The sequence below is a fragment of the Cnephaeus nilssonii genome (assembly GCF_951640355.1).
Source record: "Cnephaeus nilssonii genome assembly, chromosome: 20".
In the NCBI taxonomy this organism is placed as follows: Eukaryota; Metazoa; Chordata; class Mammalia; order Chiroptera; family Vespertilionidae; genus Cnephaeus; species Cnephaeus nilssonii.
The window spans coordinates 5,828,172-5,888,758 of NC_137091.1; the positions used below are offsets into that span (position 1 = coordinate 5,828,172).

Here is a 60,587-nt window from a genome sequence, read left to right on the forward strand (position 1 = left end):
GGAAGGAAGGAGGGAAGGGAGGAAGGAAGGAGGGAAGGGAGGAAGGAAGGAGGGAAGGGAGGAAGGAAGGAGGGAAGGGAGGGAGGAAGGAAGGAGGGAAGGAAGGAAGGAAGGAAGGAAGGAAGGAAGGAAGGAAGGAAGGAAGGCTGTATCTTCTCGTGCAAATATATTTTATCTTTTAAAAGTTAAAAGTTTTAACATCCACTTTTTATAAGCAACGCAGACACAAATTCTAATGTATTTGTTTCCAAGGAATAAAAAATGGTTATATAGGAAATCAATAGAGAAAAAGCAATGAAACCAAAAGCTGGTTCTTTGAAAAGATCAGTAAAACCAACAAGCCTCTAGCCAGGCTAAGAAAAATGACTAATTACTAATATCATAAATGAAAAAGGAGATATCACTACAGATCCTGTGAACATTACAAAATAGTAAAGGAACATTATGAGCAAGTCTATGCCCACAAATTCGATAACCTAGATGAAATGGACCAATTCCTTGAGAGATACAACTAGCCAAGTTCACACAAGAAAAAATAGACCATCTGAATATATCTGTTAAAGAAATTGAACCAACAATTGATAAACTTTCAAAACAGAAAGCACCAGGCCAGATGGGTTCAGTGGCAAAATCTACCAAATATTTAAAGAAGTTATACCAAATATAATATTGTACATCAACTGTAATTGAAAAATAAAACTATTCTTTTAAAAAGAAGTTAAACCAATTTTCTACAACCTCTTTCAGAGAATGGAAACAGAGAAAATACTTTCTAATTCATTCTATGGAGCCAACATTACCCCAATACAAAAGCTACATAACAACATTACACAAGAAAACTACAGAACAATATTTCTCATGAACATGGATATAAAACCCTCAACAAGACATAGCAAATAGAATCTAGTGATGTATAAAAGACTTAAACACCATGAGCAAGTGGGATCTATCCCCGACATGCAAAGCTGGTTCAACATTCCAAATCAATTCATGTAATCCATCACATCAATGTCCTAAAAAAGAAAAACCACAGGATCATGTCAATAGATGTAAAACAACAACAACAACAACAAACAAGCATGTGACACCTATTTGTAATTTTAAAATATCTCTCAATAAACTAGAAATAGAGAAGAATGTCCTCATCTTGATTAAGAATATCTCAAAAAAACCTACCGCTAACATCATACTGAACGGTAGGAAACTCAAAGCTTTTCCTCTAAGATCAAGTACCAGGCAACAACGCCCCTTCTCACCACTGCTTTTGAACACAACACTTGAAGTGCTAGACAATGCAATAAGACAAGGAACGGAAATACATATTGAGAAGGAAGAAACTGTCTTTGTTCACAGGTTGCATGATCATCTATCTCTGTTAAAGAAATTAAACCAACAATTGGTAAAAAAAAAAAAAAAATTGACCCAAAAAAAACCTGGAACTAATAAACGTTTACAGCAAGGTTGCAGGATACAAGGTTACTACACAAAAGCCAAACCTTTTCCATGTACTAGACATGGATAAGTGGGCCAGATCCCCATCAACCCAAAAGGTTCTGCTTCCAGGGCACCGACCTAAGACTCCTCCTCCAGGCCAATGTGGGGGGAGGGGGGCGGGCCTTGCCTGACCCCAGGCTGGCTCAGAGTCCTGTCCCATCAGCGCCCTGTTGTTTTCCTCCGTAACAATGAGCACAACTGTAATTAAAATAATTAGCTGTGTCGTTACCTGTGTCATGTGTGTCTCCCTCGCCAGCCTATGAACTCCATGAGGAGGCGACCATGTCTATTTTGCTCCCACTGAGTTCCAGCACCTAGCACAGTGCCTGGCACAAGAGTAGGCACTCAACAAAACTGAGGGAGGGAGGGAGGGAGGGAGGGGGGAGGGGGAGGGAAACAGGGAAGGAGGTCCTTGTGTTTCTCTTTCCCATTGTTTTTTTTACGTTTTATTTTTTTAAAAAATAAATCTTTATTGTTCGGATTATTACAGCATCGAGGACTGCAGGTTTACCTTGGTCACGGCAGGATGAGGTTGTTAGCAGTGGGCACTGTGGCTGGACTCGCTGCCCTCCAGCAAGCAGCTCCGAGGCCACGAGGGCAGAGGCCGCCCAGACCCCCACGTGGCCAGCTGCCATCTGCTGCCTTTTGCTCACGCAGAGGCAGGCGGCTGGGGCAGCGCCCCTGTGACCGTGAGCAACCCTGGAAGCTGCCTTGTCAACGGCCTGTCACAGCAAATCGCCTCGGGCCGCTGCATCCCCACAGAGCTGCCCAGGGAGCCAGCCTCGGCCCCCGAGCACGCACAGGCTGGCGCCAGGTTGGCCGGTCCATGCTGCCAAACTGGGGCACCTGTTATAGCCACCGGGGCCGGGGCTCTGGAAATGCCACCTCTCTCCCTCCCCCGCCCCCGCCCAGGGACAGAGGGCAGGCACCCCAAAGTACCCAGGCACGTGGGCCCTCCCCCACCCCCTCCTGCTCCTTCTCACTGGGGCAAGAAGCCTCTCCGCTCCTCCCTCCCCGGGCCCTCGGGCCAACCACAAGGCCGCGCAGGGCTGGTTCTGCCCACTCCCCAGAGGGGAAACCGAGGTTCAGACGAAGACAAGGGAAGAAGTAAGCAGCCCAAGAACGACTGGCCTAGGCGGGGCCTCGCCCAGTGGGGCTGTGAGGAGCCCAGAAGGGCAGAGGTGAGCGTCTCGGAGCCCCTGATGTTCAGGCCTTCGTCTGCTGGGTCACGGGGTCAGCCACCAGGAAGCCTCTTCCCTGTCAGCCATGGGGGGATAGCTGTGAGGGGCCCCCACCGGCTCTCCCAGAACTGCCCCCCTAAGGGAGGCCACACTACCCGCCGGCCAGGTGCCCCGCACATCAGCGGTGCTGGGAGCCTGGCTCAGGGTCAGGAGTCTGGCCGGCCCCTGCCTCGGCACCTGGGCCTCCCCTGAGAGCGGGCCGAGGCCATTTCCTGGGAACACCACACACCGGGGTGGGGGTGGGGGAAGACAGCCTTCCCCCGCGGCTCTCTCTTCCTCCTCCTCTCTGTCTCTTCAGGAGGCCACCTGTAACATCCTGTCTCCGTCCCCAACCAAAATGACCCTCAGGAGAGAAGGAATCCTTAACAGGACAGTAGCAATTATCTGTTCTTTCACCCGGCACGTATTTCCAAGCGACTGTGCTGAGCCCAGCGCGGTGGGAGGCTGCCCTGTTCCTGGTGGGGGGCGGGCAGAGGGGCTGGCTCTCCATGGCAACCCACACCATCACAGCCGCAAGCCAAGAGGGCGACAGAGTTGGCTAGCAGTACAGAAGTCGCACTCTCAGGTAACCGAACCCCAAAAGTGACAGCTCATCGCCTTTGCCACATTCTGTTGGTGAGGCTGGTCTAGGACGTGAATCCCAGGAGGAGGAACCTGGAGGGGTCCTGCTAGAGTCTGGAGTGTGACGGACACCACGAGGTCCAGTTCAGTCAGCATTGGTGCCTCTGATGTGCGGGCGCCGCCCTGCAGCTGGAATAGAAAGTGAGACGAGCGAGGGTTTCTGTGTCCCAGGAACTTCTCCTGCGAAGTGTTTTCCACTTCCTGCTCTTACTCACCTTTCCCTGCCGTGAGCCCTGGGGGAGCTACACAGGACCTGTGTGTGTGTGTGTGGGGGGGGGGGGGGGGAGAATTACTCACTCTGCAGTGTGAGTGTGTTAACCAGACCCTCTTCCTCCACCCCAGGGTCATCGGAGGGAAGAAAGAGGCACACAGAGAGAGGAAGCTAGTGCCAAGGGGCACAGCAGGGGTCACTCTGCGGGTGCTGTGGATGCCAAGGGAACAAGACCAGACTCTGCCTGGGGGGAGCAGACAAGTACACTCATGGGTTCAGCCTGAAGGAAGGCATGCCACCGCGGAGGCCAGACCCACAGGGCAGTGGGTGTCGCGGTTCTCCTTAGAGCAAAAAGGGTTACAGCCAATGGCTGAACCCAAGCTTCACCCTATGCTTGGAGGCCTTGACATATCAGCACCTGCGATTTTTAAAAAATATATTTTATTGATTTTTTACAGAGAGGAAAGGAGAGAGATAGAGAGTTAGAAACATCGATGAGAGAGAAACATCGATCAGCTGCCTCCTGCACACCTCCTACTGGGGATGTGCCCACAACCAAGGTACATGCCCTTGACCGGAATCGCACCTGGGACCCTTGAGTCCGCAGGCCGACGCTCTATCCACTGAGCCACACCAATTAGGGAACCTGCGATTTTTACGATTGGAATCCCTCAGTTACCAGTGTGCTGGGTTTGCTGGATCTGGCATCCAGTACAGGGCTCCATAAATATTGTTCAGTGAGGACAGAGGGAAGGGAAAGTGAAATAGGAGGAAGGAGGAGGGGTGATGAAAAGAAAAGGAAAAGAGGGGAGGGAGGGAGGAAAGAGAAAGGGGAGAAAAGGGAAAGGGAGAGGAAGGAAGAAAGAGAAAGGAGGCAAGAGAGAGAAAGGAAGGAAAATATGCAGCGAAGGAAAGAAAAAGACAGAGAAAGAAATGTGGAGGGGAGAGAGAAAAAGACAGGAGGGAGACAGAGAACTGAGAGGGCTGGAGAGAGACAGTGAGGGAAGGAAGAGGGAGGAGCCAAACAGAGAGGCGGGAGAGTGACAAGAAAGGGAGAATTCAGAGCAGGGGCTCCGCCCCGGCCCCGCCTCCAGATCGGACTCCGCCCCCCCGGCCTGCAGGCTGCAGTGCCCCCTCCAGCCGCCAGGGGCCGCCACGCGCAGCCGGCTGCTCCCCGCGTGCGCCGCGGGCCCTCTCTCCCGCCTCCGCGCTGGCCGCTCGCCGACCCGCCGCCGCTCTCGCGCTGCGGCCGCGTCTCGTTCGCCGCGTCTCCGTGAGGGGCCTCGCGCCGCCGGCGCCCGCCGTCCCCCTGCCTCGCGGCGCTGGGTCTCGCGGGCCCCGCTCCCGCCCTCCGCTCGCCTGGCCCGGACCGGAAGCGGCGGCGCACGGCCTGGGCCTGGCGCGGGGGGCGGGCTCCGGGGCCCGGTCGGACATGGGCAAGAAGCACAAGAAGCACAAGTCGGACAAACACCTCTACGAGGGTGAGCGGGGGCCGCGGGGGGCCGGGGGCGGGGCCCGGCGAGCCGTGGCCGCTCCGGCGGCTTTTCGAGCTTTCGACACCACCCTCCCCCCCACCTCGAGCGCCCGAGGCGGCCGGGCCGCGCCTCCCCCGGGCAGGCCCGGACCCGCGACGGGGGCGCGGCGCAGACCCCGACGGGCGGGGGCGGGGGCGGCCACGGGACCCCTGGCCCCGGCGGGGCGCGGAGGGCGGCGTGAGACGGTCCCGAGAGGCCGGGCGGCGTTCGGGGCACCCACTCGGCGAGTGCCCGTCATTCAACAGGTGCTTCGGGGGCGCCCCCTGCGTGCCCAGCGCCGCCGGCCCCCGCCCCCCGCCCTGCACGTGGACCAGCCCGCCGGGCCCTCCGTGAACCGGCCCCTCTCCTTCCTCCCCCAGAGTATGTGGAGAAGCCCCTGAAGCTGGTCCTCAAGGTGGGCGGCAGCGAGGTCACCGAGCTCTCCACCGGCAGCTCGGGGCACGACTCCAGCCTCTTCGAAGACAAGAGCGAGCATGACAAGCACCGCGACCGAAAGCGGAAGAAGCGGAAGAAGGGCGAGAAGCAGGTTCCCGGGGAGGAGAAGGGCAGGAAACGCCGGCGCGTGAAGGTAAGTGCGGCCGCGCCCGCGCCGCTGGTGCCTCCTCCGGCTCCCGCCCCCAATGGAACCGGCTTCTCCGGGCCCTGCGAGCCCTGCGCCGGGCCCCGGCCGCCTTTTTAAAGGCCGCCCTGTGGCGAGGAGGAGCAGGGCTGAGTGGGAACACCGGCCACCGGGAGCCTCGGCCGCGCCGTTTGATTCCTCTCCAGGTGCACTCACACCCCAGGGGAGGGAGGGGGCGGGGACGCCTTCCTGAAGCGAATGGGATCCGCCCAGGTGCACACATTTTGTTCCGAAATAAAGGTGCTCCCTATGCCACTTACTGAACCGGCAGCTTCCACCCTTTAAAACTGCGTTTGTGCCCTGATCGGTTTGGCTCAGTGGATAGAGCGTCGGCCTGCGGACTGAAGGGTCCCAGGTTCGATTCCAGTCAAGGGCATGTACCTTGGTTGCGGGCACATCCCCAGTGGGGGGTGTGCAGGAGGCAGCTGATCGATGTTTCTCTCTCATCGATGTTTCTAAATCTCTCTCTTCCTCTCCCTTCCTCTCTGTAAAAAAATCAATAAAATATATTTTTGAAAAATAAAAATAAAACTGCATATGTGTCTGTCGAAGAGAAAATTGGATCGAGATCTTCAAGGGATAGGACACCAAGAATGAAAATAAGCATTTTCTTAACCACTGGTAGTTAATAGATGAAAAATAAGTCACGGCCACCTTGGTCTGCAAGCTGAGCAAAATCATAGTAACTTCCCTCCCGCGGACGCTCCCCTCCGAGTCACTGCAGCGTGTTCGTTTCACCTGCTCTGACATACGTACTCGTAAATAAGCCACACGCAGCGGTCCATCTCCCTGGAGCAGACATTGGCTGTTTCTAATTTTTTTTACTGTTTCAGCTAGGGCTGCAGTAAACACTCTTGTAGACAGTTGGCCCTTGAACAACACGGGGGTTAGGGGCGCTGACCCTCTTCCCCCAACCCCCTTGCAGTCGAAAATCTGCATGCAACTTGACTCCCCAGAAACTTAAGTTGCCCCCTGGTATCCAGGAGTGATTGGTTCCAGGACCCCCCAGGATACCAACTTCCAAAGATGCTCAGATCCCCTGTATAAAATGTCATAGATCAATGCATACATTCAGCCCGCCCCATCTGGGACTCCCGACAGGAGGTCGAAACAGTAAGGCATTTACTGAAGAAAATCCACATAGAAGTGCACCCACTTGTGTGTTGCCAGGGTCGAGTGTACATTGTGAACAGAAGAGTCCCTAGGGTGTGTGCCCAGGAGTAGGAGGGCTGCAGAGTCGGGTGGAGGCCTCTCCAGCCTTCCTAGATACTGTTCCTTGTTCTGATGGCTGTGCCCATGTACTCGCCCATCTGCAAGGCATGCGAGCCCCATTTCTCTTCATTTTCATCAGAACTTGGCATTTACAGACATCTTAGTTTTTGCTAATCAGAGATGTGAAATGCCTTCTAGTTTTTACATTATAATTCCTGGAGGTCTAGGAAGCTTGAGCTAATTTCCTGACATTTCAGGTTTCTTCTGGGAATTACCTGTGATACTCTTCACCCATTTTCTGTTGGATTATTTGCCTTTTGTAGATGTTCCTTATGTAATCTTTGCTAGTACTTCAAGTTGTTTGTGTTGCAAGTGTCTCTGTCGATAGCTAGCCTTTTAGCTTTGTTTATGGGGGGAAAATTTTTTTTCTACCCTTGAGTCATAAAGATTCTTTTATCTGAAGTTTTAAAGATGTGCTTTGTACATTTCAGTCTCGTATACCTGGGATTGACTTTTGTGTATGGTATGAGGTAGAGACCTATATTCATTTTTCTTTTTCCATGCCGATAACTAATTGTCCCAGCACTAACTCCCCTGTTGTCTTTTTATTTTTTAATATATTTTATTGATTTTTACAGAGAGGAAGAGAGAGGGATAGAGAGTTAGAAACATCGATGAGAGAGAATCATCGATCAGCTGCCTCCTGCACACCCCCTACTGGGGATGTGCCCGCAACCAAGGTACATGCCCTTGACCGGAATCGAACCTGGGACCTTTCAGTCCGCAGGCCGACGCTCCATCCCCTGAGCCACACCGGTTTGGGCTCCCCTGTTGTCTTTATTCACAGTGATGCCACCTCTGTGGTACGCCCAGACTTGCTGTATGTGTGGGTCTGTTTCTGGGCTCCGCAGTCTGTTCTCTTGGTCTGTTTGTCTATCCCTGTGTCAGACCGACATTGTCCTAATTACTGTCACTTTGTACAGATGCCGTGTGCCTGGTAAGACTCTCTCATTGTCACCTTTTTCAAAACTGTCCTGACCTTGATTTTGACCTGCAAGATAAGCTTGTCAGATTCCATGAAAAAATCCCATCTTTACAATTTTGATTGGCATTACATTTTATTTATAGATAACTCTAGAGATAATTGGCTGTCTTTCAGTTCATGAGCCTGGTATATTTCCTTTATTCGGGTTTTCCACAGTGTGCTTTCAGTAATATTTCATAATTTTTCCCAAAATGTATTATGTATTTTTATTAGATTTTTTAAAAAATATATTTTATTGATTTTTTACAGAGAGGAAGGGAGAGAGATAGAGAGCCAGAAACATCGATGAGAGAGAAACATCGATCAGCTGCCTCCTGCACACCCCACACTGGGGATGTGCCTGCAACCAAGGTACATGCCCTTGACCGGAATCGAACCCGGGACCTTCCAGTCCGCAGGCTGACGCTCTATCCACTGAGCCAAACCGGTTTTGGCTTTATTAGATTTAATCCTAGGTATGCTATCTTGCTTTTAGGAATAGTGTTATTTTCTAAGTGGTAATTTCTGGCCTATACTGTCAAATCACTTTTCTTCCCTTTGTGAACGTGTTATTTTCTCCTTTTCCAGTAGATGGCAGTAAAATACATGAAGATTTTTAAAAAGACTTTTCAGTGGCGCCTTATTTTTTTTCCACTGAAATTAAGATGATTTGGTTTAAAGGTATTCTGAAATATTTCTCAATTACCTCCCTTTGTTCCATTTAGGAGGATAGAAAGAAGCGCGATCGGGACCGTGTGGAGAATGAGGCAGAAAAGGACCTCCAGTGCCAGGCGCCTGTACGATTGGACCTGCCTCCTGAGAAGCCTCTCTCGAGCTCTGTAGCCAAACAGGAAGGTCAGCATAACGGGGAACTGTCCTGCGTGGGGAGGCTGACACAGCCAGGGGAAGGCACTGGGTTTCCAGCTTTCAAGTTAAGTTCAAGTTTAAACGCTTTTTAATGGAATTTTTAAGTTTTCTTATTTCTCTGATGCAAAAGAGCTTTAAACTAGCTTCAGTTTTGAAGTCATACTTATTTATAAGGTGAATGGAATTTCTGTGTGAGGTGTTTAATGATGGGTATGAATAAGTCATAGAGAAAGGAAAGAAGCTAAACAGTACTCTGTAGAATCTTCCTTTTTAAAGTGCTCTTTTCCTTTCTTCTTTGCTTTAGAAGTAGAACAGACGCCCCTTCAAGAAGCTTTGAATCAACTGATGAGACAATTGCAGAGGTAAATGGGTTTTCCAGTCCTTTTGTAACATGGAAATTGAAAGGAGAAAGATAGTATCCAAAACACTTTTCTATTTTGATTATTTAAAGCCACATTTTGTGGCTTACATCCAAAAGTACTTGATTTTAAAGTGGATGATAAATATTTTGCCTGGCAATAGAAGCCCTCCAAGAGGCTGGCTTTTAGATGTTCTCATTTAGTTTGTTTTAACTGGCAACTTGAAGAATGTTACGTAATATTCTTAATGGCAGATTTCTTTTCAATCTGAAGTAACTTCTGATGTTCAAGCTTTAAACCAGGAATAAACAATACAGATATTTCCACTTTGTTAATAGATAAAAATACCTTCTGTGTATTTGTGCAGTGCTTATCATACTGTGAAAGTTCAGCAATTACTAAGTCTGGGGCAGGAGGCAGAATACTATAAATAGGATTTATGACACTTTTAAATGCAGGAATTTGTTCTAAATATTTGAATATCTAGATTAAACCAATGTTAAGTTTGTAAAAGGGAAAAGAAAGAGTCAGTCTTTATTAAAATATCTGATACCTGTCTTTACTCAGAAGTTCAGCTTTTAGCTGAAAGACATGTCGCTGGCAGTGGATTCCCAGGTGCAGGGCATGGGTCCTAAGAATGCAGTTGATCAGTTTAGGAATGCCACTTGGGTCGGACCAAGGGGGCTCTCCATTAAATGACTGATCTTCGGAGGCATAGATGCTTTTCTCTGAAGAGGGCCTCACAGATGGCTGTGTCGTTGTAAGTGCTGTGGGCAGCCCCCATCTGCACGTGTAAGGCCCAGGCAGCATGCTTTTGCTTATTCTCGTGTTTTAGTCTCTGCTTGGGCATCGTGCTGGGAAGAACAAAGGCAGATTCACATAGACCTGGTTCGGATTTTAACTCCCTTGTCAGACTTACAACCTAGAACAAATGATCTGAGCCCTGAGTCTCAGTGTGCTCATCTCTAAGTGAGGGTACCACTTCCTGGATGGCTTTGTGAGGATTCGCTATAAAATACATCAAGTACTGGGCCTGGTACGTGGTAAAAACATTTTAAAAGTCACTGCCATTGTTGGTTTTTAAGCCATTTTTTATTGTTATGATGATTTAGAATCAGAAAATTTTAGTATGCCAAATTTCCAGAGGAAAAAAATCACTGATGACCTAATTATATAAAACAATGGTTCTCAACCCTGTCAGTCCTGGAAATAGCAGTGCCAAATGCTTCAGTGCCAGTACCAGTACTCAACCCTAGAAATACCAATGCCTGGACCCACCCTCCTTCCTCAAGCGATTCTGATGCCGTGGGTCTGAGGTCAGCCTTCCCTGGCCCACTGGTGTTTTTATAAAGTTCCTCTAGTAAGAGTTGAGAGCCCATGATAGAAGACACTGTCTCAGTTTAGGGTATTATGAGGGCTTTTTGATGTCATTTTTTTTTTAACACACCTCTACCTACACACATACACACGATAGAAGTCAAAATACATATGCTCACAGGGATATAATAATTGTGTGGCCCACCAAGCGTCCAAGCCAATAGAAGAAACCATATGGAAGACTGCACAGGTATGCATTCACAGTTACTATTTCGGCCTTTTCCCCGGTGGTTGATAAAAATACATAGTACTAATCTTACAAAGGCCAAGACACTGCTCAGTTAAGCTGGGTCTTTTATTTTGTTTCATTTTTCCCTGTGTAGGAGGTACTACTAATTAATTTAACCTGCATATTTTAAAAGACTCTCTGTACAAGAGTTCAGTTATTATGTAAAACATCTTCACCTTGTTATTAAATAGTTATTAGTCTTCACAATTATCCCTGTAGTTTTCAGTGGGAAACATGTTAGCATACTACAGATTCCTTCTACATCTGAATGGTTTCTTTTGACTTCTGCTCTTAGACCAGTAGATATGTTTGTAGTAGAAGTAAAATTGCCTTTTTTATATCTTCACAGAAAAGATCCAAGTGCTTTCTTTTCATTTCCTGTGACTGATTTTATTGCTCCTGGCTACTCCATGATCATTAAGCACCCAATGGATTTTAGTACAATGAAAGAAAAGATCAAGAACAATGACTACCAGTCCATAGAAGAACTGAAGGTGACTAGAGCTGTTTGTGTTGTGATTGGACAAATAACAGCGATGATACAAAGTAACTTATTTTTATTTGCTTGGGAGTCAAGCTCTTGGATCCTATATATATAAAATCTTGGTAGAAACCTTCATGTCTGGTATTTAGAATCTTTCTAATTGAGCTTTTGTTTTGCAAAGAATTAAGTTTATTTTAAAATCCAAAAATCTTTGTATATTTTTGTCTTTGAAAACATTTTTGAGCTTGGAGGTTCAAAACCAGATGAAATAAGCCATCTACTATCTTTTATTATTTGGGAGATTTTCATAAAATTTTGAATTTCATATATTCTGCAGTGTATTTTCTCAACTGTTAACATGACTTCTGATTTTCAATTTCAGATCAATGCAGGCAACATTGATATTTTAAGGAAATTGAATTAGAGTCGTGTTTTTTCTGGACATCGAAGGTGTGCCCGTCTTCTCACAGAGAGAGTGAAATGGGCTGGTCCAGAAACGCTAGTTTAATGAAGTCACTTGCTCTCTGAGACACTTTGGCACTATTTGTTGAGCATATTTCCTTCAACTTTAAAAGGAAGGAAATTAAAAACTTGAAGTAAAGAACCTACAAGCCACCAACATGACGTACATGCCTGATGTCACAGTTGAAGTCTTCCCTGTCTTTACAGTCTTGGTATATGTTGACTTGAGAGGTGATACTTTTTTTTTTCATCTTCCTCAGAAAAGGAACCACGTGTGTTTTAAATTCGCTTTGTGCCAAACCACCACAGACTAAACTGGTTTGGATGTCTATTTTGCCTTTATTTTTTCTGCATAAGCATTGTAGTGTGCATCTGACGTAATCAGCTGTAAAAGGGAAATCCGACAGTAAACTATATCTTTATTTGCTCTTTTTTTTTTTATCCACATGTCAGCTGAGAGTTATGAATAACACCAGCATTGCATTCTATCTTACTACCCATTTTGAATGTATAGATAATACCCTACTACTCTGAAAAACTGGGATTACATTCTTGTGTCTTTAGAGAAATGGAAACTTTTCATCTGGTGAAAATTAGGCTGGAACTGTTTATTTCAGCATATTTCCAACTTGATTGTTGCTTAATGGAAAAAATCTTAACAGTTTTGTTTTTTCTTTTAGTGAACAGTTTTCCTCTCATCTTTGTCTTGTGATGACAGGAGAGAGAAGTGTGCCCCTAAGTGTTTTTGAGCAAAAGCCTTAGGCTTATCATAATTAAAATGCACAAGTATTTTTAACTCTTTAGAGTTTTCTATATCACTACGTGTTTGTTTGTTTTTTCAGCAACCCAAAGTAATATTTATTAGCTTATCCAGCTCATTAGGCGGTTCGGGATTTTTTTAATTACATGAAAAGTATGCAGAAGGGCAATTCAGCTTTTCAGACGACCAAGTGCCATTGCACGGAAGTCCGGGAAAGCCCACCCAGCACATGAGTTCTGAAGGCCCTGGCATCCACAGGTGCCTGTGCTCAGGGGAATCCAGTTACCAGGCCCCGTGCTCATTTAGCATGAATAATGGCCATTGCGCGTCTCCCCTCCCGGCCTCTCCTTCCCCAGTAAATATTTAATAATTCTTAATGGAATGGAAGCTTTCCAGAATATCTGTACCAAGGGTGCTTCACTTAGGGTCCTTCAGGTAGCCTTGGGGGGACCGGGAACCTGCTAAAATTACATGGAAAGGTCTGCTCCAGTGTGTGCGTGCACACGCACAGGCGGGAGGAACGAGTGGGCCGTGGCTTCCATCACATGCTTGGAGGCGCAGGGTCCAGCAAAAGCCTGGCTGGTTAGAGACTGGGCCAGGGGCCGAGGTCCACAGGAACTTCGTCCACTTGGAATTTAATACCAATTTATTAGGACCCTTGACTCAGTCTGCTCATAACTGTTAAACAGTGCTCAGTACCTCTTTTTGTTCCATTTGACTGTTCTCAGCTGTCATCACTTTATTAAATAGTGGGGTTCGAATGTTTTGATTTGGAGGAGTTTGTTAGGGACAGCAGATCCTTTTTTGTTTGATTTTTATCAGTTTAGTAAGGGCTTGACATAATCGCTCACATTTATGTGATGTAAAAATTACCCATGAAAATGTGCTGTGGAATTGCTTCTCCGGCATATCTGTGTACTTTGAAATTTAAACCAGAAATGTAATTTGGGGTCATTTGGCTCCTCCATTTACATGGTTCAGCTTTTTGAGGTTGTATGGTTTATTTCACATTGTCAGGATTTTGCAACATTCTGCAAATTATGTTTAGCTTATAATAGTATCCAAATAGGTAAACGAAAATGTGTAAGCATTGTAACATTTTTGCTCAGTTGATTTGGATTTAGTAGGAAATAATGTGGTAATTTAGCCCTGTTCCCTGTTTTCAGTCAAGATCTGAAATAAAATATTTAACTCATAAATATATAGAAACTTAAGATTTTTTTAAACTAAGAATAATATTTCTAATTAGATTAAACACTCAATTAAAATTATTCTATTAAATATATGATAGAAGTATTTTCTTCTATTTCTTTTTTGTTCATTAAGATTAAAATTTTCATCTTGATACATAAAATTTATATAGTTATGAAATGTTTCAAGAATTTGGAAAAGAATGTACGATATTTAAATTAATTTAGTAGTATTTGTGAGTTTTAAAACTTAATAAATTGCTATTAATGTTCTTCAGTAAACATGAAAGAAAAGGGCAGGATGTTTTTTATTTTAATTTTTCGAAGGCCTGTATGATTTCAAATCAAGGAAAAAGGTACTTCGTTTTGTTTTAATGCATTTTTCCCCCTTAATATTCTCTCTGCAGGATAACTTCAAGCTTATGTGTACTAATGCTATGATTTACAACAAACCAGAGACCATTTATTATAAAGCTGCAAAGAAACTATTACACTCAGGAATGAAAATACTTAGCCAGGTAAGGAAAATTCTTTGTCATAACTAATAATTATTATGAAAGTGGTATTCCTTTGTTTTTTGTCATAGTAATACAGGTCCAGTTCAGTACTGGTTTTATTGTTTAGGCAGATCATGTTTAAGTTGAAATATTCAATGAAAAATTCTGAATAATAGAGAAGAAAATGAAAGCAGGAAGATTCTCTTTGGAATTTGTACGAATAAATATTGGTGCTCACTTGTAATTACTTATACGAGGCTCTTGAATGGATACTCACCAGGGAGACTGTACTTGCTGTTTGAGAAACACTGGCCTGAAGTCCAGGGTGAGGCTGGGTATGAGTGAGGGGCCGGGAGGAGGAAGTGCTCCTCCCTGTGGAGGGCTGGGATCTGAGGTTGTGGGGCAGCACAGGAACTCCTGGGAGAAGAAAGACAAAGGAGCACTAACTGGGAACTGTCTCAAAGCCGCCTCTGATGGGAGCTGCCCCTCCCTCGAGGGACAGGCATTCGAGGTGGCAGAAATGTGGGCAGGGGCCTAGGCACGCCCTCCAGCTGTGTGAGGGAGACAGCGTAACCACACAGACTCCTGAGAGGTGCTGCCGACAGTGGCAGGAAACGAGGTGGGGTCATCTGGGAGGAGGGCTGATGACAGAGCCTGAAGGGTAAACTGAGGTGATCACTGTGGGATGATTGGGAGCTCCCAGGATAAGTCCCATCTCGGAGGCTTGACTCCCAGCTCTGAGTGGGATGGGAAATTGGCACCTCCCCACAGCAGGAGTGGGAGACGGGGCTAGTGTGAGCTCTTGCCCACTAACTCCTGGGCCTCAGGCAGGTCATGAGCCCCTGGGCGTCCGTGTCCTCATCTCCAGAGCAGGGTTTGACCTGTGCCCTCCAAGATCATCGCCCGCAGCGAGTGCTGCCGCGAGGAGAGACCTGGCATGGGGAGGAGACTGACCAAGAAGAGCAGGAGAGGAGAGGGGTTTTTTGCAAAGAAGAAATGTGTGGGTATAAGATAGCAAGAAGGAGAAAAGCGGAGCTCAGAGCTGGAGCTCAGACCCAGAGGAGTTTTGGACAGTAGGAGGGAGGCATGGCCGCACGTGGTTTCTCAGCTTTGATGGCGCATCTGTGTCGGTTCCACGTTGCAGGCCGCCGTGGTGTGCACATGTCTGAGTGTCTGTGCTGGGCTCTGAAAGGTTCTTGGATCCACTTCACAGGGAAAGAGAAACATTTGGATTGACAATTAATTCTTGCACTCCTAATATTTAGACAGCAGTTCCCGTCCTCTCCTAAAGACTTAGGAAACTGTGATGTAAGCCAGTTACCCATCTTTGGCAAAATTTGCAGAGGAAAGAGAATGTGAAGTGTTTATCCCAGTCTTGGCAGAAGGACTCAGAGGACAGAACCGAGCCATGTCCCAGGTTTAAAAACCCACGATGCTTGTTGTTACCCCATTTGAAGGAAAAGTGCTTCTGTCAGTTGCAGCCTTTACCCAAACTGTGCACATGAATTTCTAGGAGAAAGTGTACTTCACAGGCTAGCATATCCAAGGCAAGTTTATCAATGTTGATTCACCCCTGTCGCCATCACTTACTCTCTGTAAACGTAGTTAATATAACATGCGAAAGATTCCAGTATCCCCTGGAGCTTACTGGGGGTGAGGTGGATGGAAGCACAGAAAATAAAGTTTCTTCTCCCTTTCCCTTTTCTCTCTGTTATCTTCCTTTTTCTCAGACCTCTTCCTGTTGAGGAGCCCTACCCATCCTGTGTTATAGCTTCCTGTTGACGTCTCTCCACCCCAGATGGGAGGGATCCTTACAACAGTGATTTACGTGATTAAATTTAGACCCGAGCGAACTCCTCACATGGCAGTGCTCCCAGGAGAGCCCAGCACACCTTCCATGAAGGGGGTCTTGTAAAAGATAATGGCTTCAAATGTTCGATGTAAAAAGATTGTAGAGCAGCCTTTCATTGTTTTTTCAGTTACAAATACTGAGGATTAGAAGACGTTATTTTTATAAAGAATGGGCATACGTAGAATAACTCTTGATCACCTAAATGAATACAGGAGGCTGCCTACAGTACAAACAGTACTATTTGCAGCACAATAGAGCGGACTAATCAGGGCCCGTCCTGGCTCTGTCTCCGCGCGGCTGTGTGACCTGTTCCTCTAGATAATACACTGACGAGGCTTTTATTTTCTCCTCTGTTCACATCTGTGTCTGCACTACAATACATTGGGTGAGTAGTTTTAAGATGACTTTAAAATAAAGTTCCGTAAATACAACAGGGCCGCTTCCCTGAGGCTTTCCCAGGCTGCACCTCTGGTACAGTCATGGGCAACAGGAGGCCCGGTCTCGTCACTGGTTCTGTGACCTTAGATGAGTCACTTAGTGTTTCTGGACTTCATTGTTCTTATTTGCATGACCTCTGGTCCTTTCTAGTTCCTATTATTCTGTAAAGCCTTCCCTGCCATTGCTGTGCGTCCCCAAGGACACCGCCCTCCACATTTCATCCAGTGACAAGGCTCAGAGTTCAAAGGCAGAGGCATCACTAGGAACAGATCTTCCGGAAACCTCAGGCCCCTAACCACAGCAAAAACTTACAGCTTAGCAGTGCGGTGGAAGGTTAAGCATGTTGAACGCAGCAGAAGCAAGATTTCTTTGTTGGGAGGAACGTTCTGCGCTCCGTGAAGGCAGCTGCGCTGGCCCCTCATTCCCAGGCAGGCTGTTTTTCCAGGGTTGCTAAGGACCATGCTGAGTGCCACAGTCCTCGGAGACTGCCTGTGTTCACGGGCTGTAGGTCCTATCTGCTCATTCTTAAACTTCAAGTGATAAGCCATTCTGTTCAATATAAAATTTTAACATGCTGTGAAACCCAATTCCGCTTTTTAAAATTCAGTACTGCAGAGAAAAGTCTTTATCCATATGTCCTCTCTGTGAACTCTTTGATGATGCAGCGAAGTTACCAAGCATTCTCTTAGGTTGGAAGTGAAGTCGTCTGAATGGAAGGATAGACTGTTGTCCTGGTTCCTGAGTCTAATACTCTGGGTGCAGTTACATTGAATGCTCTTCTCCCTGGTTAATCACAAGATAAATGCAAGCTCTTGTGAGAAACAGACTGCGTTACCTTAAAAGTTAATGACAAACATGCACTAAGGGTGCTCTCGAATGTCTGCAGGAGCGAATCCAGAGCCTGAAGCAGAGCATAGACTTCATGGCCGACTTGCAGAAGAGTCGGAAGCAGAAGGACAGGGCAGACCCCTCTCAGGGCGGGGAGGACAGCAGCTGCTGGCCGGCGGAGAGGGAGGACGCGGGCGAGACCGAAGCACAAGCCTTCAAGAGTCCCCACAAGGAAAACAAGAAGTAAGGAGCCTTTGCAGTGTCACAGTTAAGCGGACTGTCCAAGCTGGTGAGGGGCATGCTGCTGCGGGCCTGCCCGGGGGAGCCAGGCCCCCGTCCGCCTGTGGGAGGCTGGTTTGGGCATGAAAGTCCATCTGGAGGTGGGATACCTTCGTCTCCTACCAGGCGCCATGTGCAATCGCCCCGCACCGTTCAGAAAACAGCTCTGGGTGCGTCTTCTACGAGAGTGGTTTTAAGGCCTGTAAGGTCTCCTTAGGGACTCGCTGTCCGTGCGTTTATTTAAGTAGGGCTATTTGTGGAGGGAAAATGTATTCATTGCTGTGTTCCATAAAGGAGTTGAGACAGTGCTTAGTTAAGTCTCAGCACAGCTTAGCCGAAGCTGCTTCCGGAAGAGGCGGCTGTCTGTGGACGTGAACGTGTTCACCAGACTTCACCCGAGGAGCAGTGACTCCCCAGGGCCCCGCCGGCAGCAGCGGCAGGCCTGCCCCACCCAGCCCCTCACTGGCCACCCCGAAAGGGTTTTCATTAGTAGCTTGGGATTTCTGCTGTCACAATGCAAAGAAAGTAAACTTTATGATAAGTTTTCGTTCTGTTTCTATGATTTACAATTTTAAATGTTATGAAAAGTCAAACTTTAAAAAAAATTTTTTCTCTCCCTCCAAAATATATTCTTGGTAGATTCTGTTTTGTGAGTGTGCTGAGAGAAACGTTTAAGGCAAATAACACCGGCCCAAAGGGAGGGAGCGAGCCCAGGTCTGGGGTTGCCTTTCCTGCACACACACAGGCCTCCCGGCACCAATTAGGGAACAGCACGTCTCCACCTGCCTTCATATTTGAAATCCCCTTTAATGCTTACACCTACCTTTCTTCCTTACATCCTGTGTTTTCAGGAAAGACAAAGATACGCTGGACGATAGAGTGAAGAGCCACATTTTAGAGAGAGAGCAGGAGCAGATTGACCGCATCGTGCGGGAGTCCGGGGGGAAGCTGACCCGGCGGCTGGTGAACAGTCAGGTGACGAGCTGACCCCTCCTCGGAGCCGCTGGCCCGGTGGTCTGAGCGTGTGTTTAAGTCCCGTGTGCTTTCAGTCCACATCTGCCTCAGGCCCCCAGCACCACACTCAGATCCGAGAGGTCCGGGGCTGTTTGTCAGTTACATGATTAACCTTACCCTTTTCTGCTGGGTTCTAACGTGTCCTAAAATCGGGGACTGAGCCACTGCTCTCATGTTGACGAAAACATACCGTGGTTTTTTGAAATCGTATTGGGTGGCGCATTGGTTTCAAACCACATGGATTCATACGTGACTTTGGGAGGTCACCCCCTCCTCCTGGTCTTCAGTTCCTCCCGTTTAAGCAGAGGAGGCAGAACCAGGTGGCCTTAAGGACCCTTTCACAGAGCCTTGCACAGCCTGCGATTTCTCGAACCATCCTTCGTTTAGCCGTCAGCACCTGTGCACAGGAGGCGGGTGCAAGTCGGGATCCGCATGTCCTGTGATAGCTACCTGTAATGGTGCTACAGTAAGGCTTCCTGTAATGTGTGATGCGTATGTGACACACACAAAACCGCTTATGCCGTGTGAATCCTTTGGTCATTACAGTGTGAATTTGAAAGAAGAAAGCCAGACGGAACGACGACGCTGGGACTGCTGCACCCGGTGGACCCCGTCGTCGGAGGTGGGTTCACAGGGTCAGACCCAGAGGTGCTGTGGGCGGAGAGCAGGACCTGGGGCCATTCTACAACAGGCCTGAAGGGTGACCAGTCGAGCGTGTCATTGTCGGCAGTGAACTGGCTAGACATCGTGTGTTTCCTGTTAACAGCTGGCCGGCCCCCTTTCTCCTCATCCTAAAATATTATATAGGTCAAGCTTTCTTAACCCAGCAAGTCGGAGGATATCAGACCCACCTTTAACACAGGCACAGCGTGAGGCAGTCACTTCTAGCCCTGCTTTGTAGCGTGGACTGGAGCTCAGTGATTTCTCCAGGCCTCTCAGATGAGAACCCTCCGATTCGGACATCATACATAACTCCGTATTTCCGCGAAGAGGGAGTCCGGGCCCTGCTGCTGCCGCCCTGGTGACGCACTAGCGCAGACCGTCGGCGGCTTTCCCTGGGCCCGTGGGCAGTTTATAAAGGTCGAGAACCCCTGTTTTATAACTTCAGTCTTATTTTATTTTCTCAGATGATATTTTATTGGAAATCATATAGGAAATATAGGAATCGTATAGGAAATTTGATGTAAAAATATTAATTTTGTCATTCATCTGAGGGGAAAGATGTGCTGTAATATGCAATTGTGAGAATGCCAGTTTATTTTATAAATATCCTTTCATACTGCCACTATGAGAGAGATCATTGGGGATCCCAAAATGAATATAACAGAACTACTATATTTCAGGAAATGTCACTGCTGCTTATTTCCACTGTGGGCAGCACTGTCTTAGGAGCTGGGGTGGCCGTGGAGAGTGGGGAACAGAAGGCGAGACCAGGCTCTTCGCTCTGCTCTGTGGGGTGCGGAGAGGCGGGCGGCCAACAATTTACACGTGGAGGTGGCAGCTTGTCCCCACGCTGTGCCGGCTCGGAGCAGGGGCTGCCTCCTAGGGCCTCGGGGTCAGGGAGGGCTTCCTTCGCCAGGGGATGTTTAGGTTGGTCCCAGGAAGGTGGGGAGGGGAAGCACAGTGAGACCCCTGAAGCAGGGAGGAGCGGAGGCACTTGAAGTCAGATGGGGCGCACCCGTTTCGATTGCGTGCTTTCTGCTGTGGAGGCCTCCAGGAGCCCGTCCCTCAGAGGAGAGGCCTGGTGCTGCGTTTTCGAAGCAGAACTCCTCTCCTCCCAGGTGAACGTTCTGTAGGAGTTTACATGGTCTTGGTCCAAAGCAGCTGCTCCTGGGTCGAGAACACTGTGGTGAAACTGGCACTGGGAGATGCAATTAACGATGTAGGAGACAGTGAGGTCTGCCCCTTCCTTTCCCTGTAGCCAGGGGTCTGGTCTCCCCGTCAGGCCCCCCGGGTTTCCAGCCCCTGTGGACATCCGCAAAGTGGCCAGAGCTGGCGGCTCCTTGTGCCCACTCCCTGCTGTAGATAGAAGACGCCCGTTTGCTTCTCCCTTCATCTTCCTGTGGGGGTGCCGGTACCCAGGAGGGCACCAACGCAGGGCTGCCTCCTGAGGAAGAGAGGCGATGTGCTGTGGACTGAAGTTTCTCACGGCACCTTAATTATCACTGGTCGGCTGCGCAGGACCCGCTGCTGCAGGGCCGTCTCGGTACAAAATCCAGGCCGGGCTCTAGTCCAGGAGAGAGCACGGGTCCATGGGCGTGGCCTTCCCAGCACCACCCTGCTCAGCCCTCTGCTCAGGTCAGGTCCAGTGTCCCGGGCCTTGCTCCTGGCTCACAGAGGCCGCGTCTGTGCAGGCTAGTCCCCACTGTCTGTATTCCTTCTGGGCTGCTTGCTTCCATCATAACCTTAAAAGGCCCAACTTCTCCGTCTTTCTTTAAAGCAACACGCAACACGACTGTATAGAATTCCAGGAAGCTGTCGGGCGTGCTGAGGACCAGGTTTGGGTCCTGGCCACATGCCTGCCTTTCTAAGCTCAGGTTTATGTTAAAATCGGAGATAGTGAGGGCTCCCCCATCTCTCACGGTCCCGTAGATGGCGTGAAGCTGTGTGCCAGTGCTGCGCAGCGTGCCACTCGGCCCGCCGCCTCCACAGCACCCGCCTCACTGTGCCCGTCTTGTGTTTCAGAGCCCGGCTACTGCCCTGTGCGGCTGGGCATGACCACGGGGCGGCTTCAGTCTGGAGTGAACACTCTGCAGGGCTTCAAAGAGGATAAAAGGAACAAAGTAGCTCCGGGTAAGCGCCCACGCGGGACAGTCACCATTTATGGCTTTGTTCACGCACCTTTGCTGGTATTTTTGCAACTTTAATTAGTTACTGACTTCAGAAGAGACTGAAACATCATGTATTAGTATTCAAAAAGAGTTTTATTTATTTGCTCTCCCCTTTGTGGGGAAAAATTCACTTGAGTTGCTACTTCATAAGCATCTGTTTGGGGGAAATACCTGCCTCAGGTTTGTGTACCAGTCGGTGAAGTAGTAAAGTTAGAGGGGAGTGGTGCTTACTAAAGCAAGCACAGCCCCCATCCAAGTCACAGAGGCGCTGAAGCCATCTCATCTTCCCACAGTGCTCTACCTGAACTACGGGCCGTACAGCTCCTACGCGCCACACTACGACTCCACGTTTGCCAACATCAGCAAGGACGATTCCGACTTAATCTACTCAACCTACGGGGAAGACGACTGTGACATTCCCAGCGATTTCAGGCGAGTCACCAGCTCAGTATTCTGAACGCCACGTTTTTCTAAAGCACTGATCTGCAGGCGTGGATCTGAAGGGCGGGTCCAGACTTGAGGTTGACTGAGAGGCTCATACGTGTGGCAGTCATGAGGGATGCATTCACCCAAGCGGGGAGTAAGGGGAGGGGCACGGAGCGCACCGCAGAGCCGTGGGCTCCCATCACTGAGCTGGGATTTTTTGCCAGTCTCCCCAGCATTTCATTTCACTGTTAGCGAGTGTTTCCTTCTGTCACGATGGCAAATGATCGCTGGTGGATATGTAGACACAGCGTGGACTAGGGGGTGAGTTTGGCATCGTGGTGTGAGTGAAGGGCACCTGTGGAAGCAGCTGGCTGTGACAGGAAGCCTGAGCCAGTGGAGACGATTCTATGGCAGTGACTGTCCCAACATGCTCTCTTTCAGCATCCACGAGTTCTTGGCCACGTGCCAAGATTACCCATACGTCATGGCAGACAGTTTACTGGATGTCCTGACTAAAGGCGGGCATTCGAGAACACTGCAGGAGTCGGAGACGGTAAGAATGCATCCGGAGAAGCAGGGTGATTTGTCATTGGTTCGGCATTAGTCATGCGGTGTTATGAAACCATGGGCTTAACCAGTGTGACAGCTGAGCTCCACTCCCCTGAGAAGACGGCCGGCCCGGGTGGGGACCATGGGCGGAGGACAATGAACGGAAACGGTAATGCAGGCACCCTGATCCGAGGCAGAGGCCTGTCATCTCCTGGTCCTGTGCCTGCAGGGTGAGAAGTGGGTTCACAGCTGAGCGGTCGCCGGTGCCGTGCACCTGACAAAGGGAAGCCTGTTCGCTGGCTGGAAACCGCGGACTGAAATGAGAGAGAGAGAGAGAGAGAGAGACCTTCTCCTCCTCTGAGCGAGCTGGTGAGCCTCCAGCAGCGAAGGAAGCCGCTCCTGGTTGCCGTCTCTTTTAACACTTGTAAACTGTCTCCAGGTCAGCTGGACAGAGTTCATGAGCTGGGACAGCTTAGCGTCCTGGCTCAGAGATGAACCAGCAGCGTTCCTTCTGGGGCTGAGTTGAGCTGGTCTCCGATGCCCTTCCTGTCGGTGAACAGCCTTGAACTAAAATCAAATGGCCCTCTCCTGGCCGATGTGGCAGAGTTTCTATTTACAGTTTCTCTGCTCTTTGATCCAACAGTTATTCTCAGAATTTATTCTAGAAAATAAGGAAAAAGCTTTATATAAGGATACAGTGTTCATAAATTTTAAAAATTGGGAATTGGTTAAATAAATCACAACCTTTCAGGAAGGTGACCTCGTTACTGGTTGGAGTCCTGATGCGCTTGTCTGTCTCTGCGTCCTCTCCGAGGACGGGCTGTGCAGCGGGCACGGTCTCAAGCTGTATTCACAGCAGCTTCTGCCTGAGAAGCGCCTGCTACATGGGACAGCCCTGGCGACCTAGTTTCCCACTGCAGACTGACTGCTGGGGAAACACTCCACTGAGGCGCCTGTGCTGTTCACCACACGCCTTGGGCACATGCATAGCTTTTGTATCAGGCACAGAATTACCCGTCACAAAGCCACTAGTGGGGGTGCTCTTGACTCACAAGATACTCCAAAATGCCAGTAATTCTATCTCATCCATTTTATTCCCCAAATCCACTTCCTTCCGTTTCTGTGTGTGTGACACTTGCCTTTGCCTGTACCTTGGAATAGACAGTTGTTTATCTCTCTCCTACAGTCATCACCTGAAGATGAAGGCCAGAGCAGAACCCTCAACGCAGCCAAGGAAATAGAGGTGATTCTGTTCTTTATAAAAAATGTTTAAGTGGAGACTAAGCTGAAGGACCTAAATGACAAAGCTTTGTTTGTAAAGAAAAGTGTAAATAAGCGCTTTAACTGCAGACGGGAGATCGAGTAGGACAGATGCAGATGCGGGTGGTGTGCACACGTGTCCTTCCCAGGGGCAGGAGCCCAGCGAGGCCGCGTGTGAGGAAGAAGTCTTAGGACTGGGAAAGCAGTGAGGAGACTGCTGGGGCTGTGAGGGCCACACCAGAGCTGACAGCTTCCCCGCACCCTTAGCCTGGGTGGTGGTGGAGAGATCAGGTGCTCAGGGGGTTTGAGCTTGGAGTGCAACACCACAGTCTAACTGGAACCATCAACCTTGGCCACGTGTTCCTAAATAGCAGCATTGAGGTTGTAGAAACTGAGGCTTGTGATTCCAGAATTAAACGCCACCCTGTTTTGGGTTGTATTTCTCCATGCAATACTGGCCCCTGGCTGTGGGGCCTGGAGGAGACCGGAAGTCCCTTATGTACAAGAGCTCCTGCAGCAGCGCAGGGCCGGACCGGGCTGGCGTGGCTCTTCGTCTTCACCACGTCGCAGTCCCAGGCAGTTGTCACTTTCATACTTTGAGTGGCTGGCACGTGAGACAAGTGATGCAGATTGTACCAAACACTCCATTACCTTACCGCGCAGCGTGGGAGTGTGGACACTTTTTTGCCAGGCTTGGGAACGACGTTTCTGTAGGCATCTGATTATAGCTGCAAAGTGAGCAGGTGGAATAACGGGGCTGCAGACACGGGCCATCTTCCTGGTTTCTCTTTCCAGCACTGTGGGGCTTAGCAAGCTCGAATGGTTCCTTCCTTTCTTCGCAGCAGGTCACCGAAGTGGAGCCCGCGGGGCGGGTGGGCTCCGGCAGTCAGGACAGGCTCGCGGCCCTGGAAGCAGTGGCAAACTTGGGCGCTCCGGTCGAAGTTTTTGACTCTGAAGGTGAATGTCTCAGGGGGGTTGATGGGAGCGCTCCTGGCGCGGCACTCGAAGACTGGCTGCCCTGTGGTGCCGCTAACGAGCCACCCAGCACTGGGCAGGCTTCAGGACAGCACTTCGTGGTGGGGGTTGTTAGAGGAGATCTGTCAGTACACCCCAGGGCCTCGGAGCACGCATCTCCGTTGACCGCGCAAGGTGAACCCAGGGTGGCCTCTGCAGTGTGTGCTGTCCCCACAGAGGCCGAAGTGTTCCAGAGGAAGCTGGACGAGACCACCCGGCTGCTCCGGGAGCTGCAGGAAGCCCAGAACGAGCGCCTGAGCACCAGGCCCCCGCCCAACACCATCTGCCTCCTGGGCCCCTCGTACAGGGAGCTGCACCTCGGTAGGTCCCCCGGCAGGAGGGGGCTCCAGGGACACGTAGTCTTTGCGTGTATATACTTGTTCTTTAAAGAAACCCCATTTCAGTACCTCGAACTGTTCTCATTTTGTTTTGTTTTTTCTAGCTGAACAGGTGACCAATAACCTTAAAGAACTTGCACAGCAAGTAACTCCTGGCGACGTCGTCAGCACGTACGGGGTTCGGAAAGCGATGGGCATCTCTGTGCCCCGCCCCGGTGCAGGAAGCAGCCTGGTGGACCTAACAGAAGGTGCGTGCCACGTCAGGAGGGCGGGGCCTTGACAGGTGCTCCCTCGCCGAGTTGCTCATGTGTAAAGTCCTTGCACTTCTCTCCACTTTGCAAGTTGAAGGCTCGACACATTTGCAGGAAGAGCTCAGTGATGGCCTAATAATGCAGGCTCCCCGGTCCCCTGGGAGGGGTGCCAGCACCTCTGGACACGACTTTCCCATCAGAAAGGGCAAATACGCTAAATTAAGTGTTTTTTCTTTCAGGTTTTGAAGAAGCTAAAAAGACGGATGTTGCTGAGTGTGGCCCTGATGGGAGTTGAAGCTGACCGGTATTTGATTATATATTATGTACATATTTTTTGATTCTTAATTTGGAAATGCTTTTCAGAAGATATTAAATATTTGTAAATTGTGTTTTTAATTAAACTTTGGGACAATTAATTTAATGTTCCAGAGACTGGCCTTCTGTTGGGTAAGAGCTGACCCTGGGACTATGAACTGGACGGTGCATGTCAGCTCAGTGATCCCTGACCTTTCTGATAACGTGAGGGAGAAATCAGCCTCTTTTCTGACCATCCGTTAGAGGAAACACGTCCTCCAAACACTTCCAGTCCCTCGGCTCCACGGTCCCTGTTAAAGAAACTAGAACCAGATCGTTGCTACCTTCTCAGGCTGCACCTGACGATTTGAAGGGGCCTGTGAGGAAGGCCTATGGCTCTGGCCTGTTGCCACCGGAGCTTTGGGAAGTGGGTGGAGCCGACTGGGCAGAGTCCTCGGGAGACCGGAGTGCGGCTGCTCCTGCCCCGGGGCCGCAGGCAGCCGTCAGCCTGACCCGGAGCCCTGCTTAGCTAAGATCGTTCCTGTGGCCAAGAAAGCGTCTGCGTCAGGGCATGCAGGCTTTCCGAAAGTACTGGTCACTTAATACATGAGAGGCTAAGCAAGTAGCAACACTGGTACTTTATAAACACGAACACAACGTTCTAAGACGAACACTACAGCTCTCTAAATACTCAGTGCACAGAACACCCCCTTTGTGCATATTCCCGCACGTTGACCTGTTGCACACCCATGCAGCGGGTGAGGGTCTTCCTCCCATTAGGAAGTTTTCTCACATTAACCTCGGGGGTGGGGGTTCCCTAGTCATTGTTAGAAGAGAGACTTGTCCTGTCACAAACAACATGACACGTGTGACGGAGTGACGTAATTAGAAAACATTTATAAAACACAACTGCAAGTGACTGTCATGGTCAGTTACACACTCCGATCTGAACATCGAAAGCTCATCTCATCCGGGCACAGTGCTTTAGTTGTAAACACACATACGTACGTTCATGGTAACCAGTATTCTTTAAGCTCCTGTAGCCTGATGTTTGCGCTGCTCTCTAAGAGGATCGGCTACAGCACAGGACTTACCTGAAACCAGCCCTTCCTATGAAGAACCGCTGTGTAAAAGGCCGTTGAAGGCTTATTCCCTTCCCAGCATTGCTGCCATACAATTCCTTGTCGTATACTCAGACCATCCCAGTTACATGCAACTCATCCGCGCGCCCACCAGCACCCTGTGCAAGTTGCCCTGCCTGCAACCTTGTATCCTCTTTCTGAAGAAGTCTCTGTGCAGTTCTCTAATCCCAGGGGGTCCGTGGGTGACTAGCTGAGAGCCCTGTGGTAGTGAATCACCTGCATTAGATCCGGGGGTCCCTGCATCAGGGCCGGCGGCTCTGCTCAGGTGGCAGTGCAGAACGAGGAGCAGCAGGCTGGTTCTCGCCCCGTGGAGCCTGGCTGGACTTGGGGTTCTGTGAGAGTCGAAACTCCTAGATGCTTTTTGCACTTGCCCTGGTTCATTCGGTCAGAACAAGAACGGTTCATTCAGTCAGAACAAGAACATCTCCGCAACCAGGTCAGGGACCTCTGCACGTACCCTGGCTGGATTGAAGCACCTCAGAGGCAGTATGCAGACGAGAGGACAGGAGAGGGTCCCAGAGGTGCTGGGCGCCCCAGACCCCACTCCTTCCTGCCGAAGCTGGCAGGGGACGGCGCCGACATGCACCAGTAGGCGGGCTGAGGAGGTGGCTAGGCCTAGCTTTCCAGGCTTCTTGCTGACTGAACCTAACTTCGAAAGGCTGGAGTTAAAGTGGGGGGCCACCTTCCGCAGAGCTGCATCCCCACAGCCGGGGAAGCCCCAGAGCTGACCCTGGACAGTGGTCCTGCTTGCGTGCCAGTGGTTAAAAGGCAGAGAATACACTGGAGGGAAGAGGCCTGTCTAGATCTAAGAAGTCATTAAAAAGGATAAAACCTTCATTGATAATACATCCACTTAAAGCAACACGTGCCAGAGGCGAGGTAGCCCACGTCCACGGGTTTTTCTCCTGCCATTTGAAACCTTCTGGACATTTGAAATGCCCTTTCTAGCTCCATTCGCCAGAATGCCGGGTGAGAAGTCTAGAAGCCGTAGCTGGTTGCAGGGGCAAAGGTGTCCAGCCCATCAGCTACTTGTCTCTGTCCTCCTGCCTGGAAAACAGCTGGCCGTGCAGCTCCCGGCCATGGGGGGGTTCGGTCATGACCACAGCAGGCCAGCAGCAGCAGGGACTTGAACGAGAAGCTGAAATTCAGGAGCCTTTTCCTGAGGCTGGGGGCTACATTCCCCCACCAGCACAGGGGTTCCAACTGCCCAGTGTGAGGAGGCCCAGCGGTTGCCTTAAGTGAGGGGGGGGGGGGGCCCTGGTGCACGTGCCCCAGAAGTCCTCTCGTGCAGGCTCCTGGAGGCCCCCACAGCATCTGTCGGGAGGCGATGTCAGCCAGCCCCTCCGCCGGCCTCGGTGACTGGCGGGCTGCATCTTCCACGGGTTTGGCTTGCTTCGGGGGCGGAGGTCCAGCCCCTCCCAGCAGCCCTCAGTTCAGCCCAGGCCCCTGGCACTTGGCAGTTTCTGTGCAGACAAAGTAGGTCCTCAGCTCCCCTTTGCCCTTGACGTTGATCAGGCCCCGGCATTCGCAGGAGTAGCCGAGGCCCTGGAGGATGCTGCATGTCTCCTCAGTCACCTGAGAAGGGAAGGAGCGAGTCTGCAGAAGCAGGAGGGACGCCTGGGGGGCGGTGGGCAGACCGGCCAGCAGCAACGCGCCTGTTCCCCCGAGGACTCGGTGGCTGGGCCCCAATGAGCGGCCAGGTCCCCTCACCCGAAGCGCTTCCCTCCTTGGTCCCCAGGAGTCTGTACCTGGATCTTCCCCAGCTCTCCAGTGCTCTCCATTCTGCTGGCAACATTGACCGTGTTTCCCCAGATATCGTACTGAGGCTTCCGCGCCCCAATCACACCAGCGATCACGGGCCCGTGGTTGATGCCTGGAGAGGACGTTCGCAGTTTTAAGTCACTGAGGCTAGAGAACCCCCACCAACCACCCAGCCCGCCGGGACAGCTGGACGAGGCCCGAACCGGAGGCCTGGACGGTGCTTCCCAGTCAGTCACCCGCAGCACCCGAGTGGGCACTCATCCTAGCACCTGCCAACCTCTTCACCGGCAGCACCTCTGCGCACCGCCTGTGGCTCAGTGACCACCCTGCCAGGAACCTGGTTCTCAGCGGACGTTACAGCTGCTGACTGGGGTCTCCACTGTCCGTAGGGATGTGTCATTTCAAAGGTAATCATGTCCGTGGTGTGCAAGGAAAGTAACTGCCCAACTGCTGGGCTCGGAAAGGCAGGGCCCCAGGACCCTTCCCAGGAGGTGGGCGAGGACGGCCTGGGCTCACCGACGCGGAGGCGGAAGGCGTTGAAGGAGTGCCTGTTGATGCCGTCCAGCTTGCTCATCAGGGCCATGCTGAACTCCACCATGATGCCGATGTGGGCGTGCTGTCGCTCCAGGTCCTGGGGACAGCGCCATCAGGCCTGGCTGCACCGCGTCTTCCCGCCTCGACGGGCAGATGGACGCGCCAGCCGCCCTGATCTGCACCGTGTGGGCACGAGGCCCACGGGAGGGCCGTCGGCAGGCAAGGGCTTCAGCACAGAGGGCCCCGGACTTGCCCCTCACCACCCTCCCTCCTGGGTCGGCGTGGAGAGGCCCCCTTTAGGTGGCAGGTCGGGGACTGGAATTTCACCTCGTGGAGCGGGCCCGAGGCCACCAGACACTGCGTACCTGGTTCTCATGCCCAGAGGGCACGCTGAGCCCCGCAGCTGCCATGTAGGTGCTGCCAATGGTCTTGATCTTCTCCACGCTGCTGAACTTGGGCTTCAGCAGCAGCTGCGGGACAGAGGCAGGGCTGGGGCAGCTGCAGCGGCCTGTCCCAGATCTCAGAGGGCGGCTCCCGCCCGGCCCTGGCCCTTCTGACGAAGCCGTTTCTCACCCTGGGCTCGCCCGCCTACCCGCTCGCCCCTATGGAAAAGTGTGTGTGCTCTCCCTGCTCCTGTCTGCCTGCCTGATACCGCCTGTCCCCTGTCCCTCCACTGCTTGTCTGGCCTCTGGTCTTGCTAAGGAGCAAGCGGCCCGCTCTGCAACAGCGCCACGGGGATGCCGGTTCTGTCTCAAGCTCCCAGGCGGGCCCCACCGACCCAGGCCAACCGCGGGGGCTGGCGGGATCCCCCACAGGATCCCCCACAGCCCGCTGCCAGCCAGAGAGGACCGGACACTGAGTGCCACGAGGAGGGCTGTGATATGGAGCGTGCCCTCCCTCCCAGCGGGGTACACTGTAGATGGGCACATGCCCCTGCCACCCGCCCGGCGGGGCCCACCTCGTCGAAGTCGGCGATGATCTCGTTGAGCAGGCGCAGGCACTCCAGCCCCTCCTTGTTGACGTCGCACTCCGTGTAGAACACTTTGAACTCGGGCACCGAGGCGAACATGACGCAGACGCAGTCGTAGGACTGATGGTACCAGTCCTGCGGGGAGAAGCGGGCCCATGGCCACCTCCTGGCCCTCGGAGCCGGAGGAGCTGGGCGCGGGCTTGGTCCACAGTAGGGGGCTCTCCCTCTCCCTACCCCTCACTCTAAAATCAATAAACACATTTTTTAAAAATAAAAACGGGAGTTTCTGTCAGGTGGTCGGGAAGAGTCAGGCTCGGGCTGATTTCTGCTCTTAAATGCGCTGGGTCTGCAGAGCGAGGTGGAGAGGTCTGTAGGAGACGCTCCGTCTCTGACACGGCGGCACGGAGCTGGTGACAGCCGCGTTCATCACTGTCGGTTACACACCACATCCTGCCTGGCAGGCACCGTGGGCCACCGCCCGGGAGGGAGGCGCCCAGGTCTGCGCCCACGCCCGTGTCCCTGCGCGAGCAGCTCACCCTGTCCCCAGGCCCCACAGTGAGGCCAGGACCACGGAAAACACGCGGTGGCTATCAACCCTCCCTGCACAGGCGGGGAGCACGAAGTACGCGGGCAGTCCCTCCTGCAGCGCCGGCCGCACGCCTCGGCCTCGCCTGCCCGCGCACCTCGTTCAGCTTGTCCCCGATGAAGTGGGCGGCCACGTGGGCCGGCAGCACGTTCTCCAGCAGCAGGCGGTTCACGCTCTCCATGGTCTCAAACTCCTCGTGCTCCTTCTTGAACTTCTTCTTCCACAGACAGTCCAGGCGGCAGTAATAGTCGATCTGCAGATGGGACAGAGTCCTGCCCCGTGAGCGGGCCCTGCCACACTGCACCATGGCCCACCCTGTGATCGTGACCCCGGGGGCACTCGGGCCCCGACCAGGGCTTCCCCCCAGGACCATCTGCCCCAGGTCTGAGGCGGCCCAGCCCACCCGGCCCTCCCCGTGGAGGGCAGGTGGGCGGCTGAGCTGGGAGGCGGCATGGCTGCCTGCTCACCTGTCGGGAGAGCGAGATGAGGGTGGCGTAGAACAAAACCAGGTAGAAGCTGATCATGGTCTTCAGATCTGACCAGGAGCAGGCGGGGGAGCTGCGAGAGTGAAGGGAGAGGCAGGGTCCTATCCAGCTCTCACCCCCAAACACAGGGGCGTGGGGCCCAGACTCCCCCAGTGCCACCCGGGAAGACCCACCAAGACCAGTCGTCTGGCGCAGTGAACAAGACAAAGGAGAAAAGGGGTGTGGGTCAGAGGTCAGCTGCCCTGAAGTGACATCTGAGCTCAGGCCCAGATGACAAGGAATAGCCACACCTAGTCCGAACAGGAAGCCCAGGCAGCGAGGGGGCAGGAGGCGCCAGCTCCGTGGTCGGACATGTGCCCTGGCAGGTGTGCAGGTGCCAGCCAACCCGCAGGGGCAGCCTGTCCTGGTCCCTGGTCCCAGCCTCTAGTCCAAGGGGAGCCAGGCCCCTCTTCTCAATCCAATTAGGCCCAGAGCGCCAGGACCACACACATACCTGCCCCCGGGCCACAGGTCACACCTGTCAGGACCACGCACACACCTGTCCCCAGGCCACAGGTCACACCTCAGGACCACGCACACACCTGCCCCAGGCCACAGGTCACACCTGTCAGGACCACGCACACACCTGTCCCCAGGCCACAGGTCACACCTCAGGACCACGCACACACCTGCCCCAGGCCACAGGTCACACCTGTCAGGACCACGCACACACCTGTCCCCAGGCCACAGGTCACACCTGTCAGGACCACGCACACACCTGTCCCCAGGCCACAGGTCACACCTCAGGACCACGCACACACCTGTTCCCGGGCCACAGGTCACACCTGTCAGGACCACGCACACACCTGTTCCCGGGCCACAGGTCACACCTGTCAGGACCACGCACACACCTGTTCCCGGGCCACAGGTCACACCTGTCAGGACCACGCACACACCTGCCCCCTGAGCCACAGGTCACACCTCGGGACCACGCACACACCTGTCCCCAGGCCACAGGTCACACCTCAGGACCACGCACACACCTGCCCCCTGAGCCACAGGTCACACCTCAGGACCACGCACACACCTGCCCCCTGAGCCACAGGTCACACCTCAGGACCACGCACACACCTGCCCCCTGAGCCACAGGTCACACCTCAGGACCATGCACGCACCTGCCCCAGGCCACAGGTGACCAATGTCAGGACCACGCACACACGTGCCCCCTGAGCCACAGGTCACACCTCAGGACCACGCACACACGTGCCCCCGGGCCACAGGTGACCACCCGCCTGTCTGTGAGTAGAGCAGACACAGTGCTCTTTCTAGAACTCTGGCTGAAGCCTCCTCCCCACCCCAAACTGGCCTCCAGACCGGACCTCCCAGGGGGCCCGGGAGACCAGGAAGCTCCCAGAGAACCGGGCAGCCAGTCCCTCAGCTCGGAGTGTGCAGACCTGGAGCCGGACATGTGCCCTGGCAGGTGTGCAGGTGCCAGCCAACCCGCAGGGGCAGCCTGTCCCAGGTCCCTGGTCCCAGCCTCTAGTCCAAGGGGAGCCAGGCCCCTCTTCTCAATCCAATTAGGCCCAGAGCGCCAGGACCACACACACACCTGTCCCCGCAGTGCCCACCCACCGGGGCTCAGTCTGAAATGCCATGGAAACGGGACACAACGGGCCCCCATTACGACGGGCCGTGGGCGGGGCCCACCTGAGGGTGGCGTTGGCCTCGGTGCCGTTGCGCAGGCCGGGGCCGCAGCAGTCCCACTGCGCGCACGGGGAGAGGTGGAAGAGCGCCAGGTAGGCCACCAGGGCCGCGGTCAGCAGCGCCACCTTCAGCTCCAGGCTCATCCTCAGGAAGACGGAGCAGGCGACCAAGGCCAGGATGCAGCTGCAGGTGTGATACTGGGGGGACGGGGTGCTGGTCACCCACCGTCTCCCGTCTCCGAGAGACACCTCCTGGACCAGCCGTCACCCAAGGGAGGGGCCCCGTGGAGAGCCGTGGGTCTCGGCTTCGCCCTCGTGCCTTCCTGACGCCCTAACAAGGGGCAGGCGGCGAGTCTAGCTTCCTGTGTTGTGTTTACCGCACCCTCACTTCCACTTAGGGCCCGTGGACTCAGAGGAAAGCAATGTCCTGGGAACTCTGGCGGCGTGGAGATGTGACGCGGGGCAGGGACGGGGTGGGGCAGGAGCAGGGAAGGGGCGGGGCAGGGGGAAGGACGGGGCGGGGCACACAATAGCCTCCCTGCCTGGAGTTTGGCGTGAGCTTGTCCTTCCCACAGTGCATCTCTGCACACCTCACTCTCCTGCTCAAGAGCAGGCTGTGGCTCCCCACTGCCCCCAGAACAAAGACAAACCCCTCACCCTGAGCTGGAGCAAACCTACCCACACGTCTAGACCAAGTGCACCAACACCCCGACTCCTACCGTCTCCAGCCCTGTCTCACGGGGCCCTCTCCACCTCTCCGGGGAGAGGCTGGGAGAGGCTGGGGTCCACTCGGCCACACCCTGGGGACTCGGGGGGCCAGGGCGGCGCACTCACCGGGAGGAGCTCGCAAGGGGTCCTCTCCCTGCTGCTCCCGGCCCTCAGGCTGGTCTGGTTCCCAGCAGGCAGCCCCAGGGCTGGGGAGGGCAGCAAGGGCTGCAGAAAAGAGAAGACGTCCCGTGACAGGCGGTCGGGGTCTGGGACCAGCATCTGCCAGGCCGAGCAGGGCTGAGCCCAAGGCCTCTGCCAGCATCACGGCACGTCCCGCCAGGCCCAGCTGTGTCAGTCTCCAGGGTCGGGGCTTGGAGTGGGGACAGGGGCACAGAGGTGGGGACAGGGGCGTGGAGTGGGGGCAGGGGCACAGAGGTGGGGACAGGGGCACAGAGGTGGGGACAGGGGCGTGGAGTGGGGGCAGGGGCACAGAGGTGGGGACAGGGGCGTGGAGTGGGGGCAGGGGCACAGAGGTGGGGACAGGGGCACAGAGGTGGGGACAGGGGCACAGAGGTGGGGACGGGGGCGTGGAGTGGGGACAGGGGCACAGAGGTGGGGACAGGGGCACAGAGGTGGGGACAGGGGCACAGAGGTGGGGACAGGGGCGTGGAGTGGGGACAGGGGCACAGAGGTGGGGACAGGGGCGTGGAGTGGGGACAGGGGCACAGAGGTGGGGACAGGGGCACAGAGGTGGGGACAGGGGCACAGAGGTGGGGACAGGGGCGTGGAGTGGGGACAGGGGCACAGAGGTGGGGACAGGGGCGTGGAGAGGGGACAGGGGCACAGAGGTGGGGACAGGGGCACAGAGGTGGGGACAGGGGTGTGGAGTGGGGACAGGGGCGTGGAGTGGGGAAGACCGTGACTAGGTGTGGGGCCTGGAGAGAGGTAGGAACATGGACATGGACACGGAGCACGGCCCGAGAGGCAGGGGCCCCATGTCCTCCCAGCTGGGGCCCAGGACGGCTCCCCAGTCTCCCCGAGGGTGAGACGGGCCTCCTCGGGGGCCGGGAAGAAAGAACGCGGTGTCTGGGACCCCGTGCTTCAGGGCACCTCCTGACAGGAAACTGGCGGGGAGGAGCTCTCACCGCCACGGAACCCCCAGCCCGGCCACGGGGCTGTGCAGAGGGTTCGCCACGGGCAGCTTTTAGGCAACGAAACTCTGTTGGTCCAGAATTGGGAGGTTCCCAGGCTCAGGCCTGGCCCCCGCCACCAGGAGGCGGGCACAGGGTCCTCGCCAGGGCCCCTTCCCCCACCTGGCACCGGAACCCACCATGTTGACGATGGCGATGGTGAGCAGGCTGCCCACGGCGAGCACGGCCAGGGCCACACGCAGCAGCGGGTGCGTCTCCACCCTCTCGGCGACGGCCCGGAGCACCGTCCAGGCCGGGCAGCACCGCTGGGGAGCACAGGCTCACGTCACCCGCTGCAGCCCGGAGAGCGGGGACCCTGCCTGAGGCTTTGGGTGGGGGCGGGGGCTCTGGGGGGGTAGGCCAAGGGCCCCACAGACGTGAGAGCCCGAGATCTCGCTCAGCTGGGGAAGGTCGGCGGGTGCTGTGCCCAGAGCTCAGACACGTGTGGTGCCCAGACAGAGGGACGTGCCCACCCTCGGGGCTGTGGACACCTACGGCTGCTTGGGGACGCCTCTGGGGGAAAGCGTCGGGGGGACTCGATGACTGCCCTTGAGGCAGGAGGGCGGGGACTTGCACCTCCTCAGCCCCGACACCCATGAGCCCCCACAGGGCTGGGTCAGGGGCTCCCCACGCACCAGCAACTCGTCAGCGAAGCACAGGCCCAGCACCAGCCCCAGCACGCAGGCCACCAGCCCGAAGGACACCCCCAGAGCCACCGTCCTGCAGAGGAGGGACACGCCTAAGTTCTCAAGGAGCGTCTGCTCAGGGCTAAGCCTCCGACACGCTCCCCCATCTCCCAGCACCCCAGTCCTCAGGCGCACGGCCGCCTCCTGCCCGCCCCCCACCCCCAAGCTGCTCTTCTATACTCAGCCCAGTGCCCTCTGACCCCGTGTCCAGCTGCCGCGCCGACAGCACGAGGGCCTGGCCAGACCGGAAGCCCGACATGAAGCTCAGGTCCCCCGTCTGCACCAGGTGCACAGGGAGGGAGGGAGCTCAGGCGTGGCTCCGTGGCTCCGTGGCTGAGCATCGGCCTGTGAGCCAGGAGGTCACGGCTGGATTCCTGCTCACGGCACAGGCCCGGGGTGGGGGCTCGATCCCCAATAGGGGCTGTGCAGGAGGCAGCCGATCGATTATTCTCTCTCCTCATTGAAGTTTCTCTCTCCCCCTCTCCAGCTCCCTTCCTTTCTGAAATCAATACAAATATATTTTTAAATGAGTGACTTCGCAGCCGGAGCCTCGGGCCTGGTCCGGAGGCTCCGTCTTGTGTTAGTGAGCGCGCCCTGAACACGATGCCCTGCACCGCGGCCTAACCGCCCTCCAACCAGCAAGGGGCTGACCCCCCTCTCTCCCTGTGACTCCCCCCCCCCAGAGGGCCCGTGAGGCAGAGGCATGCCTCTCGGTGGTGTGCACCCTGGATAAGGCATGACCCACGCCTCTGAGCCTCCGTGTCCCACAGCTAAGAGGGCGGGCGGGCCGGCACCCAGGCAGGAGGCCCACACGGAGACGCCCCGGCCGTGCGGACAGCAGGCTTCAAGGCTGAGAGGCGTCTGGGAGCTGGGAGGCTGGGGCTCAGGCTCCAGGGAGCAGCCCGTTCAGTTAAAGCAAAAACTAGGGGCCGGGAACTCCAGGCTCGGGGACGCCACGGAGGCCTCCTGAGCTCTTAACAGCCGCCCCCGCCTGCCGGGGGCCACTCCCCTGCCGGCCGCCGCCCCCGCCTGACCCCGGTGGGCTGACCGTCCTGCCCACCCCGCCTGACCTGGGCATGAGCAGGACGTGGAGCAGCAGGATGCAGACGAAGACGAGGCTGGCACAGGCGAAGTAGTGGCGGACCCGGGGGATGGGCGCCAGGCGGTACTGGGGGCACAGAGAGGCTGAGGGTGGCCCCACAGCGGAGGCCCCGCAGGGCCACGTGCCCTGACCCCCTTGGCCGACTCCAGTTCATTACCTTAGAGCCCCTCACCCTCCCTGACGGTCAACTCTCATTTGTCTCCATTGGGTGATTAGAGGGGACCCTTCCCCTCCCGACCCCCAACTCCCCCACTCTCTCTCCACGTCCCTGAACAGCCAGGGCCCGAGGCCCCTCCCGGGACGGCCAGGCGCTCACCTCTCGCTCGAAGCCCTTCTCCAGGAAGATGGACCCGAAGGTGTAAAAGTCGTCAGACTTGGAGCAGCAGGGCCTGGGGTGGCAGGAAGGGCAGTGAGATGCGGGGAGGGGAGGGCCCCCCGGGGGAGGGAGGGCCAGGGGGCAGGGCCCCACTCTCAGAGGGCAGCACCAGGGAGGGGAAGGAGCTTCCGGGACATGACTGGAGCTGGGCCACATGGGGGGCCCAGGCCACATGGGGGGCCCTGGGCACATGGGGGGCCCTGGGCACATGGGGGGCCCTGGGCACATGGGGGCCCAGGCCACATGGGGGACCCTGGCCACATGGGGGACCCTGGCCACATGGGGGCCCAGGCCACATGGGGGACCCTGGCCACATGGGGGACCCTGGCCACATGGGGGGCCCTGGGCACATGGGGGACCCTGGCCACATGGGGGACCCTGGCCACATGGGGGCCCAGGCCACATGGGGGACCCTGGGCACATGGGGGGCCCTGGCCACATGGGGGACCCTGGCCACATGGGGGCCCAGGCCACATGGGGGACCCTGGGCACATGAGGGACCCTGGCCACATGGGGGCCCAGGCCACATGGGGGACCCTGGGCACATGGGGGGCCCTGGCCACATGGGGGACCCTGGCCACATGGGGGACCCTGGCCACATGGGGGACCCTGGCCACATCGGGGCCCAGGCCACATGGGGGACCCTGGCCACATGGGGGGCCCAGGCCACATGGGGGACCCTGGGCACATGGGGGACCCTGGCCACATGGGGGGCCCTGGCCACATGGCGGACCCTGGCCACATGGCGGACCCTGGCCACATGGGGGGCCCATTCAAGGGGGCAGGGCACGCAGAGATCTAGGCCCCTCACCTCGTGGAGCTGAGCCCCTCAATGGCTGACAGCATCTCGTCATCATAGGAGTCATCCTCCGACCGCCCCTTGGGGGACGCACTTCTGGAATCAGACACACACCCAGGCATCACCCGGGACCCGCAGAGGTCAGGGCAGCCTGCCTGGAGGAGGTGACTGGGCGGGGCTTGCCCGGAAGGCCGGCCACTGGGAGGGGGAGGGGACGGCACACCTACCTGTCGGGGGTGCGGTGGCGCCGCAGCGGAATGGCCTGGAAGGGGGGGAGAGGCCGTCAGTCTCCATCCCGGGTCTCGGCCTATTGCCTCGGGCACACGGGCAGGGTGTGGGACCATCCCTGGACCAAACTGGACTCGGCTGGGGAACGAGGAGGCGGAGACAGCCCAGCCGCCCTGGCGCACCCTCCACGCGCCTTCACGTCCCCGGGAGGGAGCAGGGCAGGCACCGCACCCATTTCACAGGTGGAGAAAGTGAGGGCGGCGGGAGACGCTTTAGCACAGGCCCTGCTGCGCCCGGCGAGGGGCATCCCGGTCCCCAGCTCCCGGGAGGACGGTCCTACCTTGGGCCGCCGGCCGCTGGGGACAGGGGTCTCGCTGCTGCTCACGCTCTCTCGGTGGTTGAGGTGGGCGAAGGGCCGCTGGGCGCCCCAGGACTCGAGGTAGCGGGTCATGCGCAAGGAGGCCCGCATCTTCAGGGCCGCGTCCCCCTTGGGCTTGGGGAGGTGCTGGCTGGGCGGGGGCGGCTGCTGGCTCTGCGGGCGGACACAGCCGCTCGTCCCACCCCGCGCTTCAGCCCCGCGAGGCGAAGCTGCCCGAGCGGCAGGAGGCACTCTCACTGAACCTCGTGGCCCTGCACACCAGCAGCTCGCCGGGTGCGGGTGGGGTGGGGGTGGGGGTGGGGGTGGGGGTGGGAGAGCAGGGGCTGGAGAGGCTCTGGGCAGTCGGGCCAGCCCTGAGGACGGCCAAGGCCGGAGTGAGGGAGCGGGAAGAGCCTGCGTGGCCGACATTCTTGAGCGCGCCCCAAGGATGATTCACCAGCAACAAGGGGATAAGCTGGCCTCCCGGGGCGGGAAGAATGGCGCGGGGCAGGCTGGGAGCAGCCTGAGGGCCCCCTCCGTGGGGTCCTGATGAAAGTGGTGCATCGCTGACCAGACCGACTCCGCAGGGCAGAGTCCGGACACGTGGAGGCCGGCCCCCCCGGCCCCCTGCCCCCCCCCCGGCCCCCCGGCCCCGCGGCCCCCGGCCCCCCAGCCCTGCAGCCCCCGGCCCCCCAGCCCCGCAGCCCCCGGCCCCCCAGCCCCGCAGCCCCCGGCCCCCCAGCCCCGCAGACCCCGGCCCCCCAGCCCCACAGCCCCCGGCCCCCCAGCCCCGCAGCCCCCGGCCCCCCGACCCCCCCCCAGGCCCTCCGGCCCCCTGGACCCGCGGCCCCCCAGCCCCGCAGCCCCCGGCCCCCCGGCCCCGCAGCCCCAGGCCCCCCGGCCCCCCAGCCCCGCAGCCCCCGGCCCCCCGGCCCCCCGGCCCCGCAGCCCCAGGCCCCCCGGCCACCCGGCCCCACAGCCCCAGGCCCCCCGGCCCCCAGGCCCCCCGGCCCCCCGGCCCCGCAGCCCCCGGCCCCCCGGCCCCGCAGCCCCCGGCCCCGCAGCCCCCGGCCCCCCAGCCCTGTAGCCCCCCGCCCCACAGCCCCCCGGGCCCCGCAGCCCCCCGGCCCCACAGCCCCTGGCCATCCCCAGCTTTCCTGATTCTCATCCAAAGTGAGGCTTTCAAATGTGTGCTTTGGAAATCCAGGGGATTAGTGATGGCCGCATGGAAAATAAACTCCTAGTGACTTATTTCCCCTGGGCTGTCCTCGGGGGTGGGGGGCCTTGTTATTCCCATTTCATGGAGAAGAACGCTGAGGCCCAGGGAAGGCGTCCTTGGGGCCTGGACCGCACCCAGTGACGGGAGCTCACTCCCACCGGCAGGCCCTCCCCGGCTCTCCTCCAGGGCACCTTCCCGGGGTGGCCCCCCGCCCGCCGCTGCCTCAGCCGCGTACCCGGGGGTCGATGACCAGGTAGGTCCGGATGTTCATCTCTTTCAGGTAGGGGTCCCGCTGCTCCCCGTGCCCCTCCTCCACCTCGTACGCCTGGTCCAGGTGGCTCAGGGTGGCCTCTGTGATGTGCACCCGGCTGGGCAAGACCCAAGTCAGGCGGCGCAGCCGGGCCGAGAGGGCGGCCCCACCCAAGGGTGCACAGCAGCCAGAGCCGGGCAGCCCGGAGCCCAGCCGGCTCCCTGCCCCCCGCCCCCCGCCCCCCGCAAGCTCACTGATCCGCCTCCGACCCCCCCTCCTCCGCCAACAGCCCCCCCAGTCCAGTGTCAGGAACTCAGAGCCGTCCGGGGGCCTCACCCGGGGACTCCAGCCGCCTCCATCCTGTTGGCGAGGGACACATCATGGGACCACACGTCGTACTGCCACTTGCGCAGCCCGATGACACCACACAGCACGTTCCCCGAGTGTATGCCCACACGCATGCTGATGTCCACGCCCGTGGCCTCCCGCACCTGCCTGGGGCGGAGCAGGAGGGTCACCTCACCACCTGAGAGCCGGCTCGGGGTCCCCGTGTGGGGTGTGGCCTGGGGGAGGGGGGAGGAACAGGGGAGGCGCAGTTCCCGGAGAAGGTTCTCGGCCTGATGGGGCCGTGAGTGCCTCCTGCTGCCAGCCTGCCCACCCTCACGCCCCTCTGAGCTCCTGACACTCAGGCCCAGTGAGGGGACCCCAACATGCGGCTGAGTGATCCAGGCTCGCCACCTGCCCCCGAGCCTCAGCTTCCTCATCTGAAAAATGGGGACAATGCATTCCCCACCGTGCCCTGGGAGGCAGGAGGAGACCGTCACGGAGACCTGGACCTGCCCGTTGCCCGCGGTACCTACTTAATGGCCTCACACATGTCCAGCCCCATCTTGACGCAGTTGCGGGCGTGGGTGGGCAGCGACACGGGCAGGCCGGACACGCAGTAGTAGCAGTCCCCCAGGATCTTGATGCGCATGCACTCGTTGGCCTGCGGGGCGGGGGGAGGCGGGTCGGCAGGGGGCCTGGGCGCGCAGGCCGTCGCCTCCCCACCCCCTCCTGGCCCCCCGTGGTGAGGGGCGGCAGCACGGCTGGCGGGCTGACCTTGGCGATCTGATCAAACTTCCCGAACAGCTCGTTCAGCATCACCACCAGCTCTTTGGGGGAGCAGTCGCTGGCCAGCCGCGTGAAGCCCACGATGTCGGCATAGAGAATGCTGGGGAGGGGGGCGTGGAGGGTCAGAGGCAGCCGTGCCGAACAGGGCCGCAGGGACACGGGCCCTCCGGAGCCCCGCCCCCGTGCGCCCGCAGCCCCCGTAGGGACGGGAGAGGCGAAAGCAAACCCCAGAGTGTGCAGGGCCTCCCGACCCCGCCAGCCCAGCCTCGCTGCGTGAGGGACGTGCTCACAGCCGGTGCACGGGGCGCGGCCTTCCCCGCCCTAACCCTGGCTTCTCACCTTTGCAGACTTCAGAACTAAAGGCCTCGTCAGCTCCGCCTCACCCTCCCCTCACAGACTCCCATTCTCCAGATGAGCACACTGAGGCTCAGGGAGATGGAGACGGCCTGGGCAGCCAGAGCCACAGCTTGCACCAGACCTCCCAGCTGCCAAGTCTGAGTTCTGGGCCGTCCACAGCTCAGGCGGGAGGCGGGGGGCGGGGGGCAGGAGGCCTCCCCAGGAGACGCCACGCGCACAGGCCGGCCGCTGCCCACCTCACGTTCTGGTGCCGCTTGACGTAGAGGCTGTGGAAGTTGTTGTCGGGCATGTAGCGACGGTCCCCACACTCCTTGAGCCGCTCGATGATGGTCAGCTTCATGCCCATGGAGATGTGGGCCGGGAGCACCGACAGCAGCAGGTTCTCCTGGACACGGGGACGGAGGGGGACGGAGGGGGGTGGAGGGGGACGGAGGGGGGCGGAGGGGGGCGGAGGGGGGCGGAGGGGGGCAGGCGGGGTGATGTCAGACCCCAGGCTTTCCCTACCCGTCTCTCCTTTCTGCTCTGCCATCACCCCTCCACCTCTGCCGGCCCATGTCCTGCCACCAGCCCAGCCGGGCACACACCCTCGCGTGTCCCCGGCAGGCCCTGGGGTCAGCCTGCATGGGTGTCCGGCCACGTGGCCCCTGCACACGCGGCTCCAGGGCGCCTGCCGCCCGCAGAGAAGGACGCGGGGCCCCGGGGGGCGCACCCACCTGCTGGCGCTTCTCGATGCGCAGCTTGCGGCGGGTCTGGATGCACTTCACGGTGTAGGTGAAGAGCTGGCGGGCGGCGCCCTGCATCTGGTGCTTGTGGAAGGCGCCCGCCAGGTTTCCGCCCAGGAAGACGACCGCGTTGGCCAGCAGCTGAGGCGGAGACACGGCTCAGGGTGTGGCCTGGCCCTGCCCCCGGGGTGCTGTCCCCCTTGCTGAGCTGGCGATGGCACCCCCGCCCTTTCCCTGACCTCCAACCCACTCCGGCTCAGGCCGCCCCTTCCTGGGCAGGCAGGGAAACTGAGGCCCAGGCGGGGGCTGTCCCCTAGGCAGCCGCTATCACCACAGGACCGGGGCTCGGGTCGGCTCGGCACCTGCCAGCCCCTCCCTGGTCCAGAAGGGCCGGACGCCAGAGACGGGGAGCCAGTCCGTTCTGGGAAGCAGGATGGCCCGGCCCAGGGCCCGAGGGGAGCACCGGGGACTGTCCTCGAAGGCACAGCGCCCCCGCCCCCCCCCCCACCCCCGGCTGCCCAGAGCTCCCGCCTCTGCCCCCGGAGCAGGCGCCAGACCCGCCAGGAGGAAACCACATGCGCACGGCACCACCGAGTGAGACCAAGTCCGCTCACTCAGCACACGACACAGGACAGAATGCCCAGGGGTGCCCAGCCTGCGGGTGACACCCCAGGACAGTGCCCTGCACCCAGAAAAGGGCCAGGACTTGGTGAGGAGCTGAGCCTCTGGGTACCAGGCGTCGGGCTTCCAGAGAGCCTGCCCTGAGGCCATCGGGCTGCAAACAGGGCTCCCGGCTTCGGGCCAACTCACCCCACGGGCCTGGCTGCCCTCAGCCCAAACCACAGCCCCTACTGACCCCCAGGACCCCTCACCTGCACCCCACCAGACCCCCGGAGCCCCTCACCTGCACCCCACCCAGACCCCCGGAGCCCCTCACCTGCACCCCACCCAGACCCCCGGAGCCCCTCACCTGCACCCCACCCAAACCCCCGGAGCCCCTCACCTGCAGCCACACCCAGGCTCTGGGTGACGAGGAGACCCCCATCAGCGTGCCAAGCACCAGGAGGTGGGACACGCTGGAGACGACCCCGGCCGCGACGGCCCCCCGCATGGTGAAGGGCAGCAGCGTGTACGCCACGAAGACGATGAACAGGAAGAAGGGCACCTGCACAGGACACGGTGAGGGCAGGCCGGCCACGCCACCACCCAGGACACAGCCCAGGCCCAGCCGGGGGGCCGAGGCCATCTCTGCCCGACCTGGGCACGGCTGGAAGCAGAGCTGAGAGGAGTGGGGTGTGGCCCCTGCGGGGACCCCGGGACCGACCCCTCAGCCTTTCCTGGCACATGAGCCGTCTGTGCCTTTTGCTTTTCTGAGCTGGACACGTTTGACTTCCCACCCAGTGCGGGCCCACCCAGAAGGGCCCAGACAGACAGCCCAGCAGACGAGGGCCGGGCCCAACCCCCCAACCCCCCAACGCTGGTCCATCCGGCCTCCACAGGGACCTGATGCCCAGAGACGGTACAGTGATGAATGGCACCCAGCCCCCAGGGGCGCCGGGGCCCTGCCTCGTACCTGCTCCCACGCACAGGCCACCTTCGTCCACGCATTGAACACCAGCACGTAGCCCAGCGTCACCAGGCAGGCCCAGATGAGCAGCGCTGAGGCCCGGAGCCACCGCCGGACCAGGCACTCGACGTACACCAGCACGTACAGCACCACGAACACGGCGAGCGCCAGGAACGCCGTCCCCAGGACGGCCTGCTGTCCGGAGAGGTCCTGGGCGTGGAACACACACGCGGACGTGTCACGGCTTCCCCAGCGGGTGCCGCCTCCTCCGGGAAGCCTGCCAGGCTAGCCTGTCCACCTGCCTCACTCACCCCGTAGCTGAAAGTGATGACGATGAGGGCGATGCAGGCCGCGATGACCACCAGCAGGAGCGTGAGCAGCAGCGGCCCGTGCTGGCTGGTGAGGCGGTACTTCTCATACAGGGCGTCCTGGCCCGGGCCCTCCTCGCCCTCATTGAGGAAATAGCGCCCCTTGGCCGGCATGCTCCGCCCTGGGCACACCTGCCCGGGAAGCCCACTCAGGAGAGCCCACGGCCTGGAGGGCATCTGTGTGCCGACACCCTCCCTGCGGGCCTAGGCCTCTGGCCTCTGCGAGCCCGGCAGGCGGGGCGGGGGAGGGGGCCCCTCGGCCTGCAAGTCCATGGGCACCGCGGTGCCTGCCTGCTCCACGCCAGGCCTCGGTCACAGCGCTTCTGGCATCTTCCTGGCATCCAGGTCAGGCTGACCAGACTCACGGCTCCTCAGCTCTGCAGACACACGAAGTGACCCGGATGTGACCTGGGAGGCCACGTCAGGGAGGGCTGGCTTCAGGGGACGGCAGGGCCAGGCCTTGGTCTGATTTATCAGCCCTAACCTGGACCTAACTCCAGGTCCTGTTTAAAGCTGTGCACACCCCGAGGTCATACAGCTTGTCCCCTGGGTTCCCTAGAACTGCTCTGTGGGGTACAGCAGTTACCAGTCACACACGGCTCTTAAAAATTAAAGTTGATTAAAGTGAAATTAAACATTCAGCCCCCAGCCTGGCCGGTGTGGCTCAGGGTTTGAGCATAGAGCCAGGAGGCTTCCCCGCCGGGCTCCCTCCGGCAGCGGCAGCCCCGGGACTGAACCAGCGGCCAGTTACACGCAGCAACGCCTGCCTCCCGGGCCCAGGCCAAGGCCAGTGCGTCGGGGTGCCAGGCTGAGGAACCCCAAACCCCAAACCCTGAGAAATGCTAACTCCCATGGTGGCTCCATCCCCCAGCAAACTGCACACACACTCACAGACACACACACAGACATACACACACTCACACACACAGACACACACACTCACAGAAACACAGACACAAAGATACACACACACACAGACACACACACTCACACAGACACACACACAGAAACACAGACACAAAGATACACAGACACACACACAGACACACACACTCACACTCATGCACACAAACACACACACTCAGACACACACACAGATGCACACAGACACCACAGGCACACAGACACACACATGCATACAGATGTGCACACACACACAAACACACATATGCACACAGCAACACGCAAATACAGGCACAGACTTCATATGTGCGTGTGTCTGTGTGCCACCACAGGCACACAGACAGAAACGCACATATGCACGCACACAGAGACACACAAATACAGGCACAGACACACACATGCACAGACAGAAACGCACATATGCACGCACACAGACACACAAATACAGGCACAGACACACACATGCACACGCAGACGCGCAGACACACAGGCCCCAGGCTGCCTTCCTCCCGGCCGCTGGCCTGCCCTTCCAGGCACGTAAAGCCTCCTGAGCCGGCCACAGACAGGACCAGCTGCGAGGGTGCGTGGGAACGGGCCTGGTGCATCCTCTCGGGGACCTAAGTAGGCCACTTCCCGGGCAACGGCGGGAGGGCCAGGCCGTGCACAATGCCAGCCCTGCTCAGCCCTCGCCCATCCAGGGACCCGTCCAGCCCCTGAGCAGGGCCGGGCTGGGCCGGGTGGAGAGCCTGCATCTTCACTCCTGAGAGATGGCCCGGGACCCCCCTCAGACACCCCCAGGCCAGCCCCTCCCTAGGAGCCACCCCAAAACCAGGCGCAGAGGCCTCCTCCGCTGGCCAAGGCCTCCGGGTCCTCTGTCTAGCCGCCAGGTCCGTCCCACTTGCTGTATTAGGAGGTCCTCACAGCCCTTTGATGGGTCCAGAGTCAGGGGGAGGGTCCACTTAGGTCAGAGGTGACGGGGACCTGCAGGTGCAACCGGTCCTAGGGGCCTCTGGAAGGGGTGGAGGATCCACATACAAAACCCACTGAGCGCCCACTGTGTGCCTGGCGCTGTGTGCTCCAAACCCACTCGCCGCCCTGTAGGTGAGTGGGACTCCCGCTTCCATTGCGTGGATGTGGGACCTGAGGTACAGAGAGGTCCAGCCATTTCCCTGAGGTCACACAGCTGGTGAGAGAGCCGGGATTTGAACACAGGCCATCGGGGCCCACTCTCGTCCTGTCCATCGCCCTCATGGCGCCACCATCCACGGCGCCCATCACATCTCAAATGCCACCCCTCCTGCCCTCCCTGTGGGGGCCCAGGGCAAGGTCAGGTGGCCTCCTCGGTCAGCTCGATCCAGGGCGGCCTCTTTTTCCAGGAAGCCCTCCAAGCTACGCCACACACCGTCGTCTCGCGTCCCACAGACAAGACAGGCCGCCGGGCTCTCCTGGCCGGATGCTGCCCAGTGGGGTCCAGGTTCCGCAGCTGCTGGAAGTTGGGGGCCTGGACCTCAAATTACCACCCAGGACTGGGCCTTCAGGGAAGCACAGGAAATCGGTCCCCTGTGGAGCTGGCGGATCCGGCAGCCACCAGCCTACCACGCCCTGGGGACTTCGAGCCCACCCCCCGCTTTCAGATGTGGGGCCCCCACTTCCTCACCCAGGCCGCGCTGGCAGGAACCCCAGCCTCCGGGGCAGGAGGCCCGGCTGCACAGGGCCTGGCTGGTGGCCTCAGAAAGAGGAAGTGGGGGCGGCAGGCCTGAGGAGAGGAGGCCCGCTCAGTCCCCTCGCCGTCCCTGCGCCCACACCCCAAACCCACAGTGCAGGCTCGCCCCCTAGGATGGCTGAGAGCTCGAGGGCTGGGTCCCAGGTGGGGGTGAGGGAGCCCAGGCCGCGAGGGAGCTGTGAGGGAGACCAGCGGCGCTCTGCCCAGCACAGGCCGGGCACTTAGGGGGACCTCATGGAACCAAGGGATGCCAGCCGTTCTGGCCTCACTCTGCTCATGGGCAAACCCCCAAGTCGGGGGAGTGAGACGCAGGTCACAATGGCCGACAGGCCAGGTTCGCAGGACAACTGGCCAAGGAGCCCAGAGAGAAGGCCCCGTCCCAGAGCCGAGAGGCCCATCCCGGGGCACAGGCACAAGAGCTGGGTCCCCGGGGCTGCAAAGCCACCAGGCAGGGGTAAAAGCTGAAGCCCCCAGTGACGGGAGCAGCCCAGCCCCTCTCTCTGCTCCCCCAAAACTCCTCGGCTGATGACCCCGCCCCCGGGGACCACAGGCTGCCGTTCAGCTTTGGGGAGCAGAGGCCTGCGCTCCAGCTCCAACCCGCTCCCTGGCCCCGGGCAGGTCTGTGCCCAACCTGGGCCTGGGGTCCCCGCTTGCACAGGCGTGACGTCACACCTCTGAGGCCCGGCTGTGGCTGCGTGGGGAGGACTAAGAAGCGGCAGGAGAGACACCTGGAGGCTAGTTCTGGAGGGGGCGGGCACAGATAGGAAAGTATTCTTTGTATCCCAAATCCTCATTTCTGCTTTTCCTCCGTCCTCTTTAAAATGCAAATACCCCACTTATCACTCACTCCCAAGGCACCAGCTGCCAGGGATAATCCATCCAGTTTGCCACCTCCAGTGCCAATTCTAATGACAGTTCATCCATTCATTCACCTTGAGAGGAAGCAATCATTCATTCAGTCATTCATTCACCAGATACACACTAGAACCTTCCGTGCGCCAGGCCCCAGGTGAGGTGCCAAGAGGCAGGCACTCCAGGCACACGCTCCCAGAAGGCACAGATCTCATGCCCAGGTGTCTGCAAGGGCGCGGCACACAGTAGGTGCTCAGGCAACCATGTCTATTGGAAGGCCAGTGCCCCCCCCCACACACACCCCTCTTGCCTGAAATTTCACCATTAGTGACTCACTCCTTTAATCACGGCCCTCACTCGGCCCCCTTTTAGGAGGGAAACCCTTTCCTGCCCATGTGTAGCACACTCATCCCTTCCCCTCGATAAGGAAGAAGGCAGAAAGGGGAGTCCAGCTGGCCTTAGGGGGCCTCATGCCGTGCTAGTCCTGCCCGGGGCCACGGGACAGCAAGGCACGAGAGGGCCCGGGAGGTGGGAGAGGAGATGCATCCAAACCCACAGACAGACAGAACCTGGGGAACCACTGAACTGGGGAGGGGGGGAGGAAGGGTGTGAGTTCGAGTCTGAATCCGGCACTGCTCGCTGCCTGTTTAAAGACGCAGCAGAGGCCAGAGGAGGCAGAGCCAGGAGGGCTCATCGTTTACGTTGGGACGGTTGCCAAGGGGAGCAGAAACCACCAAAGAATGCCAGGTAGTGCTGTATGTAGCGAATGCACCCTAACGTCACTCAAAACCTACCAAAAGCAAAACCCGAAGAAGAGCGATTAGGGAAACATCTGCAGGTCCTACCACAAGGCGTGGCCTCCCTCCTATGTAAAGAGCGCCTACGAAAAAATAACAAGTAAATTAAAAGACCACTAACCCAGCAGAAACATGGGAGACGGGCATGAACAGGAAGTTCACAGAAAGGCAATGCCAATGGCTCCTAAGCATTTGGAAAGAAGCTGACCGCCCCGCCACACACACACACACACACACACACACACACACACACACGCACGCACAAGAGAAACGCAGATTAACTCTACGGAGGAAAGCCAGTTTTACTGATCCGACTGGCAAAAGCGCTTCACAGACCTGTGTTGGCCGGGCCGGGTAAAATAGGCACTCGCACTCACTCACACTCACACTCACACACTCACACTCACACACACTCACACTCACACACTCACTCTCACATTGCACTCACTCACCCTGACAGGAGTGAGGCTCAGCACCAGCCCCAGAAAGGCAGGTAAGTCATATCTAACCAAGTCGCTAAGGTACACAGACCTTTGACCTAGCAAATCTACTTCAAGGAATTTATCCTGCTCACGCCTCCAGGTGTGTGAAGTGATGTGTCCAAATTATTCACGGCAGCATTGTGTGCAGCAGCAAAAGACGGAAACGGCGCAGCTACCGGTCAGAAGCTGGTGAAATACATCAGGGTCCATCCTGACAACGGAACACTATGCAGCTGTCAGAAAGGGGGGGCAGCAGCCGAAACAGCGCTGTCCCGGGGAATCCGCAACAAATCCCCATGGCGACGGCAGTGCCTGGGAGAGGGGTGGAACCAGGACACGGAAAACCACAGCTGCTGCGGGGGCCGAGCGAACAGTCGTCCCTCCCTGGATCTGCAGCTTCTGTTTCTAGTGTCGTCATGTAGCTCGTGCCATTTTTTTAGAAGTTTTCACAGGAAAACCAGGATCTACTGTGTACATCGTGTCCACAGTTAACAACACTGCACTGCAGACGTTCAAGTTTTTTCTCAGAGGGTAGATTGTATGTGTCATCAGAAAAATAATCATAGATGGAGTAAAAGAAAACTTTTGGAGGTGATGAACGGTTGATGGCATAGATGGTGGCGATGGTTTCACGTGTGTATACTTATCTCCAAACTTATGAAGTTGTCTACATTAAAAATGTACAGCCCGGCCGGTGTGGCTCAGTGGTTGGTTGATCATCGACCCATGCACCAAGAGGTCACGGGTTCGATACCCGGTCAGGGCAATTTAAAGAAAAAAGTACAGCTTTTGGTATGTCAATCATATCTCAATAAAGTGGTTTTTAAAATAAACAAAGTGAATAACGACACTAGAAAAATTCAAAGGACAATATAAGGCAGTTGATGACTAAAGTGACTGTAAGTTTAGTATGTTGACATGGAAAGATGTGTTCCTAGCATGTTTGTTCGTGTGTAGAGGCACATATATGCATATACGTGTGTAAACATAGAAATACATTAAATTGCTTTAGAAAGAAAACAAGTCTTGGGTGCACGGTGTCTAAGCTGCATGACCTTGAGGAAGCTGCGGACCCCCTCTGTGCCTCAGTTTCCCATTCTGACCACAGGGCTTTGAGGGGCTCGATGGGGCGATGTGGGTAGAGCACCGGGCCGTGCGTGGCACCCAGGACCCGGGCCGAGAGGACAAGGATCATCAGGCTGGCAGTGAGCCCGGAACCGGCGCCTCCCGCCCCACCCCGGCCCTGTCCGAGCCCAGGCCCTCGCTCTACCCTGAGAGTGACCTGGCCTCTGGGGTGGAGACACCTGTGGGTCAGCACCTCGGGGTGCTGCCTGGGGCCATGAGGAGCAACACGATTGACACCCCCATGTGGTGCCGGGTAGGCCTCAAGGGAGCGGCTATCCACTGGGGTCAGGGGTTTGTGGGGATGTCGGTCCGAGGCAGCGAGAACTCCCGGGGGCATCTGGCCCCCACCCCAAGCCCCTGACAGGAGAGAAAGCGTAACCCCCAAATCCCCAGACAACGCGGCAACCTCTGAGCCCAACCGGAGGCAAAGGCAGAAAACCAGGCAGGCTGGGGACCCCACGGTCAGCCCTGCAGCACCCCCAGCCGAGTGAGAGGGCTGGGACCGGCCTGGGCACGTCCTGCCACCCTGACCCCCAGCCAGGGGACCCTCTGGGATCCTAACCTGCTGGGCAGCAGCAGGGCGGAGCCTCAAACCCAGACCTGCCCATTCCACAGCCAGGCTCTCTCCACCCGCCCCTGCGCCTCCCGAGGCGTGCTCTGCCCAGGGCCGGGCACCACGAGCGGTCACGCGTGGCCACCTCGCCCGTGTCTGTCACGGGAGGTGCACGTTAACCCTCTCCTCCTCCATCACGATCCCGAGCACATGGCAAAGCGAAGGCTCGGCGAGTGCTGCGGGGAAGGGAGGTGCTGAAGGAAAGGCAGCTGCGCCCTCCCAGGCCTCCTGGCTCCGGGGCTCTCCCTGCAGGAAGTCCCTGAAGCCTGGGAAGTGCTGGCTCGGCGCCTCGGAGAGTCAGCTCCGAGCTCCTCCCCGCAGACTTCCTGGGCCACTGTGGCCGGACAGCCCGCTGTCCTCCCCACCCCTTCTCTGACGGCCGGGGAGCCCCACTCCCCCACCCCCACCCGGCCCTGGTTGGGCAGGATGGGCACACAGTGGGGGGACCGGCCCAGCCCCCAGCTCGGCCTCCGGGATGGGGGTGAGAGAAGACACGGGAGACCCCTGGGGAGACGCCCCTGCCCTCGGGGAGTTTTCAGTCGGGGAGACAACCTGCCCCGCCTCCTGCCTCTCCCATGCAGGGCAGCGAGGTGGCCCTGCCTCCAGCTCCCCACCGGCCACGGCAAAGCAGGGCCCCAGGCCGACCGCCAGGAGACCCTCCCAGCTCTGCCCCTCTCGCCCCGGGGCCTGATTCCCCCCCCCCCCCCCCCCGTCTCCTCGGACCAGCAGAGGAGCCGACCACCGAGAGGGCAGGGGCAGGGCACCCCCACCCGGAATCCGCAGGCCACGTTCCGGGCCTTGGCGGCCCCTGGCCATTCGCAGAGCCCAGAGCGGCATCGCGGCGCCCGCAGCCACTGCCCGGCCCCCAGGTCCCAGTCTGGCTCCTGCAGCGCCAGCCCCCACCCCGGGGGGGAGACCCCACTTCCCCGGCTTCCTGAGCACCTGGGCCTGGCCCGCACAGCCCGGAAGTGCCCTTCTGCAGGGAAGCAGCCCAGCCGACCACCCCAAACCACAGCCCGGCTTCCGGAGCGGCACCCGCACAGCAGGCACCCACATGGGGCTCGAGAAGCCCTCCGGAGCCGGCCTTGGAGCCAGCCCCGCTCCGGGCCACTCACTCCTCCCACAAACCCCTGCTCTCCAGAGCCAGGGTGGCTGGGCACGCACGGGGCCTCGATGGAATCTCAGGCCAGAGCATCCCCCCTCCTTCCACCCCCGCAAACCCGAGCCTCCCCGGGGTAGTCCCCCAGGCTCCCCGCACCCGCCCAGGACCCCAAGGACACCCGGCCCCGTCCCGCTCACCCCCTGGCCAGGAACCGCCGGCGGGGCTCCCCGGGCCTCCCTCGGGGCTGCATGATTTGACTGATTTCGGTTCCCCAAACAAGCCCCGCCCACAGCAGCCTGAAAGCAGTGCCTCCTCCCACCCCTGGCAGGCTCCTGCCCGCCCTCCGTGCCGCTCAGCTGCCACCTCCTCCAGGAGGGCCGCCGAGACCACCTGGTTTGGCTGCAGAGCCTGCCCTTCTTGCCCCAGCACAGGGCGCCCGGCCTGCCACTGCCCGGGAGGGACACCCCTCCCCAGAGAGGCCTGGCCATGCACTGCCAGCTCCCAGGACACAACCCCGCCAGCACACGGGCGACTCGGGCCCCAAACTCCATGGCCGGGCCGGATACAGCCGCACTCACCCCCACCTGGTCCGTGTGCCTGAGCTCACGGGTCACGCCTCCCAGGACGTGGTTTCCCCCCTGAGCCCCCGCCCCAGCCTGTCCTAGCGGCGAAATGACCTCGGGGCTACGAAAACCTCGGAAAGCCGGAGAAGGCCACCCAAGAAGAGCTGAGCCCACTCTGGTCCAAGGCTCACCACCCGCCCACCCGCCCGCCCGCCACCGAGATGGCGCGTGGGGACGGGGCAGGGCCTGGAGGCTGTTCCGCACTAGGTGTCGCCAGGGCTGGGCGAGGCCACGCCGTGACGCGGGCAGCTGAGAAATCCGTGGGCAGCGGCAGGTGGAGCTGGGTGCTGATGGCTATCGGTGGGCATGCTGCCATCTCCTTGGGGCCCGGGGGTGGCAGGAGCCACGGGTGGGCAACTGGGCGGGGAGGGGGCCGAGGGCCCCCAGGCCGGCAGGAGGGGGCAGAGGGCCCCGGCCCGGGCCTGCGGGTCTCAGATGCCTGGGACAGGCTTTCCACGCCTGCCACTCTCCCTGAAACCTGCCGGGCACTGCCCTCTACAGGGGAGGAAACAGGAATGAGGATCAGCCAGGGCGCAGGCCGCCGGGCAGGTTCCCTCCCCACCGAGGCCGGACGGACGGGCAGACAGAGCCGCACCCCCGCCAGGACAGCCACGCAGCCACCTCCCTGCTCAGCGGCTCCCGTCCAGGAGCGCGTGGCACCTCCTCCCAGCACAGACCCGCGGGGACCACAGCTACGTAGATCTTATTTTTTACTTTAAAAATATCTTTTAATTGATTTCAGAGAGAGTAAGGGAGAGGGAAAGAGAGAGAAACATCAAGGATGAGAGTGAATCATGGATCGGCTCCCTCCTGCACGCCCCCCACTGGGGATCAAGCCTGCAACCTGGGCCTGTGCCCTGACCAGGAATCGAACTGAACCATGACCTCCAGGTTCAAAGTCGACACTCAACCACTGAGCCACACCGGCCAGGCTACGTAGAACTTTTAAGCAGAGTAAACTCTCCAAAGATCCACCATCAGCACCTCCTCCCCGAGACCCAACCCCACCAAAGCCCCACCTGGGCTGTGATACACGCGGCCTGCTCCCTAGGCCCCAGTTCCCAGAAGGTTGAGCATTATCGTCCGCCTGGGCTACGCTGCCGTCAGCTCAGTGACAGAGTGCCCGCCCGCTCTCCCTCCCGGACAGGAGGAGGGAGACAGGGCCGGCCACCAGCTACCTCATCCTGACCCTGGGGTGGGAGGTGAAAAGTCATAGAAAATGCTGCCTGGCCGGCGTGGCTCAGGGGTTGAGCATCGGCCTATGAACCAGGAGGTCACGGTTCGATTCCCAGTCAGGGCACATGCCCGGGTTGCGGGCTCGATCCCCAGTGGGGGGCGTGCAGGGGGCAGCTGATCCATGATTCTCTCTCATCGATGCTTCTGTCTCGCTATCCCTCTCCCTTCCTCAATAAAAACATATTTTAAAAAATAGAAGTTATGGAAAATCCAAAGGGCTGGTCACCTACCTCCCAGCTGAGGCCCTGACTCAGCCCCAGCCACCTGGCACACGGGGGTGCAGACCAAGGCCCGGCCCGGGACTCCCTCCGGGGAGCCTGAGTCCACCCCCACCCCCCGTCCCCCACACCAGCCTCATCACAGACTGGCAAGGGTCCTGCGCACAAAGGGACAGCTCCCGGGAGGGCGGGGAGGGGGGTGGACACCCCTGAGGCCCACTCACAGGGTGGCCAGGACAGGACAGCGCCCCCTGGGCCTCGGTTTTCTCCCCTATAAAGTGAGGACAGAAGTCACCTACCACACCTACAGGGCGGTGGGGAGGCAGGGCTGGGTTAAAGCGATAGTTCCGGATGGTAAAGAGGGGTCCGCGCCACAAAGCGACATTAAGCCAGACCTTTGTCTCCTCTTAAAAGGCCCCCCAAAGCCTGTGTGGAGGCCCCACTCCTGCCCCATCCCACGGCTCGCTGCACCGAGGCCCTTCGAGACCACCCCGCACCGACACCCCGGAAACGCCACTTCTTTCCCACAGAAAACCACTGCAGACTCCCCCCAGCATCCACACCGTCCCTCTCGGGCCGAGAATCCGGAACAATCGCAAGCCTCCCCCTCCTCCACACCCACACCACACCCGGGGCCACCGGAAAACCCCAGAAAGCCCAGGGCCCAGCGGGCAGACCTGCAGCCCCCAGACTGCACCCCCAGACCCCGCACTTCCTGCCCGGCCGCCGGGCCCTCCACACTTCCTCTCTAGCCTCCTCGCATTGCATCTCAGTATCTCCCTTAGCCTCGTCCCGGCAAAAGCGCATCCGTGAAGTCAGGTTCAAGGTCCTATTCAGGGGTGGCTTCTTCTGAAACGTGTTCACAGCGGACAACTGAGCACGCTCATCCACGGAGAGGCCAGTACCACCCGAGGCCACAGTACCACCAAGACCACGCAGCAGGTGCCCCCCGAGAGAGGCTGGTCCAAGTCGCCCCTCATTCCCAGCTGTGCTCAGTGGCCCAGAGCTAGTGACAGCCCACGGCCACACGCCATCCCGGGCGGAGCGGTCCAGACACCGGCCGCCTGTCCAGGCCGTGGGCCAGGGGCCTGCGGCTCCGAGCCCAGCTGGCCCCCGGCCAGGGCTGGCCACAGAGGAAGCCCCGGTGCCCGCCGTCCCCAACTCCCGGTGGCGAGAGGGAAGAGGCGCTTCTCCCGTGTATGCCCACGTGTCCGTGTGCGGAGCATGTGGGTGGAGAGGTCCGGAAGGACCCATCGCCATGGTGCGCGCTGGCCCCAGGCCGCAGGCTGGGCGGGCTGGGCGGACGGAGCTGGCCGGCGCTGCAGGCATCCGCTCCGTCTCGGCATGCGCTCCCTCCCAGAGCTGGTGTTTGTTTATTTTCCCAGCCTAATAAAATAAATCCAGCGGCCTTCCTCACTCGTGGGCAGCCATTGAGAAAAGCAGAGCGTACTTGTCCGAGTGAGTGACAGCCCTGAGCCCTGAGCGGGAGGCGGCCGAGTCTGTCGCTCCCAGACTTCCAGGGGCGACGGCCCGACGAAGGACATCGAGGTGGCTGTGCACCTTCCCGGCGAGGCGAAGAGCCGGTGACAGGTTGTCTCTGGTCCTCTGTCCAGGAGCCGGGCCACCCGGCGGTCTGCCCAGGAGGCCCGAGAGCCTCCTCCGCCCCAGCCCAGACCCTGTCCATCCCCTGCCCGGCCAGGCCCGCCTGCTGGGGCCGGTGTCTGGCGGTCCCCGTGGGCCCAGCCGTAGGACAGAGGGCGCCCCGTCCCCACACCCCACGTTACCTGGCTCTCCTCCAGGGCCCCTGGGCAGCGGGGCGGGGGGCTGAGCCGGCTCGCGGGTGGCCGGGCCCTCGCCTGCCCCTGGCCGGCCGGCATCCAGGCTCCCACATGTGCAGGCTGCTTCCCCGGCTACCTAATGCGGGTGAGTCACATCTGGGACCCACAACTTCCTGCTCCGCGGCGGCCACGGGGGCAGCGCCTCAGCTCAGCGCCCCAGGGGTGCGTGGGGGCCCCCTCCCTGCTGCGGCCGAGCCCTCCGCCGGGAGTGGGGGGAGCTGTCAGGCCTGGCTCCGGGCTCCAATGACTTCATGGAAATTGGAAGCTTTAAGCTGGAACAATTTTCAAAAAGTGAAAATAAAACACGCACCAGAAACCTCCATTAGGAGCCCCGAGAGCGCGGTCGGAGGCGGGGGGCGGGGGGGGGGGGGGAGGGGGAGCAAATGGATCCTTAATGTGCAGTTAGAGGCGAGAGCAGCCTGGCATGCCACTCGCCCTGGCCCCGCCGCTCACACGCCGGCCCCGGGCCTCAGTTTCCCCACCCACATCGTGTGGGGCCTCGTGCGTCTCTGAGAATCCAAGGTCTCCAGCCCAGCCGGCTGCCTCTCCAATCCGAGCTGCCCCTCCACCCGCCGACTCGGGCCAGGCCAGGGCCCTTGCCTGGAGTCCCCACTCCAAACTGCCAGAGCCCCAGAGAACCCCGGGCAGCCCTGAACCCCTGAGGCCAGGAATCAAACCTCACGCCCCTTCTGCATTGCCAGGCCTCAGTTTCCCCACTGGGGTCCTGGAGGGCTCAGTGGTGAGGCAGCAGAGGAGGAGGGGCTGGGAGCAGCCAGCAGAGACCTCCTGAGACAGGGAAGCACCTCCCGGCCCCCGGGGAGCCCTTCTGAGCACGTGCCTGGGGTGCTAGGGTCACCGTCTACCTTTTGTCCGCACAGGAAACCCTTCTGTTGGTAACCAAGTGGGGAACGGAGCCCGGTGTTCCCAGCTGACACCTCCTGCCCTCCCCGGCCCCCCTTCCAGCTCTTTCCCCAGAGGAGACAGTGGTCAAACTCTTTGCTGCCGACTGCCTGCACCCCCCGCCCGCCCGCACCCCCAGCCCAGCCAGCGCCCCAGGGGTGCGTGGGGCCCCCCTCCCTGCCGCATGATGAGAGTATCATCCATCAGCTGCCCCCTCCCTGTCGCCGCTGATACCAACTGGGCACAGGCTAACTGGTTCTGTGATCAGCACGTGGACAGGGCCCCAGGAGGAGGGTCCTGCTCGTGCCTCCCTCTAGAGAAGAGGAGACGGAGGGTCAGAGAGGCCCCACGCGCTCCTGAGCACACAGCACCAAGGAAAGGCAGAGCCAGGCTTCCAACTCAGGTCTGACTCTCAGCCACGCAGGCCACGACCCTCCTGGGAGCAAGGCTGCCTCAAACCCCACTCCGCCCTCCTCAGCAGGGTGTCCTGGGCCACTCGGTGCTCCCAGACCTTCCGGACCAACTTCCCCAGAGGAGGGGCGACCTGAGGCTCTCCGAGCACCGGACCGGGAAGACTGGTTTGGGCTTGAACACAGTGCCAGGGCACAAAGCCCAGGCCCGACCCTTCCCTGTCCCACTCGGCAGCACCCGGCCTCCTCCCTGTGGGTGGGACCCCCCGGGGTGCTGGGGACAGAAACGTGACTGGCACCCGGCCCCTGAGATCCAAACTCCCAGGTTGAGACGTGGGCCGATGGCACGGCACAGAGATCTGGCGAGGCACCGTGAAGGCCAGACACAGCCCGGAGCTCAGGGGGCAGACACCTCATCCCCAGAGGAGGGGACCCAAGATGGGGCGTCCCAGGCCGAGAAGGTGGCCCGGACACTCCCTGACGGGTACGCGGGAGCCGAGGCGGTAGGGAGCGCACCGTGGGCAGGAAGGGCTAGAACCCCAGCAGGAACAAGGCAGAGGGTTGGCCCAGGGGGCCACTGAGCAGGGGGCCGACAGCCTGGCCCACTCAGCTACTCAGATGTGGAGCCCCCCGCCCCGGGAAGAGCCCCCACAGCACCCCAATGCGCTGTGAACGCGGGCAGCTTCAGGGAGGGGCGTGAGCAGGGAAGTAATCCTCTCTCCCACGTCACCTCAGCCCTTCCTTGCCCTTGGGGAGAGCTGGGGGCTCATCACACCCCCGCGGAGCCTGGAGAGGGGTCTGCGCCATCGGCTGTAACTCACCCCCAACCCAGCCCCCTGGCCCGGGGGACGAAGAAGAGCCTGGGGGGCTCTGGGGTGAGAGCCCCATCGAGGGACTTGGGCCAGGTTACGTGACCTTGTCAGCTCAGGGAGCCCCCCGGTGAAGGTCGGGACGGTGTCCTCCAGCCCCTTGTGAGGGCTACGTGCGACGTGTGTGCAGGGCACACAGCAGGTGCTCAATTAAAGCTGGTGGGCAAGGGAGGCCAGAGGCGTTCCCTCAGCTCCACCCCTAGTTCCTGCCTGTACCCCATGCTCCCCTGGGCAAAGACCCTCCATGGCCGGGCGGGTGTGGCTCGTGGTTGAGAGTCAACCTATGAACCAGGAGGTCACAGTTCAACCCGGTCAGGGCACAAGCCCGGGTTGTGGGCTCGATCGCCAGTAGGGGACGTGCAGGAGGCAGCCGGTCCATGATTCTCTCTCATCACTGATGTTTCTCTCTCTCCCTCCCTTCTTCTCTGAAACCAATAAAATATTTTTTTAAAAGGCCCTCCCAGTTTCGCTGTGCCTCCTGAGCCAAGGCTGGCTCCTCCCCCTGACCCCACACGCCAGGTCCCTGGCCCTGCTACCCGGCTGCCTCCCCCTTCCCTGCCTCTCTGCCACGCCGGCTGCTGAAAATGCTATTCACCCTCCCAAGCAAGTGCAGATGCCACCTCTTCCAGGAAGCCCTCCCCAGTGCCCCGTCGCCCCCTCCTCTGGGCCCCGGGCCTCTCCACAGAGGGCATTCCTGGGACCCTCCTTCCGCTCGGTGACAGCTCCCCGATCCTGGGGGAACCGCCGTCTGGTGTCCACTGAGAAATGGGGGGGTGACTCAGCCGTGCAGGGAGACGCAATCCTGGAACTTCTGTTTCAACCACGTGGGGAAACGCGCTCCGTCATCAGGCTGGGGACGGGGCGGGGGTGGGCACCGTGGCAGTCAGGGTCCGGGCGGCCTCCGGTGACCCGGCCTCCTGCTGCTCACGCCCCTGCACAATCACACCATCTCTCACACACACACACACACAACAACAAAAGAGTGCGAAGCTCGCTGTGGGATTTCTGAGGTCACACAGGACGTTGCGCCGCCCTCGCTACCTCCGGGATCAGCCAGTGGGGGAAGCTCCCACCACGCGGCCTCCCGCCAAAGCCAGCACCAACTTGCCGCCTGCGGAAGCAGGTCCCCTGGCCCCGGTGCAGACTGGGCCGCCTCGTTCTCACCGTTGCCAGCTCAGAAGTGAGTGGGGGTCACCTCTCCCCAAGACGCCCCCATGACATTTCTGCCAGATTGACCCGCACCCAGCTTCCCCCAGTGAGAACCCAGCGGAAACAGCCCACTCTGTGCGGCCAGCGGCCTGCGTCCCTACGCTCAGCCCCCCCGGAGGGGGGTGGGAGTGACCGCGCTGAGGCGGGCTCAGCCTTGGGGTCCCAGACCCATTTTTCACAGCGGGGGTGGGAGGTGATTCCCACGCATCGCGTCCCCTCAGCCTCCAGGGCTCCGGGAGGTGCAGGGACCCTGGGCGGTGCTCAGGGCCACCCCTTCTCTTCCTTCACAAGCAGGGAGCGGGGTGTCCAGAGCAGAGCAGCCCCTGGGGTCAGGTACAAGTTACAGGCTAGAACAGGGGCCTCCGACCCCTCATCGGGGGTGCTAAGGGGTGGAGGGCGAGCCGCAAAGCCACCCCACGTACACGTGTGCTAAGTAATCGCTCGCGCCTTGGCCTACAACCCGCGCCGGCGCCCGCCGCTGCCCCTCCGGTGTAGGATGAGTCTACGCGACGGCTGCTTGTCCCGGTCCCGGTGCCAGAGAGGAGAGCCTTACGGCGTGTTGGGACAGCCGGCCGGGGGGCAGGGGCCGGCTCCCAGGGCCCCCGTGGCCCCGCTCGGCCCAGCCTGGGCGACAGGGCTGTGGCCAGGAAGGGCAGCCCGGGCCAGGCCGTGCTGAGTAACAGCAGAGGATCCGAAAGGAACAGATGTGAAAGCAGCCGCTCTGCCAACCCACGGCCTTGTTTCCTTTGAAAAACTTGGCCGCTGGGCGACCCCAGCGGACGCCTGTCCTTCCCCGCCCCGCCCCGCCCAGCCCCGCCGAGGGGAGCGGGAGGAAGGCCCGCCCGCCCTGCGGAGCCTGGGAGGGGAGCGGCCCTGCCCTGCGAACAGCAGCGAAGGGGGAGCCCTCTCCCGCTCCTTCAACATCACAGGTGTGTGTGTGTGTGTGTGTGTGTGTGTGTGTGTGTGTGTGCGCGCGCGCGCGTGCAAAAAATAAAAATAATAATAATAATACATAAAATCTGGAAGCCGGGCCAGTGTGGTTCAGTGGTTGAGTGTCGACCCATGAACCAAAGTCACGGGTTCGATTCCCGGTCAGGGCACACGCCCAGGTTGTGGGGCAGCCTATCGGTGATTCTCTCGTCATGGATGTTCCTATCTTTCTCTCCCTCTCCCTTCCTCGCTCTGGAATCAATAAACACGTATTTTTTTAAAAACACGTGGAGGGAGATGTTGGCCACCGAAGGGGCAGTTAGGAGCTAAGAACAGTATTTCAGGAACAACGTCAGCAGGCTGGCGGGGGCCGGCGACCGGGCGGCTGAACGAGGGGGTGGGGGCACGCTCTGTCTCCCTGCGTGTGTCACCTTCCCCGTGAAGCGCTGAAGCCTGGTCGCCGTGAGAGCTCGGCACCCGTCGTCTCATCTGAGACGCCCGCCGCCCGCACGGGTCCTCTCAGCCCCTTCCTCCGGATGAGGACTGTGCGGCCTGCAGGGGAGACGGCGCCCCAGGTCTCAGAGCTGGTGACCCCGCCACAGGTCAACCTGTTCCCCAAAGGAACGGGGGGGGGGAGGGGAGGCAGCTTCCCATGCCCCCTCCTCACCTGAACACCCATCATGCTTGGCAGAGACCACCTCAGGCCCTGCCATCACCTCCCAGCATGGAGCAGAGGCCGCCCTCCCCTCCCCCCCTCCTCCCTCCCTCTCCTCCCCCCCTCCTCCCTCACCTCCTCCCCCCCTCCTCCCTCACCTCCTCCCCCCCTCCTCCCTCACCTCCTCCCCCCCCTCCTCCCTCACCTCCTCCCCCCCCTCCTCCTCCCACCACCCACAGAGGAGCTTAATGGCTCCCAGCACCAGCCGGCAGGGCAGGCTGCTTAACCCCTCTCCTGGAGCCTCTGGCTCAGCTCATCCTCTGACCGCAAAGCAGTTCACCGA

General features: G+C 58.5%; 2 protein-coding genes across 5 annotated transcripts; one reads left to right on the forward strand and one right to left on the reverse strand.

Annotated features, from left to right (window-relative positions):
• Positions 1-4,734: 4,734 nt before the first annotated feature.
• On the forward strand, positions 4,735-28,539 carry BRD7 (bromodomain containing 7). 3 transcript variants are annotated; one of them, XM_079800244.1, is made up of 18 exons: positions 4,735-5,048; positions 5,462-5,670; positions 8,683-8,812; positions 9,129-9,186; positions 11,139-11,283; positions 14,093-14,203; positions 17,359-17,543; positions 18,431-18,554; positions 19,140-19,215; positions 21,279-21,386; positions 21,718-21,856; positions 22,292-22,403; positions 23,586-23,642; positions 24,502-24,616; positions 24,851-24,994; positions 25,116-25,259; positions 25,502-25,566; positions 28,437-28,539. In XM_079800244.1, exons 1-17 carry the CDS (start codon positions 5,000-5,002, stop codon positions 25,555-25,557), a joined length of 1,962 nt encoding a protein of 653 aa, XP_079656370.1. In that variant the 5' UTR covers positions 4,735-4,999; the 3' UTR covers positions 25,558-25,566; positions 28,437-28,539. The 3 variants fall into 3 exon arrangements, with proteins under 3 accessions (XP_079656370.1, XP_079656369.1, XP_079656371.1); XM_079800243.1 differs by lacking the exon at positions 28,437-28,539 and having other exon boundaries at positions 25,502-25,678; XM_079800245.1 differs by lacking the exon at positions 28,437-28,539 and having other exon boundaries at positions 24,505-24,616; positions 25,502-25,678.
• Positions 26,434-55,545, reverse strand: ADCY7 (adenylate cyclase 7). 2 transcript variants are annotated; one of them, XM_079800241.1, is made up of 26 exons: positions 55,218-55,545; positions 43,703-44,136; positions 43,398-43,601; positions 42,828-42,989; positions 41,816-41,965; positions 41,339-41,487; positions 40,734-40,845; positions 40,493-40,620; positions 39,969-40,127; positions 39,618-39,750; positions 38,146-38,337; positions 37,805-37,839; positions 37,590-37,673; positions 36,719-36,791; positions 36,371-36,468; positions 35,250-35,334; positions 34,755-34,880; positions 33,551-33,649; positions 32,721-32,914; positions 31,017-31,107; positions 30,647-30,802; positions 29,952-30,098; positions 29,359-29,463; positions 28,976-29,090; positions 28,447-28,571; positions 26,434-28,273 (listed from the first exon to the last, which is right to left on the reverse strand). In XM_079800241.1, exons 2-26 carry the CDS (start codon positions 43,934-43,936, stop codon positions 28,127-28,129), a joined length of 3,303 nt encoding a protein of 1,100 aa, XP_079656367.1. In that variant the 5' UTR covers positions 43,937-44,136; positions 55,218-55,545; the 3' UTR covers positions 26,434-28,126. The 2 variants fall into 2 exon arrangements, with proteins under 2 accessions (XP_079656367.1, XP_079656368.1); XM_079800242.1 differs by lacking the exon at positions 55,218-55,545 and having other exon boundaries at positions 43,703-43,889.
• Between the last annotated feature and the right edge of the window lie 5,042 nt (positions 55,546-60,587).

Bases quoted from the DNA above. Each gene is read 5' to 3' on its own strand.
- BRD7 (XM_079800244.1), top strand. From the start codon at position 5,000: ATGGGCAAGAAGCACAAGAAGCACAAGTCGGACAAACACCTCTACGAG. The intron at 11,284-14,092 runs GTGACTAGAGCT...TTCTCTCTGCAG, and splicing joins AGTCCATAGAAGAACTGAAG to GATAACTTCAAGCTTATGTG. The intron at 17,544-18,430 runs GTAAGGAGCCTT...CTGTGTTTTCAG, and splicing joins CCCCACAAGGAAAACAAGAA to GAAAGACAAAGATACGCTGG.
- ADCY7 (XM_079800241.1), bottom strand. From the start codon at position 43,936: ATGCCCTCCAGGCCGTGGGCTCTCCTGAGTGGGCTTCCCGGGCAGGTG. The intron at 36,469-36,718 runs GTGAGCGCCTGG...CTGTGCCCCCAG, and splicing joins AGAAGGGCTTCGAGCGAGAG to TACCGCCTGGCGCCCATCCC. The intron at 33,650-34,754 runs GTGGGTTCCGGT...TCTTTTCTGCAG, and splicing joins CCATCGCCATCGTCAACATG to CCCTTGCTGCCCTCCCCAGC.